At 35.1% G+C, this 66,416-nt stretch overlaps 4 protein-coding genes across 6 annotated transcripts; 2 read left to right on the top strand and 2 right to left on the bottom strand.

The window, feature by feature from the left end:
• Positions 1-932: 932 nt before the first annotated feature.
• On the bottom strand, positions 933-2,302 carry LOC147398491 (glucuronoxylan 4-O-methyltransferase-like protein (DUF579)). The gene has a single exon (XM_086447713.1). It carries the CDS (start codon positions 2,289-2,291, stop codon positions 1,299-1,301), a length of 993 nt encoding a protein of 330 aa, XP_086303839.1. The 5' UTR covers positions 2,292-2,302; the 3' UTR covers positions 933-1,298.
• A 7,511-nt stretch (positions 2,303-9,813) lies between these two features.
• Positions 9,814-11,669, top strand: LOC147398490 (uncharacterized). The gene is made up of 3 exons (XM_086447707.1): positions 9,814-10,170; positions 10,287-10,379; positions 10,471-11,669. The coding sequence occupies exons 1-3, from the start codon at positions 10,123-10,125 to the stop codon at positions 11,401-11,403; spliced, it is 1,074 nt and encodes a 357-aa protein (XP_086303833.1). The 5' UTR covers positions 9,814-10,122; the 3' UTR covers positions 11,404-11,669.
• Positions 11,670-22,580: 10,911 nt separating this feature from the next.
• On the top strand, positions 22,581-33,523 carry LCR (Galactose oxidase/kelch repeat superfamily protein). Of its 2 annotated transcripts, none has more exons than XM_086447703.1 (2): positions 22,581-22,763; positions 32,138-33,523. In XM_086447703.1, the coding sequence occupies exons 1-2, from the start codon at positions 22,627-22,629 to the stop codon at positions 33,372-33,374; spliced, it is 1,374 nt and encodes a 457-aa protein (XP_086303829.1). In that variant the 5' UTR covers positions 22,581-22,626; the 3' UTR covers positions 33,375-33,523. The 2 variants fall into 2 exon arrangements, with proteins under 2 accessions (XP_086303829.1, XP_086303830.1); XM_086447704.1 differs by lacking the exon at positions 22,581-22,763 and adding an exon at positions 31,776-31,813.
• A 2,360-nt stretch (positions 33,524-35,883) lies between these two features.
• LOC147398488 (protein transport protein Sec61 subunit gamma-like) lies at positions 35,884-38,974 on the bottom strand. Of its 2 annotated transcripts, none has more exons than XM_086447706.1 (3): positions 38,814-38,974; positions 38,500-38,615; positions 35,884-36,180 (listed from the first exon to the last, which is right to left on the bottom strand). In XM_086447706.1, exons 1-2 carry the CDS (start codon positions 38,905-38,907, stop codon positions 38,500-38,502), a joined length of 210 nt encoding a protein of 69 aa, XP_086303832.1. In that variant the 5' UTR covers positions 38,908-38,974; the 3' UTR covers positions 35,884-36,180. The 2 variants fall into 2 exon arrangements, with proteins under 2 accessions (XP_086303832.1, XP_086303831.1); XM_086447705.1 differs by having other exon boundaries at positions 35,884-36,130.
• Between the last annotated feature and the right edge of the window lie 27,442 nt (positions 38,975-66,416).

Genomic DNA, 66,416 nt, shown 5'->3' with positions numbered 1-66,416 from the left:
CGTGTTGCTCATGCCAAATATCTCCACATGGTCCACTGACCTCCGAATGTTTGTCACCCCCCTTAGTGCACGTCATTCCAATGTCTTATTGTGATTCTAGTTATTTGTTATTAGTGCCTGGAACCAAGTGTTTTCAGCATAGGAACTGTCTGTCAAATTGATTGGTGGTATGTAGATTCATTGATCGTCAAGAGATTGCCAAATGCTTATGGAATCAGTGGCTCCGAAGACTGTGCCATGTCATACTAATTGGTAATACCACCATGAAGGACGGGTGTTGAGGAAGCGACATTTAGCTGACCATCAGGCTACCTTGATGTAGGTCTTCATATGAGAGGATATTGTTATGAGCAACATTTCCTCTTTTTTAAAATATCCCTGTCCTAAACTTTCTACCTTCATTCAGATAGTATGATCTCCATGTGAACTACATAAGAGGGAGTTAAAATAGGGAGTCGATATATAATCTATTGATTATATCCCCATATTCAAGGGGTATTTGCCATGGATTTTGAAATGGCTATGTCTACATGGAAATGAGTGTTTCTGATTTGGGTGAATGCAGACCTAAAAATTAAATAGACGGTCTAGATTTTTAGTTTATAACCCACCTTTCATGGGTAGAAATGTCTGAATGGGCTGATTTTCGAGAGGTTGTTCCTTACTGTAAATCAGCCCGACTCATCACCATTTATTCATTATCCCAATTGGGTTGGCAACTTGAATCTGTTTTTTTTTTCTCCATTCAACTCTATTTAGAGTTATGTTTTATGACAAGGCACACATTTTCAGGTCTTTTCTTACTTACCTCAATCTTTTTCATTTTCATTTTCATTTTTCTCTCAACCCTTTTAGAAGAACCCTCAACTCGTATAAAAATACTCATTTTAACTGGTGCTATAATTGTTTTTTGGTATACACGCCCAAGGAAAGATATCTGTATGTGTTGTTTAATGTAATACACTACGTAATTTACAAAACTTAGAAATAAAATTAGTTGATATTGAGTTATACATATTTCTTTCCCCTCTTACACTATTTGATCATCTGAATGTGTATGATTTGATACTAACCCGAACATTCCCCAAGTCGTATAAACCCTGACTATTGACTGGTTTTGTCTTCAATGATTCATGTTCACAAACCTTGTCAGATCTTTGTGTGGATTGTGCTTCCATGCCATTATATATTAAACTCTTCAGACCTGAAGTTTTTGATGGCCAAAAATAGTCTTTACGGTGGCATGGCTGAAATCCATTAGATAAACTCGTTTATTTAAGCTCGAGAAAAGAATGATCCTACATAATCTGAACTGTTTCATTTGAGCAAAAACTTGTAGAATTTAAATTCCCTGTAATCCTAAAATGCCACAATTTCCCTTTAGATGATACCAAGTTCTCATCGCACAGGAACTCCCATGAAAACCACTTCTCAATCATCCGATCTACATCATGAACCACAACATCCGTCATATTCCCCGCCCTTGCTATCATTCCAGCCATGTAGATTGAAGCCATCCTGCCCGGTGCCTCTGGTCTGTCCCCGCTTGGTCCATCAACCACCACCACGTCCCACTTAAGCTCATATATCTTCTTTGGTAGCTGTGTCATTGCTAGTTGGCAACTCGACACTTGAAGTGGCCCTGCTTGAGGTGCACAAGCGGGGTCTTCCCTTGCGTGTTTTAGCAGATTGTATGCTTCTCTGGCAGCTACACGGTGCTCAACCTTGTACACTTGTGTGGTCTTGTTATTTGTTCTGATTGTCCCTAGTTTTTCCTGATTGTCTTCAAGAAATATGGTGGTGCCATCAGCATTGAGAGATGAGAGTAGAAGGGATTGTGCTCCAAGTCCAAAGACAAGTAGATTGCAGGGGACTCTAGTGGAGATGATATTCGAGAGGAGTTGAAGTTCCTTTGTAGTGAGATCTGGAGCAGAGGATGAGGTAGCATGGTCTGTGAGTGAATGTGGTGCGTGTGTATCTACAAGAGTCTGAAGTAGAGTTGGAGAGGATGAGGGAGATGTAGTGGTGGTGATTCTGAGTAGTCGAAAAAGTGAGATGGCTGAGAGCATGAAAAAGAGGATGATGAGGATTTTCTTTGGGGTAACTCTCATTCTCTTTTTTCCTTTGCCCTCCTCCCTCTCATTCTTGTTTTGAGTACCGACTGGAAGGTTAGGTGGTGTGTGTTTTTGGGAGTCTTGGGGAAGGAAATGAGTTAGGGAAAAGATAAGAGGATGAGAGAGTGTTACTTCTGGGGGCATTCTTAGCTCCTTTCCTTTCATTGCCATCACCATGGATAGACCACCATTCCTCTTGTGATGGTGATGAAGGGTTTATTTGATAGTAGAGGGGTATTTATGCCATTTGTGTTTTGTCTTGAGTGATAGAGAAGGAAGGCTATTGCTTTTGTTTCAAGTGGTCCATTTTTTTTATTGGGCTCATATCTAAATCGCTTAAATTGCAAATGACATTAAGAGAGAGAGAGAGAGATGGTAGGCGTTTCAATCATTTTTTTATATTGAGAGTGTTATCTTGGCTTCCAGAAATTAGAGAGGTTGGCTTCATCTTCACACATCCACTGAATACATTTTGTTCTTTTCTGGGTTTGGTGGTTGAGTGAACTTGAAGAAGTTTTATGTAGTTGCCCAGTCAACATCAATGTGACATTTTCTGCTACTGTCTACTCAAAAAATTTCCTCACATTTTCCATTGGTAGAGTTTATTTGCACACACCAAAAGTACCATACATACCCACTTACTCAGTATACAGACCTAAAACGTAAAAAAATTTCAATGCACACACCCATTGAACTATCTAATGAAATAAAAGTTACTCTCAATGCGCATACCCACTGAACCAAATCTCTTCTTCCTTTCTCTCTTTTCTTTTTTCTTTTTATTCTTCTTTGCATCTAGAAAGTTTTCAAGGAGAGTGATAAGTTTTGTTCTTACTTGTTTTTCATACCTTGACACCTTCAATCGAGTTGAAGTCATTCACATGAGAGAGTTATGTTCAATAAGTACCTACTAAATTTGTTTTGTAATATTCGGTAGATGCCTACTAAATCGGTTTTGTAATGTTTAGTAGACAATTATATTTGGTAGGTATCTACATAATCTGTTTGGTAATATTCGATAGATATCTACCAAAATTTCTAAAATAAGTTTGGTCTATCCCTATCGAACTATCTTGTCAAAATTATTTTGAGTTGTTCAATCCAAAATTGTTGTTTTGTAAGAGAGAGAGAGAGAGAGAGTAGGTGACCAATGGCGGCGATTGATGATGACAGTGGTAGTCACAGTAGGGAAGAAGAAGGTGTTTGGTATGTTAGGTGTGTGCATTGAGAATTTTAGAAAAGGGTACGAGTGTAATTTTATTTTCTTTAACATTTTATAATCACATGGATACGTAAAGTTCTTTTGGTGTGTGCAAAAAGAAGTTCCCTTTTCCTTTTGGTTTGTGACTCTAGGCTCACACTTATAGGTGTTCAAGATGGCCATTAACTTTGGAGGAAGGTGGACCCACATACCAAAAATCAGCTTGATCAACGAATAAGGCCATTGGATTTTATTATCCTTTTTAACGGGTGATTTTTAGGCACTACTAGGGCATTTTGAACCCCTATGATCTTTCATCTTTAAAAAAGGAGAAAAATAATAATATTTTGAGGAACATGGAATTTTTTTTAAACACTTAGGATTAAGAAATAGTACCATTAGGGCATTTTTTCGGGGATGGTGTGTCGTCTATCTATTATATATGTGTCTGCATGCGCGCCTCCAAAACTCCAACGGAATCCCCATTATTGGCTGCAACTTGGGCGAGCTGCCCTGAATTCAACCCGGACTCAACCAGATTAATGGACAAGTCTTAGTTGAGTTATGTACAAAATGAATTGAGCTTGGGTTGGAAGATTTCAACCTGACCTCAATGTGGGTTGAGCTCAGGTTGAGCGTTCGGGCAACCCAAACCCGAAGCTACATAGTAATATGTAAATTTTTATTTATTTTAGAGTATCTTTCAGTTATTTCTTAACTAAGGGGGTAAAAGATAATCCTTTTTTTTTTTTTTTTTTAACTTTTCTGTCAATCGGACATTTTAATTATTGGTACTTAACGAACATTAAGGACTAAAGAGTGAAGGGAAGCATCATCCTAAAACTCCCAAAATTAACTAATTCGGGTTAATCTAAACTCAATCCGATTTAGAAGTTCAAGTTCTGGTTGAGTTTGGGTTTATGAACTCCGGCCAATGGTCGGGTTGAGTTGAGTTTGGGTTGAGGGTTTTGTCACTTGGGTTGAGTTCGGGTTCACTCTACCAGCCAGGTGGCAGCCCTAGAAAGAATTCATAATAACAACCTGTTGTCATGAATTTTCTCCATGAGCTTGATTGATTAATTCTAAGGATTAGATTGAATATTATTCATCATGGATTTTTGAAAATGCCCATGAGTGGATCCAATCCCACTATGAGCAACTGCTCAATCCCATTGGGCTTTTTACAGTTGTTTAAGCCCACCTACTGGGCTTAGGAAATGTGTCAATATGAGTTGATAGCTACTAATCAGACCCGAAATCTGATCCACTCCAATAACTTTGGGTTTGGACATAATTTAGATTCTGATTAAGATCCGATCCAATAAGGTTCTGATTTGATCTTTTGTTGGATCAGATCTGGATTAACCATGCCCTGATCCATAAAATGTTAGAAATTAAACAAATTATTTTATATATTTATTTAACTATATGTAGTTTATTCAGATTTTCTATATCAAATCGGATTTGGTCCAATCCGGATCCAATCTATTGTTGTTGGATCTTAATATTAAGATCCTACAATACCCTATCTATTAAGATAGCCCGATCTGATACTTATATCAGATCAGTTCTAGATCAGAAACTGATCCAATCCGATCCTTACCAGATTGGTACCAAATCGATTTCAATCTGAACCCAACTCGATCCATTAACAGCTCTAATAACTATATACCAATTACCTCTAATTAATTCCTTAATTTTCTCAATTATATTACTTCCACAAAACCTCTTTCTCTCTCTCTCATTATAGTTTTACTTGGCCTTTGAAGAATTAGTCCCAAAGCAATTCTCAATCACCGTTACATCAGCTGAAAGCCACTCATCTTGCCATTAACATCAAGGGTTTAGGTTATTTGAAAAAAAAAAAAAAAAAATTAGATGTGTTTGGTTTAGTTACGTATGATGAGCAATAATTCTCCTAATGCGTTTGACCTTTAGGAAATCTGTCCCCAAGTCAGGAGGCAATTTTTCCTTTGTGTTCCCCACATTCCCCAATCTACCATTACTATCAGTCTAAGACGGTGACTAAGTATTTTTATTTTTTTAATTTTTTCTCATATTTATATATCTTCCAACATCTACTCCACGGCACATCATTAGCCAATAACAACCTCACCTCACCTCACCTCACCTCGCTTGTATGTTTGGTCAGACAATCTAAATGTCACAAAGACTCTATCAAATACAATCAATATACGTCAACCTCTCATGTTTGGAGACTTGGTCTTCTTATGAGGCGGAGCCAGGATTTTGCTCATGTAGGGGCAACCAAGAGTAGGAAAAAAATTGTGGGGGTAATAGTGATAAATTTTTTTATTCACCCTTAAAATTTGTCACAATAGCACATTAAATCATAGAATTTGAAACTCTTGTGGGGGTAAGAGCCCCCATAGTTCCCACTCTAAATCCAGTCCTGGTCTCCTTAGTATCAGTTTGGGTAGATGCATGAAACATGACCGAGGAGGAAATGTTTTAGTAGTCTAGGGAGAAGAGCGCTTCTAAGATATCTCATTGTCGGATGACAACACTTCATTATTCGAGGTTGTGCCTGCATATTAAAAAATGAAAATAAAATTGCTTAGTGGTCAAAGGATCTAAGATCGACCAATCACATGAGCCTCTGTATTGAATGGCATCCCCAATTTACAAAATTACCGTATTTAGGTTTGACGTTTCACACGGTGGAGAGCCTATGAAATATGTGAGGAAAAAATCTCTCTAAAATAACAAATAAACTAGAGTCACTCTAATATTCTAACTAAAAATTCTTCATTGATCAATACTCGGTTGACGTGTTATAGACACAAAACCATTGATCTATTTTCTCAGGACGCACAAATTCACATCATTTAAGCCGAGTGAAGACTTTCTATTTAGAAAATCATTAGATGACTGTTGATCCTTTCCTTGTGTATCCCAAACAAAAAGATCTATGGTTCTATGCCCTTGTCACATCAGCCACGTACAAACCAAGTGAATATTTTCAAGTTAGAAAATCACGAGGGCTCTAAAATTTAGACTAGTCAAAGAAGGATTTAACTTGGTCAAACGGTTGGTTGTCATCTTATTCGCCATTGTTATAACTCTTTTGGAGATTTTAGGATGATTTAGTCATATAAATATTAGAGATACCTTTCTATGTATTCAAACTGACGACATACCTCCCTTCGACCAAATTTTTATAATATAGATTAAGATAAATGACTTTGATACCCTTGTCTTCAACCTTTAGAAAAAAATCCCGTGTTCTTCTCCCCCCTAACCAGTCATCTTCAACCTTAAGATGAAGTTTCTAACTCTTACCCGCACAACCTTCTTAAGATTCTATCTTCTTTAGTCAAATCTCAAGAACGATATAAGATTATTATTATTATTATTATTTTTATAAGTATAAGAATAACTTTTTTTTGGTGTGATTCTTATGATTGCATCGATATCTAAACCTAAGAAAAGTTGGAATTAAAATCGTATAGTTTCGGAGATTATCATAACAGTATGATTATTAAATAGGCAATTTGTCTAATTTTTTAGAAAAGGTATTGTAATAGAAGTTCAATTACTAATAAGCAATAATGGGTTATTTGTGGTACAAATCAGATTTCTACGCGATATTGAAAATGATGGATTTAATGTGATATTAAATAAGTTAAAAATAGTTAACTCTCAAGGTTAAGATAGGATTTTGGAGAAAGAGAAATTCTTTTGGGTTAAAAAAATCAAAGTTTTTCTAGAACACATTGAATACAATGTTGAATGGGTTAAAAATAACAGAATTTCTGGAAGAATATATGTATTGGATAGAAGTTGAAAACAAGGACAACTTAGGTCATTTTATATTAGTCTCGATTACAAACCTAAGTCAAGGGGGGCATGTCATTAGTTCAAAAACATAGGGGGTACTTTAATAATGATCAAAATGTGAGGGGTATGCTTGAATCACCCTTTATTTTATTTATTAGTACTTTTCACGGGTGGCTTCTAGGAAATTCCCTTGCCGAAAACTTCAATGAGGAATATGGGTCCACTCTCGAGCTTTACAAAGTCAAAAATCAAGTCTGATTGGAAGGAAGATCCTGACCGTTAAATATTCACCAATGAATGGAATTTGATTGGAGTCTTATAATTACGATAATGGTTTTCAAACTAGAAAGTCTTCACTCGATCAATACTCGGCTAATGTCACATAGACAGCGAACCATAGATCTTTTTCCTTGGAATAAAAAATTACAATAATACTCATAAAAGATGTGTAGTTATGTATCCCGAAAAAAAATATCTATGATTCTGTATTCATGCCACGTCAGCCGAGTATTGAGTCAGTGAATAATTTTTAATTAAAAAATCAGCAGTCTTATAATTATTACCCAAAAGGGCAAGTGGGGTCCACTGATTAATCCATTGTCTTGCATTTTTGCCATATGTACACTACAAAAGGCCATAACACTTGGCACGTGCCTATTATTGTATTTTATTTAAATAATTATTATTGTTGATTTGTGATCTTGTCTATTTGTAAGCACTCATTCATGGTATCTTAATGAGTGGTTAAGAGGGATATTTGGTTTTTAATTGATACTTTATTGTAGTATTTCTCAAATCATTGGTTACACCGACTAGATAAGTAATTTTTTATATTTTAAAATAAATAAATAAAAATAAGTAAAATAAGCTTAAAATGATAATTTGAGAAACAAATTTGTTTACAATCTTGTTTATCGTGAAGAGGCTCGAGCTTATTTTTATAAAAGGAAAATTTTATGCATAGAGCTGAACGTTTGTCAATCAAGAAGCATCATATTAAATATTAATAAATTGAGTGAAAGAGATGAAGATGTTGAAATGGAAACTCTAAGAGGGTGGTTCAATGGCAATTTTGAATCCAATAAGTGGTGAGAGTCCATAAATTGTATGTTCGATACTCAATATGAGCAATATTTTCTCGGGGCAAATCGTGAAGGCATTCCTTCATTTACCTGGTGCGAGTGATGTGCAGGTGTTGCACTTACCCAAGGGAGGATCCCATATGGTTTAGTTCCGGCCCTGCCTCATACAATTCCCCTAGTCGGATGTAAATCCAAACACCTCCAATATATTAAAAAAACAAAAAAAAGAGTCAAAATTGAGGCGTGTAAAGATACAAAATATTATACAATTGCATTTGAAAAAATGTAAGAATAACTCAAATAGCTGATAACCTAATTGGGTATGTTCATCGAAAATCAATTACAATCCCAATTAAAATATACATTCAAGTTGAACATCCTAACAAAATGAGAGAAAGATCTAAACAAAAGTGGATGAAAATAGTGAAAGCATATATAAGCTTGTTCTCAGTAATTGAATTCAATTTGAACATAATGGAATAAGATTCATTTGGCGAACCTCAAATGTTTGGGATAAGGTTTCTTAACAAAACTCAATTGTCCAATTGGCTTACTCTGCAATGTGAGCATTCAAAAACTTCAACAAAGTGTAATGATTTTCTCTCTCTCTAACACGTGCCCCCCCCCATCACAATACCGTATAGATCATTTATCTTGGAATACATATAATTATAAATATTTTGTTATGTATCCCAAGACAAATGATCTACGGTTAGGTGGTGATGGGGTCATATTATCATGACTCTTCCACTAAATAAAGTCATTTATCTTAATGCCTAGTAAGGTTTGACACTTAAATTACAAGTTTCAAGGGTGTTTTAGGGGTCGTGACTCCAAGACTATCTAGTCCCTGTCATCCTCAAAAGATTCCCACTTGCACCAGTTGTTTTTTTTTTTTTAAATCTTGACTCACCAAATGGGTCCCGTCCATTCTCTCTCTAACTTCCTCAAACGGTCGCTATCTAACAAAATTTTTAAAACTAAGGGTGAAGCAACTCCAATTAAAAATAAAGAAAAAAAATCCTGGGTTGTGACTATTTTATAAGTTCTTCAAGAACTTATACATATTTATATATTTGTATGTATGTGTGGAGTAAAATCCTTTCCAATACACCAAGATTCGTGGTGTAAGTTACAAAGTAATTCGAGTCTTATTTCTCAATCTTCATTCCAAAGAAGTGTCCCTATGGTCCTAAGGGGCTTTTTTAAATTGACAACCCAATCTTGATTCTCGGTACATTAGGAACTGAACTGATATTTTATTAATTGACAACCCAATACCAAAGGAGATGACTTGTCGATAACTGCGATTTTGGATTAAGGATTTGGGTTAAGAATCTAATTTGATAACTTATCGCATTGGTTTTGGATCAACTATTTCTCGATCCAATAATGTATTTGAAATAGACAGATGATGGATATTTGTATTTATTTAGATATGCGAATATATTATATTTAATTTATTCGAATAAACTCAGAGATTGTTGGTACAGAGTTATCTTTGTTACCAAACACACCCATATAAAATATATTCTTGCATTGATGTCAATTAACAACCATACTATACATGCATTTGAAGAATTGGTGACCCAAAATAAAATTCAGCCATTTTTCTAAGAACATATAAACAATAGCTACAGTGATTAAAATGATTTACTATTACATGGTTTCCTGTTGTTTGAGATTGCTGGTGTCATTGTCGGCGCATTTGTCGTTGTTTTTGGTTATTTTAATGTCTTTAATACTCCCCATTTAGATCCACTTGTGCAACAAGAGAGGTTATGGCGGGTTTAGATTAATCTCATAGCTGTTTCTTCCTTTAAAACTTTCTCTCCCTTTTCTTCTTCATCCTTCTCTATTGAGCTTCTCAGATCCATAATTCAGTGTTTATAGTTTATGAGACTAAGATAAGCAATATCATATCATGGGTAGAAACGTCGAAGAACGAATCATTTTGCATCCACGATCACAGGTATGTGATAACAATTCTAGACCATATTTTTTGACTTTTCGATAATTAGTCTTTTTTACAAGTCTCCATATAGCCCAAAACATCAAAATCCTGATACAAGATTCGTTGATACTTAGGATTTTGTCGAAGTTGAATATGAAGAATCGCTCTTTGCATCTATACCCGAATCACTAATTCAAAATGGCAGACCAACAAGTATGGTTTTTAAGGTAAATTCAAATTGATCTTATTTCATTAGTTAAGTTTGATGGGTGTCCCTCCAAATTTATGTTTGATTTAAATTTGTACATATTTTAACAGAAAGCGCATAAAGTGATTCCTGCTCACTTAGTAGCCGAAGCCATATCACAACTCCACGGTCGAGACCTCATCCGATGGTCAGGTCCAATCACGCCAACGGAAATGAAATATGTCGAACAATATGTCTTTACAAAGTACCCACAATATTACAATGGTCTTGTCGAAGAAGGTGATGATACTGATTTCTATAACGTTGGTACTAATGAGGAGTCTTCTGAGGCCACTCTCGATGATAAGCGCAAGTCTCCCCGAGGTATCTTTAGAGAGTCTTCTTCCCCCTCTTTTGATTTCGATAAGACCCAATTGGCGCCTTCAAGGCTACTCGACATCCTTACAACAAAGTCCTCTTTTCCGGGGAAATTCATCTCGATCCCTGAAATTCAAGCTCGGAACCGAGTCTTGAAACATTGTGGAGTAACCGAAGATGAGTATCTAGTCCTCTTCACTCCTAATTTGAAGGATGCTATGATGTTGGTAGGGGAGAGCTACCCATTTTTTAGGGGAAATTTCTACATGACAAGCATCCACGACGAGGTGGATTGTATAAAAGAATTTGCAAGTTATAAGGAATCGAAGGTGATCCCAGCCCCAGAGACTTGGATGGATTTGAGAATCAAAGGATCACAACTTAGCCAGTATTTTAGAAGGAAATGTAAGCACACACCTAAGGGGCTATTCTCTTATCCAGCCCAAGTGAATGGTACACGGTACTCGATGCATTGGGTGTCAGAAGCCCATCGGAACTCATGGCACGTTCTTCTTGATGCCACGGGGCTGGTCGTGGGGGAGGACCGATTAAATCTTGGGCTGCATCGACCTGACTTTGTGTTGTGTACTCTAGATAATACGCATGCTCACCCTTCCAAGATTACTTGTCTCTTGGTGAGGAGGAAATCTTTTGATTCCACAACTTCAACTCAAGTTCATGAGTGAGAGGAAGTGTGTGTTAACAGATGTGGTTATTAAATGTCAAGTAATATATTTACTAATATGTGTTTTTGTTGGAATTGATGGAACTAAATAGCTTGAAAGAAAGAAAATGGGTTGTATTTAACAAATACAAAGATTTGTAATCTTTTAAGAAACAATCTGGAATTCAGGTTGAGAAAACCAACATCAGGATTGTAATATTAGATTAGAACTAAGTCTGAGATTTAAATAAGAGTGCACTTAGGTTTTTAGCCTTTTGTGATATTGAATTGTCATGAGACCCCTCAAATGCTTCTTTGTGTAATTAAGTCATTGAAGTTGTTGAATGAAAGAGAAATATATGTGAGTGATGAAATGCTGGTGCCATTGAAGCTGAGATGTGCAATGGAGTCGTAATTAATGAAACCTATTCTCATGACAGAAAACTACCATCACTTCTCTATAATGGGTATCATTTCTTAAAACTATTTTGTGCACAAAATCATCGTCGTTGACAATTGCCTTGTAACAATTATTTGGATTTAACAACAGGAATTTTGTTTTGCCAAAAGCCATGTCCTGTATTAAGGTTTATGCCATCAAACCTTCAGTTATCACCTTAATCTAATTCATTTTTTATCTTCCTCAAATTCTTTTATAGCTTTCAACCTGCACAAAGGCATTAATTTTTAGTGGTGCCACTAGTTGGTCTTCGTTATCAATGTCCAAACAATCTCAAACGACTCTCCTTTATATACCTAAGTTCCTAATGGAACCCCCAAGGGGCAAGCCGAACCTTGAGTAGGTCAAGTGTTCGAAACCCCACGAAACTATGAATTGCTTGGGGCCACCCTCCAGGGTCCGGTTGACCCTCGACTCAACCTATTGTACGTAGGACTTTCAAGTCCGACGGGGCGGTGCGTGTGACCACGGGATTAGTCCCTCCTGAAGGGTGGGGATACCCACAAAATAAAAAATAAAAAATAATAATAATCCTAATGAAACTATTCTTAAATTTCATTGGAAGTCTTTTCGAATTTTTGTTTATCTTATTCTTTCCTCTCATCCATCTTAGCATCCTTGTCTTTGCTACATCCACTTTATGAGAATTGACATTTCTTGATTCTCTATATACTGCTCCTAAAGGTATAGTTGCTCTTATTGCTTTCATGTAAGATTTTTCGTTTTAATTTGCTCTATATGCGTCAATCTCTTAAAACTCAAGCACATCTCCATTGTAAATACACTCCTCTCAGTTCATGGCAAAAATCCTCCTTAATCTTTTGGTGTTTATGAACAATTAAAGGTAGAGTCGTGATAATCTGACTACCCCTCAATCGACTCTCTTGACATGACAAGTTCGGGAACTATAGATCTGTACGCCTTGGGATACACATTTTTATGGGAAAGTGCAGTTTTGTATCCTGAGGCATACAGATCTACGATTCCCGGTCACGATTCTTAAACATAAGCAACCAAAATGGCTGCTTTAAGCACTTTTAGTCCTTCATTAATCTTAACTAATGTTCCATCCCTTTATATGTTTTCCGAAGTAGCAACTCAATAAGAAGGGTTGTGAGTGTGGATCTCTATTTCTAGTGATGTATAAGATAAAAAAGAAACAAGAACAATAAGGAAATACAATTTTTTTTCTTGAACCGAGTCGCCCAGGCCTCTTAGAGCACCTGACCAATCCTTGGGGCACGTGTTGTCCCCCCCCCCCCCCCCAAAAAAAAAAAAAAAAACCAAACCAAACCAAACCAAACCAAGTAATTTATGGGATAAATTCCCAAGGAAGGCCTGAGGCGTGATCTTGGCCATCTCACTGAGGATTGGACGTTAAAACACAAGATTTACGTGGTTCAACATGCCTACTTCCAAGGCAATTTACCCTATTTGTTATTCAAGTATTGACTCAAATCATTTTACCATCCCAATAACCCAGAACATGGCTATCTTAGCAACCAAACACCCCACATATGTGGACGGCACATTTTCAAGGAATTCCTTCTCTGGAGTCAGGACTTCACTGGCACCAGGTTGTAAGGTGTTAGCTGTACGTCCAACCCATGCCAGTCAGCATGCTTTAGTGCCCTTTGGATGACTTGCTGTATCCCACCAAACATAAGAGTTTTTAATCCTGGATTGAGTCTACCAAGGGTAGAACTATCCCTATACCCAAATGTCCACCTATATCCCTTACAGTCCACTTTGTTCTTGAGGAATTTTTCTCAAAATAATTAAGAATATATCTTTGCCAAGATTTCAAAATCAAGTACAGAATTTGAGAGAGAATTACTTTTCTTGTCAAGAGTTTCATCAAACCTACAAGTTATGATTTGATTTAAGTAGGTTTTAAGCTTTCTATGGTGTTGGATTATCATGAGACCCAAATGTTTCTCCTCTCACCTCACTTATGAAAAGTTAACAAATTTCATGGAGTTAATTCAGGATTAGTCCCAACTAAGAAAAATGTTGGAATAAAATGGAGATAAAATTGGAAATGATATCCTCTAATTGGTCTTGGTTGTTTATGTCCAAACAATCCCAAATGTCTTTCCTTTATTACACATCTTTTTGGGATTATTCTTAGATTTCTTTGAAATCTTTTCTAATTTTGCTTTTCTTAGTTCAATTCTTCATCTTTGCCTCCCTCATTTTACCTTTCTTACTCCACTCCGCAAAGTATATATAATCACTCTTATTGCTTCCCTATAATATTTTTCTTTTAATTTGCTCCGTCGATCACATAAATAATTATGAATAATTGAACCCAAACGGTCGCTTCCATACATCTAGTCCATCCATCTTAACTAAGGGTAGTCCATCCCTTTGTGTGTTCCCTAAAGTAGCATCCTAAAAAGGAGGGTCACTTAAAAAGGATATCAATTTTTCTTTTTGTCATTCTATACCATCCGAATAACGCAGAATAGGGCTATCTTAGCAACCAAACACTCCACATGTACATAGAAGGAAAATTTTCAAGTATGGCACCTGTTTGTAAGGTGCTCAGCCGTACGTCCATTATGGCAATCACCTGTGGTGCCTTAGTGTAAGCCATGCCAAGTGGTCTTGTGAAAATTATTCTTCTAAGCCGAACATTAGAGTTTTTAAACCTGGATTTAATCCACCAAGAATAGAACTATCCCTATACCCAAATGCACCCCTATCTCGTCGAGCCTGATAGGACTAGATGGCAAGGAGTTACCATCAATCATTCCATAATTTTTCCTTTTCCACATATAGGACAAATGATCCCAATGCCACTTCTTTTTGTTACGACTTGTCTTTTTTTTCTTTTCTCCTTTTTCAATTTGTTTCGTGTCTTCCACTAAATATTCGACGGAGACTTCCATCATTGATAAGCAGTTTGGAATCGCTCATATGATATAAGTATAGGAAGCATTTACGACACACGTGGTAATTATACTTTCATGCAATATGTAAAACCTAGTTACATTTCTTGGGGGTATATATTTTTCGTTGTCCGCTGAAATGATGTAATCTGCAAAAGAGAGTTTTTTCTTCATAGTGGAATCGGTGTCAATCCATGATAGTACCTTAATCTTGAGGAAACCAAGTAAATCTCTTTGCCCAATCCAGCCCAATTTTTATTGGATCCACAAATCTTAGTGCAAGCCATTCCCAAACCCAAATATTGCTTCTCCAAATCCACCCATTTCAAGCTGGATCCATGGGGCTCAAATGGGGTCTTCTCAAGCTCTCAATTAGCTTGCATTCGTTTTTGCCGATTGAGAGACTCGACGTGCTGACAACCAATCACACTCAATAAATTAATGCCAAATATCTCGATTGATACCAGATCGTTGAAGCTTTGGACTACTATTGCTTAGCAACGACAACTGCCTTAGTGTTCGATGGGCTCTATCTAAAAAATTGGGGTCGTCAATATTGTTCCTCCACTCTAAAGAATGATTTCCTTTGATTCTAACGTGTACATATTTGCTAGAAGGAACTGACAATTTTTTTAAACGATTTCGATTCTCACTTCGTATCAATTCTGGTTCTCAACCAGGGTTCAGTTCCAATCCACCCAACTCTAATCAATTTCGATAAAAAGTGATTTAGAAATTAATAGCCATTGACACCCCTAACTTTTACCATGCAAATGCTTTGTTTTTCATTATAGATAAAATCATGGGAATGACCCACATTAAAAATCAAGATATTCGTCTTGATGTACATTCTTGATCAAGTTAGTTCTTGCAATTTGTGGGGGTGGGGGGGAATCCAACAATCGGGGATACATCTTAGGGATATGTGACTCATTATGGGGATATGGTTTTTATCCCGGTTTTTAGATCTCATATTTTAACTGTTGGAATTTCATGTTTTTTTATGAATTACGATCCATTAATTAATATACTACATAATTTCTAGCTTGTCCTCCTTAGATAATGATGTTTGGAAACAAAGATTACATTGATTTCACAATGTAGACTACATTTCTAGACAACCTTTAAAAATAGAGTTGTGCTGGAGTAACATTGAAATTGACATCGTTTGGGTGGACACTGGTGAGCACAGAACCATAGATGCTCCTCAGTTGTACCTCTATGAAAAGCATCTATGGTTCTATAGACACATCCACGTTAGCAATGTTCCAAACGATGTCAATTTCAATGTTACTTCAATATTTTCCTTAAAAATATAAAGACGTCAACTTGGGGTGGTTGGGGGAGGGGGATGGAGTGATAGAACTCAACCTAGGCTCAATCCGATTGATGGGTGAGCCTAAGTCAAGTTATGTAGAAAATGAGTTGAGCCTGGGTTAGAATATCTTAGCCTAACCTCAAATTGAGGGTTTAGACAACCCAACTCAACCCGAACTAGATGTTATGTACTAATATATAAATATTTTTATAATAATTATAGGTTTTTTATTCAATCTTATTTTTATGGTCTGTGAACAATTGGATATTATTAATGTGAGCTTTAGTTTAGTATGATTTGTCTAAACATTCTCTTAACAATTGATTTGAAGGTTGTATGATTTTATTAAATTATGAGTTTTTTTTTTTTTAAATGTTGTATTTCTTTTTTATAACATAAAATTTATTTGCAAATAAAAATAAAATTGGGGTTATTCAACGAACCTGACCAAACCACCCAAGATTACCTAACTCGGCTAACCCAAGTTCAACCCAATTTTAAAAAATCAAGCTCAAGTTGACCTTGAGTTGGTGATCTTAGGCATGATGGTCGGATTGAGTTAAGCTTGGGATGAGGGTTCTCTACTTGTATCAAGCCTAGGATTATCCTCCAATCGGCCCAGGTTGCAACCCTAAAAGATACAAACCATATATTTATCAGAAAAATGATCACCTGAACCTAAACGTCTACGACATCGATCCAATGCCCTAGCACTTGGACCTACCATAATAAATATATATATATAAAGAAACTGATGATTCTAACCATGATGGTTCACATTAAATTAATAAATCAAATAATCAGGAATAATTTTATCCCAACAAATGCAACTGCAACCATCAGTCCTACTAGGTTCAATAGTGCATAATGATTAATCATACCTAAAGTGAAAAAGGATGATTTATTTTCTTCTGTGGGTTCTAAAACAATGATTACTGGCATGTGTTTCCTCAACTTTTACTATGATACATACATTCATCAAGGATTGTTTGGAAACAAAGATAACTATCAACACACTATGCTTTAGTGGAAAAATTTCTACTTTTTCCAAAATAGTTCTCCAATAGTTATAAGCTTTTGAATTTCTTCCATTAAAGTGTTAATCAGTAATGGAAGATTGAATTTCACTATTAGGATCGAAATTCAGATATAATATTACATATTTCGATATCAAAATCAGAATTGTTGAAAATCATGACGATCCATGCGTTACCCCGAAATTTGGGTTATCGATCTTCGTTGTAAATTCCAAGATTAGGGTTGGCAACGGATCAGTTCGATATCAGATCAGTACAACTCCAATACTGATCCAAAATTTTGCAATCTTAACCCCAATCCGATTAATGAATCTACTAACCAAATCCGATCTGTTTCAGTTAATGCTTTAATCAAAACCGACTAGATCCAAACACATGCCTTATTTCAAATCATCAACATTCAAAAACTTGAAAATTTTACAAAATGATATATATATTTTCAACTACAAATATAGAGGCCCCAATAATTTTAAAAAATTCAAAATATTTTTTTTTCTTTGTATGTATTTATATGAATAATAAATACAGAAATATTAAAATATGCTTTGGATCGGATTTTTTTCAGAGCAGATTGAGGTATTTCCGAATCTGATCCAAAATTATATCGGATATGAGATTTTAATCCGAATCTAATTTTTCATATTTTTTCAAATCGGATCAATGCGGACATCAAGTATATTTCGGATCATTGCCGGTCCTAATCCAGATAAATAAAACTCAAATTGTGGCCAATCAGGCACCGAGGATAGTGATCGGACCCTCATAACTATCCAAATACCTGGAGTACTGGATATAAATTCTGTTAACTCTTGTCATAGCCAGTTGGTATGATCTTGTGATTGCATTGCCAAATCTTCAACAGATGCGCACCACGTGTTCCCTTTTTTAATGATTGGTAAACCCTCTAGTACTTGCAGCTTTAGTAAAAGTAAATCATCAAATAACTTAGATGTTACTTTTTTTAAAGCATAATGCGGGTCCCACTGATGTGAGTCCAAGATCTACGGTTAGAATTGACGATGTCATTTAATACAATGCTTCTCAATGTACCATATCTTCGAGAGTAAGAAGAGAAGAACATTCGACTCCTCCTTTCACACGTTCTAACGTCACACCAATTACCCCTTTTAGCCGTTCAATGGTTCGACCGGCACCAAAAGTTCCTACAATGATGATCTTTCATCATTGTTTCTTTGACCCATTTAACTTTCTAGTTGGACTATCAATTTAGTCCATAAGCCCACTAATTAGGCCCACTTTGCTTAAAATAGTAAATTTTAAAAACTTGATCGGGAGCCCATGAAGGAAGGGTTAGCCTAAAAAAAATTTAGGGCATTAAACCCAAGTAATGATAATCCCAAGAATACGATCCCGGCCCAACTAAAATTTATAGTAAAATAATTAGTTTAATCTCGTCTCCACCAATTTTCGATTAGGATGGATATTTGGTGTTTATTTTAAGTTGAATGGCATTTAATATTTTTATGGAGTTTGAAAATCAACATAACTCAATCCAAACTATAGTATTTGATATGAATTTAATATTTTTGTAAAGCCTGAAAATCAATTCGAACCTAACCAAAACCTGCTAGGGCTAAACTTGAACTTAATCGACTTAGGTCAGATAGGAGTTTAGGATTAGTTTGAGGTAAAGTTCACCTCTTTAGGGTTCAGATAGGATTCGTCCAAGTACAACCCGAACCCACCCACTGATAATCCTATTTTCTAAGTCCATGAAAACCATTGGAGCTAAGGAGTTCTATTTGAGGTGTTAATGTACACATATAATTATCGAATGAGTCGTGCTGTAGTAACTTTGAAATTGACATTGTTTCACACATTGGTGTCCACAGAACCATAAATGCTTCTCACTCGTGTCTCGATGAAAAACATCTATGATTCTGTAAATACATCCACATCAACAATGCTTGAAATGATGTCAATTTCAATGTTACTTCAGCATTTTCTTTATTGAATTGGCAACTTGGAATTGATTAATCAAAACTAAAATGTGTAGGGATTGTAACCATTCATAGTTAATGATTTAGGTTTATAGTTAAAATAATCAAGATCATGATTTTTTTATATTTATTTTAAATATTTGAACCAATAACCAATTGGACCAGAAACCCGTAATCCATCTTTTAAGGAATTTAGAAGGTAACTTAATTGGTAAAGTCTATGGTGATAACTAGGTTCAATTTTCGTCATAATTGATTTATTGATCTCGTTAAAAATAGGCTTATCGATCAGAAAACAAAATCCATCAAACTAATGATAAGTTTTGGTTTAGAATAAATTAATATCCGATCAGTACCAATCAGATGTGATTGGTACCGATCTCCATAATAAGATACGTATGAGAAGTAGGAAATCAAAAGTCAATTTTAAAATGATGAAATGAGTGACCTAACCGATGCAAACATAAAAGAAGTATCAAAACTATGAATGGTAATCCTTATATTCCAAACCCACCCACCTCTATCTCTTCCCTAGAAGGAAATGATTACTCACCGCACCCCCCCTTGGTTTTGGCAAATCTAATCATTAAAACCTTACCCCTCTTTCTTTCACTTTAGACTCAAATACACCCCCACCCCAACCTTAACCTTCATCATCATCATCATCACTTCCACTATACGAAAATGTCCAACTTCTTACCTTATAATGGCACCAATACCTATCCCTTAATAAAAAAAATATCTTTGTTGTACCATCTAATGATGTTGCACTTTAGGGCCCACTTTTGATGGATGGTTGGATGGGTTTGTGTAGTTGAGATCCACATGGTCTTGAAACGATTTCACCAAACTTTGGGCTTGGTGTTTCAATAGTAGGTAAGAGGTTGCTATTTCATTGAATCATACCTTGTATGCTTTGTATGATGGGGTACAACTACATCACACCAAAAGCTTCCTTCTCCTACCGCAGAAGTCTCTTCCTAACCGTTCATTTTGGTGGGCCACACTTTGATTGTGTTGAGTCGAATTCTGATACATTTTTTGTGATTTAAATATAGCCCTCGGAGTTTTGGTGAATATTCTAAATACCCATGTATTTTTATAATCATCCAGGTGACCTAGGTCTCTTGGCCACAGTCTATTATCAAAGATTAATAGAAAATAACTTAAATGCCCTTATCTTCAATCTTTAATAAAAAACTTTTGATTTTTCTAAAACAAAAAACATTTGTAATCTTCAAACTGTTGAGTCTCTGGAATAAATTAATTTAGAATCAAACCAATGCCTACTTGGCACATTTTGGTAAGAGTTAAAAACACTTCTAACTCCTAATCAAGTGGTTATCTACATTGCATGTAAGTCGATGTGTTTAATCTCCAATCAAAATGTGCCATGTAGACACTTGTATGTTGTTATAGGAAGGGAAAACCGCTCTCGATTGTAACTCATATCCCTTTACTTTAACCTATTCAAACCCCCTTAACTATCCTTAAAAAATTCATCATCTTTTACTTCCTCAAGATCCTTTCTTGTTCTTAAATTTAAATGTAAAATGATGCAAAATTTTGAAATTGAAGACAAGAAAAAAAAATCCTAGATATTGAAAATGACTGATTTTTAAAATAAAAAAATAAAGATTTTTATACAAAATCGAAGATGAGGGTATTTTGATAATTTTCATTAATAAAAATATACCTCAAATACTCACCAAAATAGGAGGGGTAGAATGGAACGTTCTGTGTCCTTTGAGTATCATGTAGCCAATAGTATGACGCCAAATGGAAGCAAAATCATTTTCTACAACCAATAGAAAATTGACACGTGTAGACAAGAATATTTCCTGTTTCCACTCTTATGAAGGTGAGGCGTAATCGTTAATCAGCAAATATTTCCGTAAATTAATATTTGAAGTGACCAAACACGGACAAATTTATTTTCCAACACTACTGGATTCTTCTTCTTTCACATAAAGGGGTCAAACTTGGTATTTCCGTAATTCCAGATAGAATCATCATAAATGGAAAAATAGTGGGCCACTCATGCCGTGGGCGTGAAAGTGAAATAAGTAGAAAGAGCCTCGAGAGATTGGATCTAGACCGTTGGTTCTCTAAAAGTAAGTCGTTTAGAAAGGAGGATTGGTCTTCGGTAAAACTTGACCAAAAGTAGTGTTCACACGTGCAAACTGGGTAACAAAATTCCCTACTTTTTACAGGGAATTACGTACCTAAACGTGCCGCCAATGCTTACATATTTACTGAAATACCCCTGAATATAATTTCTATGACAGAGATACCTTCAATTTCACTAATTTATGCCCGAACTAAACAAAAACACCACCTCGTTCTAAAGACTATTTGAGATATCCTCTTGTTTTTCAAAACTGATGGTATGCTCAAAAAAAAGTTAATGGAAAATTCAGACCTTATTACCCCTATTAATAATATTCAAACTCTTCAATCTTTATAATAAATTACATTTTCACCCTTTGTAGAAAATCCATAATTTTTCTATCCAAAATTCCGTCAATATTTTATTACCCAAAAATCTCATCTTATCTTGATGTTTGAAGTTGATAGAATATTAAGAATGAAGATGATCATGAATTTTTTTATGTAAGAGTTTGAAGATAATTAATTTTGAGAAGAAAATTCTTAGATTTTTGACTAAATGTTTAATACAAGGGTATTTTGACCCTTTTATTAATTTACAAGAGGGGGCATGTCATCACTTTTGAAACACACCAAAATATAAAGGATATGTCTAAATTACCCTTTAATTAAGAGAATTTCTCAATATGGATTATCTGATTGATGAAATGTAGAAAGCATGGACAGATGAGATCAGTTATAATATCTAAAATCTCACTTTTTTTTTTTTTTGGTGAATCTATTTCAAAATTTAAAATCATATTATCTTTTAATTTATCATATTTTTATTATTAGGATAAAAAAAAAAAATTTAAATGCATAAATCAAAATAAATACTTAGGGAGGTCTTGACCACTGTACCCAAGTTCTTTGATTGTTGATTTGATATTTGATTAGTGTTTCTGTGTGATTGATTAATAAAATAATCCAGGAGATTTAAGGCTTCCCAATTTTTTTCTCCATGCGACACAATTAAATATAAAATATCAATTTTAATATTAATGATGGAAGAATGACGTTTTAAAATCTGCATCAAACATATAACATGGAATATCAAATTATGTGCAATAATTGGATTCTAATTCGAACCAAATGCGTGGGAGAAAGTAGGAAACAAACAATCTTTGAGGAATCCGAATTTCGAGAAATCAAAACTCAAAGGAGGAACAGTGCAAGTCAAAGTTAAAAAAAAAAGGACAAATGAGTCATTATAGAAACAAATGAAGGGTACATACATCATGAATAAAATCCAAGTGGTTACTTGAAGGATGAGTTTAAGAGTTAATAGTCAATAAAAGAATGATTGCTTATGGAGGGTGTGCTGACGTGGAAATAGAAGAGTGGGAAGAGAGAGAGAGAGAGAGAGAGAGAGATTAAAAAAAGAGAAAAAGGGGGGGGAGGGGCGAGAGAGGAAGGAAGAGAGGGGCATGGAGGGCCTGGCCATGCTGAGGCAGGTAATCGGACAGGTTCAAGAGCTCTGGGAACTCTACGGTTCTCCTCCTTATTACCTTCACCACCAACACATTCATCAAACTCAACAACAACAACAACAACAACATCAAAGGTCCTCTCTTTCTCTCTCTAGCTCTCTTTCTTCATTTTCTCTCTCTGTATCTCTATCTAATGAGATTTGGTTTCTCTCTTTTGATTTTACTTCGTTTATCTGTTTAAGATCTCTAGGGTTTACTGTAAGTAGTTGATTCAGATGTAGAATTTCCCTGTTTATTCTTTATGTTAGAGCCACATTTTCGAGATTTCTCAGTTTTTGATTTTGATTCTGCTTGTGTTCTCTTTTTCTGTGTCTGTCTTGTTATTGTTGTTAGGTTTAATTTGTTCTTGTTCCATCACTCGTGTTGTTGAACTTTGTTTTTATGCTGTTAGATGCTTTTGGTTCAATTATTTTTGGTGATCAGGTGAGATTTAGTTTTTTTTTTTTCTTTTGGGTTCTTTTTGTGTCAGGTGGTGAAAAAAAAAATCTAGTCTGATTTTCTGGTGACTTTTCATGTGTTCTGTTGTTTAATTTTGATTTTGCAAGTAAAGAGTATAATTTGTCCCTCGGACTAACTTATTTCAATTGTGTTTATGGTTTTGGTTAAACTTTTTCATTTTATTTTAAGGTTTGCCAGAACTCTAATTCATTGTTTTCTCCATAATTTCCTGTGGTGTTCTTATTTTAGTTGTTTTGATCATAAAGTTATGATTTTTTTTTTTTTTAGTTTGTTATGTACTGCTGATTTGATGCACATTCTAATCTAATTGTTATCTCCAACGGATGCATTTCTCTTCTTCTTCCATTTTTTTTTAGTGGTGTAATGAAATAATTGTTAGGGTTTCCTAAATTTGGGAATCTGATAGTATGTAAATTCATGATGAATTTATCTGGTAGGATCTTGTTTTGTTTATCTGCAATGTAAAGAATAAGAAGATTTGATCTTATGGGAGGTTTGTGTTCGGTTCAGTTACCTAAATGTGATGTTCTCCCAATTTATAATTGTTAGATTATTTAAATTATACAATACTTTTTTAAAGTTTCTTAATTATCATTATGATTGCAAGGTTCATAGTTTTAATAATATAAATGCCTTTAATTAAAAAAAAAAACTGGTGTTTGTACCTAAGTTACCTGGTTCGTCAGTTTGGATTTGGGTTCATGGAGTTAAATAGAAGCACTTTAATTTTATAGTCCAAATTTTAAATGTAAACAATGAAAAACAATGTAATAAATTGGCTTGGTTCACTGAAAAAAAATTAAATTTTTTTGTGAACCGGCCTACTTTGGTTTGCTGAACCCAATCAAAGTTCAGTGGGTTCATGATTCGCTTGATTTTATGAAATTGAATCATACTGTAAACTGGTTTGGTTTGTACCGGTTTGCAGTTCGGACTAGTACCAACGAATTGGGTAAATATAGGTTTGTACTGGTAGCGTGTGTAATGAAAAGCAAAACTACATAGAAAATCCAGTTGTGGGACATTGCCATGCAGAAGCGTCTTATGATTTTCTCCTTTGTCTTATTAGGGACTTTGGTTCATTCTTATTGTGAATAGAATTTTTTTTTTTGGTACCATATTGAGTGCACATTGTGATTTTCAGCCTTCCTATCTGTGTGTTTTTCCTCGAGATAAGTATTTCATAAAAAAGGATCCAGGTTCTTCAAAAAAAATAAAAATTGGAGGATCACACTCCAAGTACCATGCTTTTGAAGAGTTGATAATCCATTATGCAAACTCTTGGCCACCTTGTTAATTGCTATAGGAATGTACAAAAAGTTTACCTGCTTAAAAGGGGCTAGCAGAGCCATAACATTTACAACTAATTGAGTCCATTGCTACTTCAAAGTGTGAGATTTTGCTTGAAAAATGTTAGTAACTCTTTTGGGTATAACCCTCAAACTAGAAGTTCCTCCATTCATTCTCCTTTGCCAAACTCACATCAAGTTCGACCGTCATTAGTTCAGCTATGTACCATTAAAATTCACTTTAATCTGTCCTTTATCAGGAACATACCAAGAAATTTACCACCTATGTATGCAATATTTTTATTCAATACCATACTACATGCAGTGTACTGATTTCACATTTTTTTCTGACAAGTTTAAAACCAATGTCATAATCTGATTGAGTCAATGGATCAATCTTGTCCTAAGATTCCCCATAAGCCTCATCCCCTCTTTTCCAATCACAATAATCCTTGATCATATTTTTATTTTTAAAAATGACCTCATTCAACTTAAGGTATACTTGATCATTTTACTTCTCTATGAAAAAAGGGCTCCCTATAAACTCACCTTGTCACTATCCTCTTCTTTTACATCCAAAAACTCTTGTCTACTTTATCTTTAAATATTGCACATGAGGTTGATGTTTCACTCCACCCTTGCCTTCGCCCCTATGCTTGACTTAGATTAAAGGTCTCCCCAAACTTATTTGATTCCTCCAGGATATTTACAGCCATTTTCCTCGGGGGTCTGGTTTCTCCTAGGTTTCTAATGCTTGGATTCCATATTCTTCTTGAATCTATAAATCACTTTTTATCTACCTGATAGTTTATTTATGGCCATGCTTCCTTTGATGGGACAGAATCTTTTTCTAAATTGCTGGCCATTGAGCAACGAATCTTGAATAACATCATTTAGGGTAGATTGGAAAAAGGTGATCAATTCTAAAATAATAAAAAAAGCATCATTCCTTCAAGATTTATGAAGTAACTTGGCCACAACATTGTCTTATTGGATGCCAAATCTGTTAAATCATAACTCATTAGTCCGTGTGACACAAGTGGTGCACTGGAGTTTGCATGGGTTCATGTTATGCATAATAAGTATTTATCTTAGATTATTGACTGTTTACTATTCCTCTTGTATCAAGAATTCATCCTAGAAAAATATACTTCTCTTGAATCGGAAACACTTGAAAGACTAGAGATTGGGGGAATGGCTTTTGTGCCTGATGAGATAAAGCAACAGGGATTTTGTGTTTACTAGGAAATTCATCATCATCAAAGTTTTATCCCAAAGATTTAGGATCAGCTAAACAAATCATCTTACTCCATTCGATTCCATCCAGAATCATGTCTTCTGCCACTAAAAGTCTGATTCATATCTGCCTTCATTATCTCAATCCATGTTCTTTTGAGCCTTCCTTGCGCTCTTTTAGAACCTTCAACTTATATATTCCTTCTAATAGGGGTTGTAATCGACCTTTGTTGAATGTGCTCAAACCATCTCAATCAACTTTCTCTTAGTTTATTGCCTATTAGAGCTACCCTTACATTTTCTCGAATGTCTTCAGTTCTAATTTTACCTTCCCTAGTGATTCTACTCATCCATCTCAACATCCTCATCTATGTTATACTGAATTTATTAACATGATGTTTCTTGACACTTCTAGCCCCATAAAGCTAGCTGGTCTTATGCTGCATGATAGAATTTTCCTTTTAATTTGATTGCTATGCATAGGTTATATAGCATTCTAGAAGCACACCTGCACTTCAATCATGCAGCCCTGATTCTATGGGCAACTTCTTCCTCAATCTCTCCATTTTGTCTGTAATAGACCTGAGGTATGGTCGTTTCTTTGCTACTACGGTTGATGGATATGAAACAATGACTATTTTGAAAGCTAACCAATGATGACCTTCCATGGATTCACCTATGCAAGCTGTAGCTAGAGTATAGAATACCACTTGTATATAATCCAAGGAACACGACAGGTGTAGTATTTCCAGACCATCAAATTTTGCTGAACATTCCTCTTCATGGATGTCAATACTAAATTAACATGTCACATACTCCATCTTGGTCTTGCTTAATCTAAATCCCTTGGGCTCCAACACCCCTTTTCGAAATTCTACATATAGACTCAAAGCTAATCCCTGGTGTAAAGCAATTGTAATTGCGAACTCATTTGTCTTTTATACATTTTCTCTCAAACTAGTCTCAATACCCCTCCAAATTAACTCTCTAGATAATGTCATGTTCTTTCTCTTGATAAATAAAAATCATATAGAGATTTTCCTCTTTTTTTATGTACTTTTCTATCATTTGTTTAAGTAGAAAGATTGTTTCAATCCTTGATCTGTCTGGTTTAAAACCAAATTGATTCTAAGATATCTTCATTTTCTCTCTCATGAGATAGAAAAGTGAATTTTAATGTTATGATCAAGTACTAAATCTAAATATAGGGTGATGGCGATGTTTATTATTTAATTTATGAGATGATTTGGTTCATGTCCGTACTCAATGAGGTGGACATTCTCATGTAAAAAATGGTCTATGCTTTAAAATGATGAGCATGTAGTCCTGTGCTTCAAAAGGTGTTTGATCCTTACACCTTGTGGCTCGCCTAGGGCTTCCCCAAAACTTCCCATACCTTGTTAAAAATACGCAAATAGGGAATAAAACTCATCCACTGAGAATTCCAAAAAATGTAAGTGCCTCATGCCTACTATACCTTTTCTAACTCTTCATGTTAGAGGTGTGCACCTTACATGCTTATGTTGGTGGTGGCAGGTTGTAATAGCTTAAAAAGTTCAATTTTTATAGGGCTTAAAAATAAGTGCAAAGTCTTGGAATTGGCAGTCCACACACATCTTTTTCATTTATGTGTATATTTTTTTTCTTTACTTATTAATTTTCTTTGAGAATATGAATAACTTTTCTTTCTAAAAAGAGAATATGAATGGATTTCTTTCTTCTTTTTTGTTTGGATAGGTTTGAGTGTGAAGGCACAGTTTTAATCCCAAGTGCATGGTATTAGCACACAGAATATGGATGAATTTCTTGAACTAATAGCTTCTGATTACACCTGAATAGTGTGGGGTTCTGTTTGGTTCCTCAACTATGTGAACTGCATGTTCTAATAAATTAGTTACGGCATGCATCAGTTCAAAAGTTTAGAAAGTGGACACTTCAAGGGATAGATCTGCCATTCTTCTTCTTTCCGAGTTTACACCTATATGAGAGTGTTTTGGCGTTTAAAAATCTCATTCCTTTAAAATACCTGTCTAACTGAAGGACATGGCTCCATATTTGAGTGTCACGGCCATTCTTTGAAGTCAAGTGAAACAGTTACCTGGGGGGAGTTGGTTTTGTCTTATGCCTTCATCCTTGTTTCCCAATAATCTGGTTTGTCCTGTTACATCTGCATTATGCCATTTGTCTAGATGAGCCTCCCTTTTGCATTTCTGGCATCCCACAAAAACTCCTGTAGGAATTAGTGTTTCATCATTGAACTCTAGATCAGACTCGTCAATGTTTCTGCATCATATATTAATTATACTGCTTGGCTCGTATTGATTTGCTATTTTTATAAATGATCTTGGTTAAAGCTTAGGCTATGATATCCAGATGCTTTCAACATAACTATACCAATAGTGGTACTAGATACAGTACAGAGATTCCAAGATTCACCATTTGCTCATGTCCTACTAGGCTATTGTGCATTTTCTTAACTCTGAGCATTTTCCTTTGCTTGTTTATTGAAAAATACAAATAGTGTAGTGTTACCATTTTATTGAAAGAAACTTTGCAAATTTTCGTTAGAACTTCCATTGCATTCGCCATGATACATATTCTAAAAATAATGTTTAGCTTGAAAAAAAATAAAATTATAGTAAAGAATTGAATGTAATTCATATATCCATATCAAAGGCTTGGATTTTGGGAAATGAAGAGTTCTGTTCTCGTTTCCCATCACTGTCCATGCTCTTATCTAGGTTGGGCATATTAAAGCTTAGCAGTTTAAAACATATGAAAATTTTATTTTGATAAGTACAAAGAGTATTATTTTATATATAATTTTGATATGACTAAAGCAAGGTTCAATGTAAAAGACTTATCAGCATCATATCATACTTATGTTAAAAAGAAAATGGTATTATGGTCCTGGCTAGGTGGAACAAGATTCGTGCCCAATTGTTGCTAAAAGACTATATTGATTGAGTATACTTATGTATGCTCTCTTAGGAGCCTAAGTTGAGGGCCTCATGCATAGGTCTTTTTGGTCTTAGGTGAGCACCTAGTTGCTTAGGAACCAGCCTAAGCCAATGTTGAGGCCCCTATTCTTGGACTGTTGATATGGCTTTGGAAGTATAAAACAATACTTTCTCCTAACACAAAAAAGAGAATAAGAGATGATTTAGGATACCACTCTCCTATCCAAGCAGCCTCTTGCCATACTTTGCCTTAATGAATCTTCTCCATAGACTTCCTTGATCAACCACAAACCTCTCTAGAGCCATTTTCCTAGTAGTGCATAGTTCATACGCCTAAATCTCCCGACACTTAATCCCTCGTTTTCTTTGCAGTGCAATCAATTTTCACTTACAAGATGAAACTTGTGGTCCCCCTCCCTATCATTTGGAAGAAAATCAGTGATTAATTTTCAAGCCTCACTTCAACAGTTCATGGGAGAATGCTTGTGTGCTTTTGATCAAAGTCAATTTTACCTCCTTTTGAAAGATATTTGACTTTAATGAGCCTAATTTTTTTCTACCCTCTTTATGACTTGATCCCAATTTTTTTTTACTTTTATATGCTGCAACAAGAGGGAAACCCAAATGAATGAATGGAAAGGACCCCGCTCGACAATCAAAGGACCTTGCAAGCATGTGAACATTAGAAAATGACCAACCACATAGACTTCGCTCTGGGCAAAATGTTTCTAGCCCTAAGATTGCTTCCGAACAATATAACAAACCCTGCTCCATTGATCCATCCAAGAAGACAGAGTGTCATCAACAAATTGGAGATGAGATATCAAAGGACCTTCTGCAAATTCCGACAAGGTACTGATTGACACAACCCCAATAGTAGCCAGCCCAGGGCCTCCGCTACTATGACAAATAGGAATGGGTATAGAGGTTTCCCTTTTGCTTAACCTTCTAGAGCTTTGGAAGAAGATTGTTCGATTGCTATTAATTAGCATGGAAAGGGAGGTTGACAATACATACTTCAGAATCCATCATGTCCATTTCTCACCAAAGCCCATGCAGACCAACAAATATCTCAAGAACTCTCAACTTACATGATCATATGCTTTCTCTATATCAATTATGCTCACAATCCCCCTATTCCTTGACCAAATCATCGTATCCATGATTCATTTGCAATTGAAACCTCATACGGTATGTATTGACCTCCAACAAATTTTCCTTGTTTCAGTCCAATAATAGAGTGAGTGACCTCTTTTATCCTAGATGCTAGAATGTAGAACCTTTGCAATGAATTTTTACATTGATCCCACAAGCCTGATTGGCTTGAAAATCATCAGCTCATTTAAAAGGAGTGCTCATAAGTTCTCTTCCGCATTTGAGAACATTTTTGTAAACCACACAGGTTCTGACCTAGTTTTCATGTTAGATTCAAGCACTTAAGTGGGTTATTACTTTGTACATGGCAAAGTAACTGGTGTGTAGGTGAGAAATTCATGTCCATATATCCTTGGCAGTGATAATTGCATGCAGTCTTGTCAATTTTGTGTGGAAGAAACCTTTATGGTTTTTAGTCTAAAGCTAAAAATACTTGGGTTGCACTCTAGCTTTGGGGCAAGTGTTCTACATGGATTTTGTTGTAATCAATGTTCACCCATTTCTATTTGTAAGTGAACTTAAGGTCTCTTTGGTTTGATGCTAAGGTGGTAAAGCTTGTCCACTTCTTTTTACATGGATTGATTCTTATTCAGGTAACTGAAATTAGTTTATGCACTGGAAAAGTAAGCGTTTTTTGGTTGATTTCCCCATCCGTCAATTTTTTGGTTATCTTTTTCTTGTCTCTTTTCCTGAGGAAATGAATGAATTCTTGAGCGAATAACATCTGACTGTACCCAAATAGTGGTGGAATTCTGTATGATTCCCTAAATCTGTGAATTGCATACTTGAATAAATTAGTATGCACCTGTTCAAATTTTTTGAATGGGGACACTTCAAGGGATTGGTTTGCCATCCTACCAAAGCCTCTACCCTTCTTTTTGAGTTCACACCTATGTAAGAGTGTTTTGGGGTTTAAAAGCCTATTTCCTTTTGAATATCTATTGGCTAAAGGACCCATATTTGAGTTTCATGGCATACTTTCAAATCAAGTGAAACAATTCGTTGGGAGCTGGTTGTCTTATTTCTTCATTCTTGTCACCCAAGAATCTGGTTTGTCCTGTGACATTCGCATTATGTTCCTTTTGACTAGAGATAAGCCGCTGTTTAACATTTCTGGCGCCCCACAAAAACTCCCTTACGAATGAGTGTCATCATCGTTATGGAGCCTTATTTTTGGTGGTTTAGTACCAAATGTGCTCCATTAGTTGGCTCCAATTCATGAGTTGGGTATATAAGGCCCCTTGTTTGGAGCTCTTAAGTCAGACTCCTTAATGTTTCTGCATTTACTGCTTGGCTCCTATTGTTTGTTCTTTTCACAACTGATCGTTGGTGAAATATAAGCTTAGGCTACTCAGATTCTTCAGCTTGCTTCTTGTAGTGTACCATTTTCTCATTTGCTACTGTGCTATTATGTATTTTCATAATGCTGAGCATTTTCCTTTGTTTTATTTATAGGAAAACATGCAGTGTACCAGTGTAATGTTGCCAATTTTAATGAAAGGAACTTTGCGAATTTTGAAAGTTCCATTGAATTTGACATGATATGAATGTATAAAATACTATTTAGCTTGGGAAAATAAAAAAATTATGATACCAACATGTTGGATGTAATACTCGTATCCACATCCATGGCTTGGATATTGGGAAAGGAAGTCATGTTCCCGTTTCCTCTACCACTGTCCATGCTAGTATCCATGTAGGGCATTTGGATATCAGTAAATGTAAAAGATTTATATACTCAAGTGAAAAAATGAAAAAGGTAGCTGGGTTCTTGGTATGACTAATGTTGAAAGATGTAGGTAGCATTGAGTGCGAAACTAAGTGGCCTTTTCCACCACCTTACTTTTGTAGATCTTCTCGTGGAAAAGTATTAATAGAAATTATTGTCCTTGCAAGGTGGAAGATGGTTTGGGCAGCTGACCCCCAATAAATGACATAAGCCTCTGTTGATTGGCTATGTGTATATATGTAGGCTCTCTTAGGAGCCTAAAGTCAGGGCCTCATGGATAGGTCTTTTTGTCTTAGGTGAGCACCTAGTTGCATAGGAGTTGCCTTAGCCAAGGCTGAGGTCTCTATTCTGAGGCTGTTGATATTGCCTTGGAAGTTGAAAATAATACTTCCTCCTAATATGGAAAAAGGAGTACAAGAGATTACTTAGGTTACCATTCTTCATCATTTGTATCCCAAGGAATAATTGACTAGAAACTGAAACTCTTTTTGTAAGGATTTGAGGATGATAATGATGAGGGGAGCAACACTCACACACACACTCACACACACACACACACATGTATGATCTAGGGCAATATATATGAATATCAAAATCTGAATGATATTCCTTTTGCACAGATGGTGCTCCCTCAATCTCGATAACAGCTCAGTGTACGATGGTTACTACAGTCTTATACTGAGTGGAGAGAAGTCTGGCAACTTCAAGATGGTGGAACCTTACAAGTCTCCACCAGCCAAGAAACCCCGAAAAGAGCGGAACATTGAAAAATTGCTCGGGGATGCTGATTCGACTGAGATAATGGAACAACAGATCTGGAAAGAATTCCCCGAGGATCTCTTTGAAGCTGTTATCGCAAGACTTCCTGCTGCCACATTCTTCCGATTGCGATCCGTCTGTCGGAAATGGAATTCCTTATTAGCCTCTCAAAGTTTCTCCCAACAGTGCGCTGAAGTTCCACAAGGATGTCCGTGGTTCTACACAATCACTCACGAATATGCCAACAGTGGAGCTATGTACGACCCTTCCTTGAAGAAATGGTATCACCCTTGTATCCCTTCTTTGCCTACAAAGATGATACTCCTCCCTGTGGCATCGGCAGGTGGTCTTGTCTGTTTTCTCGACATTGGCCACCGAAACTTCTACGTGTGCAACCCTCTGACTCAGTCATTCAAAGAACTTCCTGCAAGGTCGGTCCGGATCTGGTCTCGTGTGGCTGTCGGGATGACTCTGACTGGGAAAGGTTACAAGATTCTCTGGCTAGGATGTGATGGGGAACACGAGGTTTACGATTCGATGAAGGACACATGGACCCGTCTGGGGAGCATACCCTTTGGAATCAAGCTTCCTCTATCCCTGAACTTTAGGTCACAAGCTGTGTCCATCAACGGTGCATTGTACTTCATGCGTGGTGACCCGGAAGGGATCGTGTCCTACGACATGGCTACAGGGGTTTGGAAGCAGTTTACCGTTCCAGCGCCCCCACATCTGACGGACCACTCTCTTGCGGAATGTGGTGGTCAGATCATGCTCGTTGGTTTGCTGACTAAGAATGCAGCCACTTGTGTGTGCATATGGGAGTTGCAGAAGATGACACTCTTATGGAAGGAGGTTGACAGAATGCCAAACATATGGTGCTTGGATTTTTATGGGAAGCACGTACGGATGACTTGCTTGGGTAACAGGGGTTTGCTCATGCTGTCTTTGAGATCAAAGCAGATGAATCGCTTGGTTACCTATGACGTGTCGAGCAGGGATTGGAGGAAAGTTCCTGGTTGTGTACTCCCAACTGGAAAGAAACGACCGTGGATCGCTTGTGGCACTGCGTTCCACCCATCTCCAACTGCTTTGGCTTGATTGTATTTTTTCCGTCTCTATTTCTCGAAGCTGTTGTGCTAGGTTTGTTCCTTAGTCATCTGCAAGGATTTTGCACCGCAATGATGACAAGATGATGATGTAATCACTGATACTGATAATTGATCTTTTCTCTCGTTCTTTCTTTCGCATGTTTGTTTGTTTGTTAGGTTTTTTCTATGAACCTGAAGACATCACCACTAGTTTGATCTCAAGGACAAGTTCTTAAGTTATTTTTTTCATAATTTCTATTAGGAGGAACTAGGATTTTGATTTCTTTCTAACCCTTTATGCAAGTTTCTTACAGGACAAGCACGCCCACAAGATTAAGCCCAAGAAACTTCTGTGCCACACAGTTGAGTATGTGGGTTTGCACAAACGCACAACATAAGGCCATGGCGAGGGTATCGGACACTGCGAATTGATCCTAGTAAAATATATATATGTATTTTCCACTAAAGGTAATATCACTTCGATATGTTTTATATCTCGAGGAAAATTGGATTTGATGAAATGTATGAGTGCAGTCATGGTTTAAAATCTCTTTTCAGTCCTACATTTGGTTTTTTTTTTTTTTTTTCTAAAAATTGAAACGATGCCAAAATATTCCTGAAACATTCCATACATTTATTTTAGGTTTCTTTTACAGAAGACTGGTCAAATGGCATGTAATCAGTTTAGTAATATTGGATATCTCAAATATTTATTAAAATGGAGTTTATTTAAATAACCTAATCTTCCAAAGAAGATCTAGCTTAAGGGCATATATTTGTTTCAAAGAGTTCATTTGTTAATAAATTAAGTAAAAAAAACTAAAGAAGAGCGTAACTCCAATGATCTCATGGTAACTCTCTCTCTCTCTCTTCTTTGCTACCCATCTCCATGTAATCTCTCTTCCTTCTTTCTTCTTCTTCACTCTTCCTTTCCTCCTCCTCTGATTGCCCAAAGGCATCACCGAAACATAATATATTTCATTTTCAGTATTGTTTCATCTCGGGTTGTTACCAAAACAATATATTTCATAAAAAATATTATGAAACGGAACGATAGTTTGAACTATGATCACAATCTGATTGACATCACATTAATCAATGTTGACCTGTGTATATATAAGTGGGAGAAGTAAAATAAAAAATTATTAAATATTCTCAAATTCAAACATGTGAATATTATTATTTTCTATAAAAAAAAAGGGTGATTTAGACATGCCCCTCACATTTTGCTAAATATTAGAGATACTGAAGTATTTTGAAATTGATAACATCCCCCCTTGACCAGTCTTTTAAGTGGACTAACATGAAAACCCCAAATGCCCTCATCTTCAACCTCTAGCCGAAAACTCAGATTTAATTTTTTCCCTAAAAAACAGTTATCTTCAAGCTCTCCAACCTCCATGGCATATCTACTTAGCTTTATCTTGAATTCATCGTTTTCTACCTAGAATTAGTCCTATGATAAAATCCTAGCTTTCTCTACCCAAAATACCATCGTTTCTTATTTTCTCAAAAATCCTCTTTGTTTTTTCTTCTCAAAATCATTCATTTTCAAACTCTACAACTTTTATGGTAACTTCATCTATTCAACCTTTTCTTCATCCACCATTTTCTACCTTTCATCCTTTATAGAAAATCCTAGATTTTTCTATCAAAAATTTCATGCTTTTATGTTTTCTCAAAAACTATATCTAGCAATGAGAATTGAAGGTTAAAGGCTTGAACTAGACAAAATCTTAAGATAGAGTATGAGGGTTAAAATTTTTATCTAAAAGAGGTTGAAGATGATTTGTTTTAAAAAGAAAATTTTGAGTTTTTGATTAAGGTGAAGCTAAGGGCATTTGAATCTTTTCCTATTAATTTATTTAGAAGATTGAGGTCAAGCAATGCATGTCATCAGTTTCATAGCATAGGGAGTATCTCTGATATTCAGCAAAACGTGGGGGGTCAAGTCCTCGAATTCACGTTATGTTTTTCCTTTCTTTATAAAATTGAATTAGAGAGTGTGTGACATGGTGGGAGATCGAGGAAGAGGAATTAAATATCACTTGAAAATTTGATACGTACCATGTCTAAATCAACTTAATGCTCATTTATACAACCTTGCATCGATGAGAGATAAAGAGACTGGCATAGTGAGATCAATGGAGCTCTGAGGTCTAATTCAAGAAAATGTTTTTTTTTTTTTAATTTTATTTGAAGAAAGAGATACATTTATTAATGATCGCAAGTTCCTGTTCATAGAAGTATGGGTGTAAGATGATGTCCTCAAACTGTCATAGTTGTTGGCATTGGGCTTGATTTCATGTGGAGATCAATTTGTGCATCTCTTCTGTAAACATGCTGTCAGCCATGGCAGCTTGCCATGAATGCCTAACTATATAAGGTAAAATATTATTGATTCGTTGTAGTCTTCTCCACAAGTACAACTCTGCGTTGATGCAACTTTACCTCATATGAAGAAAAATGACAAAGGTCTAATTCCAACTGAAATACTAAAACCAACCCAAACACAATAATGGTGAAAGAGAGATCTCTTAATGGAAAAGCTTCCACAATTTCCTCACAAGGCACTAAACTAGTTCAACTACAAAACAGTAAAGGCTAACAAAATTGTAATATCACATGTTTCAAATAAAATAAGTCTAATCCCCCATAATATCACTGTTAAAACAAGAAAAGAAAGAGCCCAAAGAGGTTGTATAACGTTCTTCTCTCTTTATACACTTGGCCCTCTGATAGACTGCTTCCACCACTGCATAATTCCTACAGTTTTATAAAGGACATTACCGTCAATTAGTACTTCGCCACGCAACCTAAAACAAATTCAGAGGCCAAGGAAATAGCAGTAGAGGAAGAATTGCCATCAAAACAACAATTATAAACCTAGGAATTCATAGTAGTTTTGAGTTATACAAGCAGTAATGGTACATCATTCTGAGGTAGAAAAAAAATGAATCTTCACAGAAAACATAACTAGTAGTAAATAGATATAATTGGACGTTCTTTTTAGATAGCTTTTTGTGGCGACCAAATTAATTTTATATTAATGATAAGGTTCTTTGGCAAAAAATTCCACAAGAATATGAGAATTAGCAAAATGTGTCACTTTCAAGGTAATACTATAAAAAAAAAATGGATCATTTGCTACAGTATATCAAAACAACCTATTCCATCAAGTGTCAAAGCACGTCCTGACATCTGCAATGTATTTCAGTTAATGGTATTTCTATCCTTTCACACAACAGGATACGCCAATACATAAACAGGCATGATGAAAAAATCTAAATCTCATTCTAAAAAGCAATTGCTATCCCTCTCTCTGCCTCTCTTCTCTTGCTCTCACTCAAACACCTTCTCTCTTATCTACCAGGACACAACAACCACCAAGCAAAAATGCCATCAACTTAGTTTAGGCAAGAGTCAAAGACAACTCAACCACTTTAAGTTTGATTCCTCATGCTTCACCAACCTCTCAAACAATACATAGACTCAATTAAGGAACTGATGTAGGGTTGTTGCTCACCACCAAGAGACTATACATGGAGGCATCTCTAGGTTCTAGATACTCTTAGATAATTCAATTATGTATAATTGAGTAATCGCATGTCAAGGTTACTCTTTCTTCCACCATAATGCCACTCCACTCCCACGTAATATTTGACATATGGCCAATCCATGATCTCAAGGCAGATCTTTGTATGAGTATGAGGCTGAACAGCAGGAAAGCTAGTTCAATCCAAACAACCAACTTAATATTGTATTTATAACAAATCTTTTTACATAAATGAAACCTTTGTCAAGCTATATTGCTTGCTTTCTTACGGGGATTAATAAAGCTTTACAGACTACATGCTTCGAGCTTTCTTCAGCCCATAGCCAAATTTCAACCACAAACAGAAAAGAAATCATTTGTAAAAACTGGTTTACTCAACTATTCTGGACATGCACATATACTTATTAACGTAATAGCATTTGAACAAAAATTAATTCACTATTATTTCTGTTTACTGTCCATAAGTGTAATGACATGCTTATATAATTATACAGCTGTTACAGACATGCATATGTCCCATTCAATCACTCACAGATTTTTCACTTCTATTAACTGTGTGCACACGACTTTCAATAGAGTTCCACACAAATAGACCGAGCCTGTACTCTCCATCTTTAACCCTCTATCAATCTTTCAACCAGTCACTTCATCAATTTGCAATCAACCACTCGTTCACCTAACAATATGATTCCTAAATTTAAAATGTTTCTTTTCCTCGAGAGCCAAATATATGGATATTCAGGGAACAATCGACACCTTATCAATGCACCTGCTTCAGTCTCAGTAAAAGATGTTTCAAAATACAAGAATGTATCGGTTGACACACATCGGTATCAACTGAGACCAATACGAAACACTGAATGTTTTGAAGTGTATAGTCAAGAAAGCATCGTTTTTTTTCTGTTGATCAAAATGTTGCCTCCAGACGAGATTTAAGCCAGGAAAGGGGCAAGGGAACTTCGTACATTTTAAACTCCACAACCTAAAGATTTTCTTATACAATTATAATTCATGAATACTCAAATGGTGTCCTCTATCTAACTTAAGGATAGTCATTCCTTTTCAGTTTTTTCAATAGTTAAAGAGAAGATTAGATTAAAAAGAAAGAGAGGTCGAGGTCACCAACCCGAAATAGCACAAAAGGAATTCATAGTAGTTCTTCTAATTCAATAAGCAATTAAACCTAATTAATGTCAATGTTGGGAAATTTCTCAACAAGAAAGCTCAATGTTTGGCAATATTGGCATATGTCTTCCTGTATTTAGTTAGGAATTCTTTTTGATAGTATAAAAAAAAAAATATATTTTAAGCAAATAAAATAACTGGGTATTTTTTGTTTTTTGTTTTTTATTTTATAATTTAAACATAATCTTTGGCTATTTATTAATTCCTCAAGGCTCAAAAAATTGCAAATCTCATTATAAAAATACTGAAACAGAAACCCTGTAATAACAAAAACATCTTCATATACAACAAAATCAACGATATATCCATAATTTCCTCCAACAAATTACATGAAATAATATGAAAATAATACAAGAAATCAAGAAAAACAAGAAATCAAGATTTCAATCTTTACCTAACCAGATCCAACGATGATATTGTTGATTGGAATGAAGATCAATTTGACGAAAAATCCAACAAACCCCATAACAACGAAACCAATTGCCGTACGAAGAGCGACCTTCGTGAATTCTGCATCGAACACATCCGATCCCCAAAATTGCCAAGATCAGAACGAAAAAGAAATAACTAATAAGAAAATCAGAGATGGAATTGAAATTTCGAAAAACCAGAACGAAGAATATCAGATCAAAAACTTAAACCAAAAAAAAAAAAAAAAAAAAATTTCATGATTTATTGATGGATCATAGGGACTGCAAACGGAATCACCTTTCCGATCCGGCTTGTGGCACCTCTTGACGAGGCGAACGCTATCCTTTGCGAAACCTCTCAAAGGATCTACAACGGAATCCAAAGAATCCATTTCGTGGAGAGAATCGCGAAACCCTAATCCTGAAAAAGACCAACTACATGAACCAAAGCGAGACTTTTTTTTATTTTGTTTTGACTCGTGTTGGATGACTCAAGATTGACAACAATTCACACTTTGCTGACGTGGAGGTACGCACAGAACGGTGGATGCTTTTCAGTTGTTCGTATTTTATTAAACAAGAGGCTGGTGTGTTGTAAATAAAAGAAGAAAAAACAATATTAAAAGTAATATTGGACCACCGATTCTTCTTTTAATTAAAAATTTCAAATTTACCATTCTGTATTAAATTATATTAAACAAGATTTCTATAACTTAATTTAATTATATATTTATTTTATATACTTTATAATGAATTATAATTTATAATAATATATAACTAAATATAATTATAAATAATTTATACTTTATATTATAATTAATTATACTATTATATGTAATAATATATAATTTAATATATATTTACTTTGGAAAATTGGCAGTTTGACCATCATGTTTCAAAGGGTAAAGGATATTTTGGGTAGTAAGTTAAAATCATGTTGAAAATCAGTTGTTAGATCGTCGATTTATTATTTTTTGATAAAATCTTAAAAATTATTTTTTTAATAATAAAAAAAACTATATTACTTTTCCTAAAATATGGTGATTTAGATAGGAATGAATCCTCTGTAGCTCCATTTTCTTGTAGCGATTCTTCTACAATCCACAAAACATCACATGTAATACTCATGATTTAGATCTGTTGGAAAAAAAAAAAATCTGCATTTTTTTAATCCAGATTTTTGTGATCAAGTAGGGATATTAGAGCTACAATACAAGTGGGTCCCATTAATTTTTTGAGGATGGACCACTTGGAAACTTATTCATCTCATTGAAGAGAATAGTTTCATGTTTTTAGTTGTCAAAAATCCATGATGGGTGAATGACAAATCAGTTCCAAAGAACCCCTATTAGCCATGGTTTGTTGTATGTGGTTTATAAGATTATTGAGTTTATAAGAGAACTCTTTAGTCCAACATCGGATAGGAATAAGAAAATTGTCTAGTTCTTATATAGAACTTCTTATATCACTTAAGTGTATATGAGAGAGAGACTTGGATAAGCCCACGCACGCGCACAAGGGGCCCATGGGCTCAAGAAGGATTTGATCCATTGGTCCAAAATATCCTTAATGCGTTTGCGGGCACACGATGCGCGCGCAGGGGGGGTGCAAATTTCGTCAATTTGGCTTCACGTGGGCTTGGGCTGAGCTTTAAAAAAAAAAAAAAAAATCCGTTTTCTTATGAAGGGGCACACACACCCCTCACCGTCCATAAGAACACCATGGGTGCCTGTTCGGCCAGTAAGGACACCTCCCTTGATTTCTTTGGGTGTTTCTTAAGAGACACACATGCACCTGTCCTTCTAAGAGACACCTTGTCTCTTAAATTTCTATAAATAGGTCATCTCGACCTCAGTTTTATTCACTCAAAAATTTTCTCTTCTTCTTCTTTGCTGTTTAAACGTGCAAGCATTCTGTTTTCCTGTTTAAACGTGCAAGCATTCTGTTTTCCTTTTGCATTCTTTGAGAGTATAAACAGTAGCGTTCGGTTAGCTAGACGTGTAGATTGTAGTGCTGCCTCTACACGTGTGATCGTTGTATCCTTGGAGACAATTGTTCATTGATCCGTGTGCACCAAGTTGCGGGAACAAAATTGTCTTAAGGACATTGTGTTCAACACAAGCCTCGGTCAAACTTCTTTGTTCATTCTCGGGTATCTTCCGAATTTTTCAACAAGATCAAATTTAAAAAATAAATAAATAATAAAAATAAAAACTTCCAAATTAGATGGTTAATGAATCTCAAACTTTCAATAGTTTACAAATGTACTCACCAACAAAGGTGGATTCCAATCAACTAAACAACAAGATCTTACCTGATCCTTGAGCTTTTGGATTAAAGCCTTCACAAACTCGAAAATACTTATCGAAGTCGGCTTAATGCATGCTTAAATATGTGGAAAGAATGGGGACTGATTTTTCTTCTCCTTCTTTTGCATATGTGCCGTTGAGAATGGTATGTAGGAAGCAAAAAATCACCAAAGAAAAATGGGCACCACTCTCTTGTACATTGGAAAGGAGAGAATAGAGTAATAGGAGTATTAACTCTCCTCAACAAACACCACTAACACAACCAAAGAGGAAAGACCATTTGGCTTCTCCAAAATTGTGGGACCCACCTCATAATGAGGAGGGATAACCCAACAAAATCCCCACCGCCCCGACTCGTGAGGAGGGCTCACCCAATCCTGCCAATGTGCAATAATGTTCTTGTTTGTCCTTAGATAAAGCCTTGGTCATCATATCTAAAGTGTTATCCTCAGTATGGATCTTCTCAACTTGCAACTGTTTGTTGATAAGTTATGTCAATATGCTTCGATTTTGAATGGAAACTTGCATTCTTGCTCACTTTGACTGTCACGAAAGAGAACATACTTTTCTTGCTTTAATCCCAATTCTTGAACAAATCTCTTCATCCACAACATTTCCTTGCATCCTTCTACCACTGCAATAAACTCATCTTTTGTTGTAGATAAGGCAACACATTTATGCAATTTAGATTGACAAGACACATCTCCCCTTGAAAAAATCATTAAGTACCCCGATGTGAACTTCCTTGAATCAATATCTCCTGCCATGTCTGCATTTGTGACACCTTCTAAAATAGGTTCATCCTTACCAAAACACAAACACACCTTGATAGTTCCCCTGAGATACTTGAAAATCCATTTCACTGTTGCCCAGTGTTCCTTGCTAGGTTAGAGATAAATCCACTGATAACACCAACCGCATAAATTATGTCTAGCCTAGTGCGTATCATGGTGTACATCAATTGCCAACTTCTGAAGTATAAGGAACTCTTTTCATTTTTGTTTTCTTTCTCACTTATAGGACTCTGTTTTGAGTTGAGTTTGAAATGATTCGCAAGTGGAGAACCAATTGCTTTAGCCTTGTTCGCATTGAATTTTTTCAAGCACCTTTTCAATATATCTTTCACGTGAGAGCTAGAGCTTACCATTCTTTTTGTCACAGGAGATCTTCATGCCAAGTATTTTCCTTGTTGGTCCCATGTCTTTCATAGCAAAAGACTTAACACGTTTATTTTTCAACTTATCAATCTTACTAACATCTTGTCATACAATCAACGTGTCATCTACATAGAGTGGCAAAATGATTAAGTCATTATTTGAAAAGTTCTTCATAAGCATATGATGATTTGAAGTCATCTTTTTAAATCCATGAACAACCATAAAGGAATCAAACTTCTTATACCATTGTCGTGGTGCTTGCTTTAACCCATATAAGATCTTCTTTAGTTTGCAAACCAAGTCTTCTTTGCCTTAGTCACCATAGAGGAATGCTAGTTTTACATTTAGTTTCTCAATCTCAAGAACCATGCTTGCAGACCCAACACAGCCTAAATAGATGACATTTTCACCACTAGAGAGAAAATCTCTTCAAAATCAATGCCATTTGTTCAAGTTGTAGTTATGAATCAATATGAATAATAGAACAAAAATATAAAAACCTTGGCAAGAAATAGTCGATCCACAAAGACAACATTATCAAATTATCATTTTAACTTAAAATCAATTAAAGACTATGAGTAACCAATTAAAAACTGATTTCGGAATATTTAATTAAACTAATTAAATATAGAAACGATAAAAGAAATATTAGATCAACCAAATTCACCCTAGAAAATATAATAAATAAAATAAGTTCAAATCATTTTTATCTCAATTTACTCAAACGAAGCTAATGCCCATAAATCGAAAAAGTGCATCTGGTTTAGCAGACACAATAATTAAAAAGTGTAATTTCTTTTTAAATGAACAAATATAGACATTTAAAATCAATTACCAAAACTAACCATGATTTTAACTTGACCTTATCTAAGATTAAATCATCAAAACTCTCGATAATTTAAAATAAACATTTAATACTTGTAAAAAAAAGTAAATCAATTAAGAACATTAAAGAATGATAGATTCAAAACAAGTTCATTCATTATATTTTGCTTCGATTTCATTGACTTCTCTAATGGAGGTTTAGTTGAGAAACAGTGCAAAATCAATCAAAGAAAAATTAAATAAAACTGAAGAAATGAGAAAAGAAGAATTTATTTTTATTGATCTTGGATCTGAATCTTGTAAAATCTCATTATGTTTACAAATCTTCCATAGAAAATAAACCTAAAAATCTAAAAACTAAAAATAAAAGAGAATTAGAGAAGATGATTTAAGAGGAAATGAGATAATTTGACTCTGGTTTGGTCTTTTATTTATAGATCAAATAAGGGTTCCTTTTGAATTCGAAACACTTTTGTGTTTTACAAAGACTCAAAACCCTAATTTGTTTCGTTATAAATCATACCACCTTACTAACGTACAAATCTTGAGGAAAATCATGCATTATTCATCGAGCCACCCTACCCAACCTGGGTGCTGCAATCCAGGATGGGCCACTAAGTCTGGGTCTTAGTCAGTTGACTTTGTTTGGATCTTGGATCATAGTAAATGCTTTGGATTTTTTTTAATTCATTTTCGAAATTTTGTGACTTTTTCCTGTTATAAGAAAATAATTGTAATTAGTGTAAAAATACATAATTTTATTGAAATCGATAATTATTATGGACTAATGATGAATTATATCTAATTAGAGGATTTACTATAGATTTTATCCATAAAGTCTATGAAATTAGGGTTCTAGAAATCACTTTTTCAACCTTGATCACACCCCCAAACTTAGAATTTGCTAGTCCCTAGAAAAAATTAAGTAAAAAACTAAATTGTAAACCACTTTCGTAGGTTACACGATTGCATTTAGCTAATGCAACAAATCCTTAAACTCCTAGGTTATTACTAATAGACGAGTTTTACTTGTGAGGGTTTGCAGTGTATTACCCACAAAATATCAACACTTAATAAAAATAGTAAAATCAAAATCACCGTATGCAATGAAAACATAACAACATTTCACAAATCAGTCAAAGTTCCTTTATGTTTGAACAAAGTTTTAGATTTTCATTCCTTAGTTTAGAAAATTCCAAAAATAATTTAAGTGTCTGTGTAATTTTTCTGATTTTAAACGTACATCTTTTTCATGAACAAGATTTCATCTCCTAACTGTTAAGAATAGTCGGTTCTACCTAAGTTCTAACTCAAAACTAAGCATCTTATATGTGATTGTGAGAGGTGTGGCAGGAGAAGTTTGTAAGTCTATACCTTCTAACTCAATCCAATTAACACCTTCCTCCTCGCTCCAATGAGATTTACCACTTGGTGTGATATAATACAAAAAACTCAAAGATTATGAAATCTAAATATAGGCAAATAATATTTTTGGATAATATTTGAAGCAAAAAAATCCCAATCCTAAATTTGCATAAATCTATTCTGACATGTACTAAAAATATTTTCAGATTGATATCGAGTTGAGGCACATACTATATTGTTCTCTTTAAGATGTTTCACTCCTTTGCAACAATTTAGAATATGTGCAAGCAGATTCGTGGCACACTGCCCCCATGATACAACAACTTGATCTCAATCTATAAACGTCCACCTTTTGCACGAAAGTAGGAATCTACCAATTCACAATACACACTTTTGCCTAAAAACCCCAATATAGAAAGATAGATATTTCATAGAAATAAAAACTTGGTAAAGAGAATGAGAAAGCATACAATCTTTTTTTTGTTTTTAGTTTGTTTGTTTGTGTGAAATAAAAGTCTCTATTTTTATTTTTATTTTTTTGTGTATTGCTCTTAGAAGGAATCCAATGTATATGCATAAATACAATTAAAGAAATATTGACATAGAATAATAACATAACATTACATAGTTATTACTGTTAGAGTATTAGGATTTGATGCATTGCAATAAGGTGTAATGTGATACACCATACCATCTCATTTCGATTATGATTTAGATAGATATGGTTAGATTAGATTTTCTTAGATTTTAATTCTATTTAGGATTCTCTATGATTTCTATATAAATCCTATTAGGGTTTTGTAATCATTACGAAGAGAATCAATCTAATATCCAATCTTCTTTATGGTATCAGAGTCGTTGATTTAGTAATCAAGTTTTAGGTCCTACTCAAGTCATCTTCTGGAGGGCAACATCGACGCTGTTCGTCGGACTACCAAAGATCATCAGATCACGACCTCTTTCCTTTATTCATGCTTTTCTTCATTTTTATGGATATCTACTGTCTATTGCTATGCCATCTATGTGCTCTTGCTAATCACTTTCTTCAGTCACCACATGATTGTTTCAATGGCGATATTGTGGTTACGACAGAAAATTGAAATTAAAACCTTTGGAGGGAGCCAGTGTCAATAGCCAAGTTTTTAAATTTGAAAAGTAGTTCTCATTGAGGGTTTGACCTTGGTCCTTGAGTAATCATTCACTTTACTTGTATATCTCACTTTTCAAAGCAAAGAAGGAAAGAGATCAATAATTGTGCATCCATTTTGTTACATTCAGACGAATTGTGTCCCATTATTGATCCGGTCCACAAATTAAACACCCTTTTTACCCCAATTACCTCTGTTCAGTCCAAGATATTCCAATTTTCATGTCCAAGCCCAACTTTTCAGTTCTAATCTCTAAGCCCCTTGACAAACTCACCCAAGATCAAATCGCTACGAGTTTGTATGGTTCAACCCATCATATTCTTTTAAAGTTGTTTGCGGATTGATGAAATTCCAAACTAAGGTCAATGATTGAGCCCCTGATGGGGTCACATCAAGACCATTTAAGACCCAAAAGAGGCAATGGCCAATGATCGAGCCCACAATGGAGCCTACATCGAACCTATTTCAAGGTCCAAAAGATGCCATTCAATAATGTTTATTTTTTGGATTGTCCATTCATATTTGAGGTGATTTGATTTGTTTCAAGCTATGTGATCATTAGGAGGTTTTTTTCGACAACGTGCATTCAGCATTGGCGACCCTTCTTCGACATCTTGTTTTATGAGGTCATCGATTTCATCAAACTCATTCTTTATCTTAAAAGTGGGGATAGTTCATTCCTTTGATTTCGAAAACACATTCTTTATCTTCTTCATTGTTATTAGGGATTGCATCTGCTCTATTTTTAATTAGGAACCAAGAGAAAGATCCTTTGCTTTTGTAGGAAAAATGATTCTCTAAAATATTTTACTGTTTTTTATTAACCTTGCGCTCACCTTTTGGCATTCAAAAATATGATTGGATGCTTTACTTTTGTCGAGAATAAAAGTATATGAACTTTGAAAAAATAAATCCCCAAAAAAGTTACTTTTTACCGTTGTATTTCAATTTTAAGTTTAGGAGTTATTTGGAAGTTCGGTAATTTTCAAAAACTCACAACAAGCTCAAAAAAATTATTTTTTTAATTTTATTTTTTTGATTGAAGGCTTTTGATGAAATTTAAAGAGTTGTGGTAGTGTTGGACTGGTGATGTGGTTATCCATACGAGTAAAAAGACCCTTAGTACGGATTAAAATCTTACTACATTAGTAAGACAAGTGTTCTACTATTTCAATCGAAGAAGCCGTGTTTGGATTTGTATTTAATTAATAAAGAGTATAAGGATTGTAAAAAAAATCAAAATGGACGGACTGCTGTAAAAAAATTCCAATCCTCCACTAGCATTATGCGTCAACAATATGTGCGTCAACTGGTAGCTTCATAAAGTGAAGAAACCTTCCTCGTTTTGAAAGTTCAACTACACAAGTCTTTGCTAATTGACCAGAAATGTTTTGCTCACAAAAGTTTATTCACAGATTTCACAGTCGCTCCACTGTCTGACACGTGACTATAATGAGGGTACTTTTGTAAATTTGAGAATCTTAATAATACATGCGGGCTAATGTGATTGGTCAAGAGATCTTGGAGTCTGTGAGATTAGTTAACGTTGGTGTAACATGGGCACATCCACGTCATCAACTCTTTTCCCATCCCTGTCTAAATTCCAGATGCCCTTCAAAAGACGTGAGCCAACACATATTTTCCTCCCCTTATTTATTTGTTAAACCCACGTAATTATCCACGTCATACGCCCATCCATATGTTATAACAATTGAATCATCTAGCAAAACAAAACCAATTGGATTATTAAGTAAAATCGAAATCAATTGAATCATTAAGTAAAACAAAAATCAATTGTATCATTATGTAAAAATCAAAATCGATTGGATCATTATATAAGCAAGAACTGAATCAATTGATGAAATTATATATAACTATAATCTGAATTCAATTACCAAAATAATATAATAAAAATTCTGAATTCATTTAGACCAAAATAATATAATCAAAATCGAAATATATAAAATCAAAACTGAATTCAATTATACCGAAATATATATATAATCTAAATTTGAATTCAATTAAATGTAATCTTTGAGCAAAACAGAAATCACTTATCTGAACAAAATATTAAAATTGAATTTCAATCATAATAATCATGATCATATAAATGAGATTAAGAAATTGGAACGAGAATTTTCTCTTAAAACATGGCAACATTTATGTATGAATAGTTCGAAGCCAATATATGGAGATTTAAGAACCTATGGGTTTGATATCACATGTTAGATTTTACACATTCAAAATCCTAAAATATAATTTTAATATACTTTGATTTTTCCCATTAGGATCTAATTATCACGTACTTCAAGCATACTATTCATTCAATGTAAATCGAATTGATGGTATTTACCTTGTGCCATTATGAAGTCGTTGATTCAAAATATTGGAGGTGTGTCTTTCTATCCACGTGTTCTTTAAAGCTTCGAAACACCAATCAATTTGATCATTTCTTCTAGACTCACCTTCTCACTTCTTTCTACATGGATCGGCTAGAGTTCTAGTGATTGATGGATATCACTCTCATTAGAACTCTCTACTTATGTGCATTTTTTCACACTCACGTTCGTTTTGTTTGCACGTTCTAATAGGAGTTACCGATCTTCTTTTATAGATGAAGGTTGAGGGCCTAGAGTAATTCTTTTAATAAGTTTTCCATTTATCAATGTCTCTTACTAATTTCAAAGAATATTTATAATTCTAACTATATTGAGAGTCTTTAATATGATATCTATAATGTATATAGAATTCTTGTGCAATTAAACAATAAGATTGTGAGTTTAATGGGGCCACACGACATAGAATTCTAATAAACTTTTGTTATGGAAAATGCTGAAGTAACATTAAAATTGGCATTGATTCTCACATTGTTGACGTGAAGTATGTATAGAACCATAGATGCATTTCATTGAGATACAAGTGAAAAGCACATATAGCTATGTGTGCACCTCCACATCAGAATTGTGAGAATTGATGTCAATTTTAATAATTTTTTTTGGTAACCGAGGAGCGTATCCCCACCTTTGGCGAGACTAATCTACCAGGGGCCACACACACGATCCAATACTTTGTCAAGTGTTACGGCATTTAAGTAGCAACATTTCTGCGGGGGATCGTGTAGAGATTCGAAGACATGACTTGGGGAGCAAATCCAGTCACTCTTTTCCATCTCAATTAATTTGAATGTTACTCTAGCACGACTCCTTCGTTATTAATGAAATATTGGATTACAAATTTTCCAATATATAGCTATATATTGGTTTACATGATATATTCTATTTTAGTATTTATTGTTGGGGTTTATGGCATAGTAACAAAGTTCATATTTGGTAATTATTTGGTGGGGCTTCAATTCAATTACGTCAGATAAGTACTTGAAAGTTTCGTAAAAACCATCAGAAAATTTTGGAAAAGTTAAAACGATATTTTAAGATGATGGATATTTGTAAGAAATCTAAAACATCATTTTAACTTTCCCAAAATTTTTTGATGGTTTTCCCCTGAACAACCCTATCTTATTCTTGAGATTTGAATGTTATGAAAAAAAAATTGTGATGTAGTAGGGGAAAATTTTTAGCATATTTCGTTGATCAATCAATAAGTCTTCTATTTGCTGAATTAATCAGCTGATCCCTTATTCAAAGAATTTTATGAATTTTTTAAAAAAATAAAAGATTTTGTGACTATGGCTTATGGTTGAGTTTGGGGTTCGGTTAGAATGGTTTTGGGGTTAGGGGGTATGGGTTTTTGGTCAAATGAGGGGGATTGGTAATTTTTTGGGAATATTATTTAAAATGAGGCGGTTTTGGGTTTTGAGACAACTTGGTCTCGTCCATGAACAAGACAAGATGTCAAACCGAGGTTCGAAACCATGTATGATGTATCGTATCCATACAAAGGTTTTTTTTTTCTTTAGTTTTTTTGATTAATGAAAAATCAGCTAACGTATTCACCTAATGTCCATTAAAACAATAAACAAAACATATTCAGACAATTGTTTTATCTTAATTTATGTTATATGCTGCTTTCTTGTTGATAATCGGTTAGAAAGACAGGTGATCATGGCTTACCCTCTGTTCATTTAAGCGATATTAAATAGCTATTTTCTATATTGAATTTTTATTGATAATTGATTAAAACTATCACATACCCATTGTTCTTTGAAACAATCAACATAATAGATTTGGACTTTTGTTCTCTCTTGATTTTTCGTTGATAATTTGATTAGGGATGCGGTACCCTTCGTTAGTTAAACATGATCAATAGAAGAGATTGACCTTTTATAATGGGTCAGGATCCATAGACTCATATGTTCACACATTATCCTAATTGTGTATATGTGAAATCCGACGGTTGGAAAAAAAGATGTATCTCCAGAATATATTTCATATCTATTAGATAAATCTCAACCATATCATCTCACATATACACGGTCGAAATTGTGTGTGAACATATGAGTTCATTTTCATAAGTCTACGGGTCCCAACCCATGTATAATAGTCTTCTATGATCGAAAGAATTACCTATCACTTTCTTGTTTAGTTGTAATCATCCTCCATCTTTTTTAAGGAGTTATATTATTAATATTTGGCAATTGATTAAATGATGGACGATGTGCTCACTTTTTGTTACTGTTGACTTTTGTTATGAAAAATGCTGAAGTAACATTAAAATTGACAATGATTCTCACATTGCCAACGTGGATGTATGTATGGTATTATAGAGTGTTTTTCCTTGAGATACAAGTGAAAAGCATATATGGCTATACATGCACCTCCACATAAGAATTGTGAGAATCAATGCCAATGTTAATATATTGTTTTTTTTTTTTTTTTTTAAGCTTAGGGAATATCCCACCTTTGGTGAGACTAATTTACTAGGGCCCACACACCCCCAGTACCAAGTCGTTTGTGGCATTTAAGTAGCAACATTTTTGTGGAGGGGTGTGGAGATTAGAAGACATGACTTGGGGAGCAAACCCGTTGTGTGTGTGTGTGTGTATATATATAGATATATATATATATATATATATATATATATATATAATATGTTACATGATATATTCTATTTTAGTATTTAGTGTTGGGGTTTATGACATAGTAACAAGTCGGATTTGTAATTATTTGATGGGGGCTTCAATTCAATTAATTCAGATAAGTACATGAAAATTTTGTAAAAATCATTGAAATTTTTTAGAAAAGTTAAAACGATGTTTTAGATTTCTTACAAATATCCATCATCTTCAAGCCCCTGAACAACCCTATCTTATTCTTGAGATTTGAATGTTGAAGAAAATAAAATTTTGATGTAGTAGGGAAAAACTTTTAGCATATTTTGTCAATCAATCAATAAGTCTTCTATTTGCTAAATTAATCAGCTAATCCCTTATTTAGAGATTTTTATCATTTTTTTTTTTGAAAAAAAATCAAAGAATTTTGTGACTATGGCTCATGGTTGAGGTTGGGGTTCGGTTAGAATGGTTTTAGGGTCAGAGGGTCAGGGTTTTGGGTCACAAAGAGAACGAAGCAACAAAGTAAAAAAAAATGGGAATTTTTGAAGAGAGAGAGACGTGAGGCTCTGGGAGAGATTGTCCTCTATCCGTTTTGTTTTTTCCTCATCTGGTTGGTAAAAAGGTTTACGCGTAAGGAGTCTTCATGTTTTGTCTTTTTCTTTCGTTTTTTCAATCTTGGTGACTGGTTAAAGTCATTGGGAGATTTTTTCGTATAATTTTTTTTTTGGTCTCATGTTGTTGGTATAAAGGTTTTTGGAATCGGACGTGTAATTCTTCTTTTTTTAATATTGTTGATTTGTTAAAGTCATTGGGAAATTTTTTTCATATAATTTCTTTTACATTTGGAGGAGTATTATTTTTCCTATGTTGGTCGGCCGAATCAAGGGTGTATGAGTATGGGGATTATTTTTTTTTTTTTGAGTCGTGATAATCTGACTCTCCCATGTGGCATACTCAAAATACTGTCCTAACGTGGCATGGGTTAGAACCATAGATTATATGCCTCGGATACACATCCGCATAGATTTTATGGGGGATGAGCATATATGCATCCGAGGCATAAAATCTATGATTCTATCACATGCCACATCAAGAGGGTATTTTGAGTATGCCACATCGGGGAGTTAGAAAATCATTACTCTTTCTTTTGAGAAGTAAAAGAGGCAATGATCCCACAAATCTCACAATTTTCATGACACCTTGATTAGTGAATTGTCGATTGGTTCAAATGCTTAAAAAAAAAGCTTAAGATTTGTTTAACATCTTGATTGATCATGGGTTTGATTGGTTAGTTTGAAAATGATTGGGAAATGTTGATCGATCGATTGTTTTCAGTGTTAAACTCAATTAAGAATTTCACGTGGATCATTGATCAATTGGTGGTTAGATCGATTGATTTTAATTTATCGGTTGATTTGATTAATTATCAATTCATAGATTGGTTTGGGTGGTTCGATTATTTAATTATGGTTACATTTTGATTGAGGATTTGGTTTATCTAGTGGTTGCCAATTTGTCGAAAATTTATTCGTTTCACTTAGTGTTTAATTGTTTGGGCAAAAAAGTGAAACTTTGATGAATTACTATTGGCACCCCACTTTTACTTAATCTCAACCGTTCACTTCTTTTACTTCTTTAAGTTGTGGTGTAGTGAGTAAAAACGTACGCAACTCTCTTCTTCAATTTTGATTGATCGAATTCAAAAGTTTGACATTTTTTGTAACTTAAATATTTCAATTATGATTGGAATTTTCTGATTTCAAATTAAAGCCCCAATTTAAAAAAATCGATTTTTATTTAGGGTTTCGGTTTAAGATTTAAAATTTTTAAATTTTGTATTAAGGTTTCCGTTTTGGTTTGAATTTTATGTGGTCAAAAGTTTAATTTCATGTGATCAATTTGATTTTTCTACGTGTAAGAAGTCTCTAGATTGAATAGGTATCTTGGTCATTTCATCCATTTGTGTAAATGTCGGCCAAAGACTTAGTTGGTTTAAATGTGATCATTTCTAAATCTTAAGATTTCATTTTTCTAGTGTTGCAAGATTTGTAAGGTTATCGAAATATATAACGATCATAGGCATGCGTAATGTCTATGTTGTGTGCATTGAAGAAGGAAAGAAAAAAAAAGAGATTGGAAGAATCTGAGAAGAATTCGAAGAGGCTTTAATCGAGTTTTTTTCAATTTCTTAATTTTTCTCTGCTCATCATTAGAAAACTACAACAACCAAGATGACGAATTTTCAAATCAGGAGAGTGTATAATGGGGTGTTTACACCCTAGCTTTGATTCGTCAGTTTTCACTATCATTAACTCATCACAAAAGAAAAAAAAAAAAAAAAAACCTGTCTTGCTTGAGGTTTGAAAGTTGAAGACGAGGGTTAAAGTTTTACCTAAAGAGTTGATAAAAAGAAAATCAAGGAATTTTGACAATTAAAAAAGAAATGAACCATATGAGATGAGATGCCAAACCGAGTTTTGACACAAAAAACCATACAAGTTGGAGGTTATGATTTTAAATCTCGTCCGAGACTGAGATGTTCAAGTTATCTCGATATCATCCATGAATGAGATGGATGAACCAAGCATATCACATGTGCAAAATCTAAAATGAAAAAAAAAATGATTCAAATGATAATTTGAAATCTCCTCCGAGTCAGTAAAACTCATCTAAATTAATCGAAATTTTGTATATTTTAATGAAAATGATTATTTTTAAAAATTTAAATATTTATTATCTAAATAAAATATGATTTAAAGATTAAACGTCTTATAATCCACCTTATTTTATTAAAAAAATTATAATTATATATGGAGGGAAAAAGTTGCATATGGACTGAAAGTGCCCTCGATCCGCGGGGTGCGCGGATCCGCTTTTGACCCTTGAGGTTTGGGAGTCGCCACCTAGTTATTGTGGTCTAGGAACTAAATTGACTCTAACATGGATAAAAAGAACTAATCTACCACAAAAAATCTAAATTCGAGGATCATGTTATGGGGTTGGAAGGTGTTAGGCACCAACCCCGCCCGACCAATGCCGGTCTCTACTTATCCCAAATAAATCTACATCGCTAATGACAAACCTAGATTAAAAAAATAAGAAAAAAACTTACATTTGATCTGCAAAAGTGTTATTCTCTCAGATCTGGTGAAAATGGCTCCCTGTACCGTGTTCCTTACTTCGTTCTATCTCCGGATCTGATTTCTGATCTCCGAGGTAAAGTATCTCTTTCTTGGATCTGAGTGCTTTGAATTTGTTGTGAATTTTTTGGATGTTTTTGAGAGATTTTTGGATATTTTTTAGGCTAAAATCGGAGTAGGGGTGTTAGGGAAGGAGTTGGGACTCCAAAATTAGGGTTTTGGAGGGGTTGTGGAGGCTTCTTCACCTATTTTTTCTAGGGTTTTTTCTTTGATACGAAAATAGGGTGTGGAGGCTCCTATTTATAAAGTTTTTAGAAGCATTAGGGTTTGATTAGGGTTTCTTTTAGGGTTTTGACTTAGTCTTTAGGATTTTAATTTAGGGTTTTGACTTTAGTCTTATGAGATTGACTTGATTAGTTTAAATTAGGATTTTGATTTAGGGTTTTGACCTTAGTCTTATGAGATTGACTCGATTAGTTTAGATTAGGGTTTTAATTTAAAGTTTTGACTTTAGTCTTATGAGATTGACTTTAATACTTGACTCTAGTTTTACTTAATTGACTTTAATTTTGACTTTAGTCTTATTTGATTAACTTTAATATCTTGACTTTAGTCTTGCTTGATTGACTTTAATTTTTTGGAGAACCCCCCTCTATTATATCTTTGATTCTTTGGACCCCCAAATGGAGGGGTCCTTAAAGAAATATCTTGCGAACCATCAACAATTTTTCTTGAAAGCCTGATTGATCAATTTTTTGTTTAAATTTTATAATTAATTTTATTAATGTTTCACTTTACATTATTTAATGATTTATTTATTAATTTCGAAATTTTTAATTATTAAAATTGTGAAATTACCATTTTACCCTCGGAGAGGATTTTTTACGTTTTAAGTCTTTTTTCAATGTTCCAGGATGTTTTGGAATCAGTTTTTCGTAAGGAATTCAATGGGAATGTTGGTTTTTGTCATTTATGAAGTTTTTTGTATGAAATGATCGTGAACTTTATGATGGGTATTTTCGTAATTTTGTCAAATTTTGTGAAAATTGGCGAAGTGGTTTACTTGGTTTCGATTTGTTATTTTATGTGTTTGAGTGGGTTTTCCTAAGCGTAATGCAGGCTCTAGGGTTGTTTTGATGTTAGGGGTATTTTGATAATTTAGTGATTTTTATCGTGAAGCTTCTTTTTAATTTGCAAGATGATGATTTCTATGTTTCTGGGGTCGTATTTTCCTAGCGTAGCGTGGTTTCTAAGTTTTGTTAGTTCGAGATACCTCATCCGGATTTCTGAAACATATCTGGTAACAAAATAAAGCATTGGAATAGACATCCATCATTGGGAACCTTTGCGATCGGGTTGACGACTTGATTAATCAGGCGGATGCAAAAATGGGGTGTCTACAGATGCCCCTCTTTGGTAGAGGGTTGAAGCAAACTAGATAGCAAATCTATTTTGTAGATAGTGCGATATCCGAATGCCAAAGCTAGTGACAGTTCATTTTGCAGCCTGATTTAACAATTCGTCGGGGTATTCGGATCATTGAGCGTAAAACTCTCCCCGAACTAGAAAAATGTCAGGTCCTTAAGCGCGAGCTCTCACTGGCAGTGTCAGATCCTTGAATTCAAAAAAAAATTCTCCTTGACTGATAAAACAACTGTGCAAGTGTGTGGGCTCAAAATCTGAGATAGATTTCAAAGAGTTTGAGTTGGAAATGAGTCAAATCTGAGCATGAAAGAAATACAAACTGAGCATAATTCCAAGAAAACCCTTGGCGGCATCTGAGCACAATTCCGAGAAAACCCTCGGTGATAACTAAGCATAGTTCCAAGAAAACCCTCGGCGGCATCTGAGCATAGTTCCGAGAAAACCCTCGGCGGCATCTGAGCATAATTCCGAGAAAACCCTCGGCGGCATCTGAGCATAATTCAAGAAAACCCTTGGCGGCATCTGAGCATAGTTCCGAGAAAACCCTCGGCAGCATCTGAGTATAATTCCAAGAAAACCCTTGGCGGTATCTGAGCATAATTCCGAGAAAATCCTCGGCGGCATCTGAGCATAATTCCAAGAAAATCCTTGGCGGCATCTGAGCATAGTTCCAAGAAAACCCTTGGCGGCATCTCAGCATAATTCCAAGAAAACCTTTGGCGACATCTGAGCATAATTCCGAGAAAACCCTCGGCGGCATCTGAGCATAATTCCAAGAAAACCCTTGGCGGTCTGAGCATAATTCCAAGAAAACCCTTGGCGGCATCTGAGCATAATTCCGAGAAAACCCTCGGCGGCATCTGAGCATAATTCCAAGAAAATCCTTGGTGGCATCTCAGCATAGTTCCGAGAAAACCCTCGGCGGCATCTGAGCATAATTCCAAGAAAATCCTTGGTGGCATCTGAGCATAATCCAAGTTAACCCTTGGCGGCAACTGAGCAAAATCCAAGATAACCCTTGGCGGAGACTGAGCAAAATCCAAGATAACCCTTGGCGGCAACTGAGCAAAATCCAAGATAACCCTTGGCGGAGACTGAGCAAAATCCAAGATAACTCTTAGCGGCAACTGAGCAAAATCCAAGTTAACCCTTAGCGGCAATTGAGCAAAATCCAAGATAACCCTTGGCGGAGACTGAGCAAAATCCAAAATAACCCTTGGCGGCAACTGAGCAAAATCCAAGATAACCCCTAGCGGCAACTGAGCAAAATCCAAGATAATCCTTGGCGGAGACTGAACAAAATCCAAGATAACCCTTGGCGGCAACTGAGCAAAATCCAAGATAACCCTTGGTGGAGACTGAGCAAAATCCAAGATAACCCTTGACGGCAACTGAGCAAAATCCAAGATAACTCTTGGCGGAGACTGAGCAAAATCCAAGATAACCTTTGGCGGCAACTGAGCAAAATCCAAGTTAACCCTTGGCGGCAACTGAGCAAAATCCAAGTTAACCCTTGGCGGCAACTGACCAAAATTGGCACAAGAATGAAGGACTTTTAGGAAAGAATGAATGAATTTGGAAAAGACTGATCAGAGTGAATTGAATAAATCTGGAAGATACTGAATCTGGAAGAGAAATGATCGAATCCAGGAATGATTGGATCTGGGAATACCATATTAGTTGATCTCTGGACACAGTCAAATGTGAGATCCGAAGTACTTTTGTTTGAACCTCAACGATTTATCCAAAATTTTTATGAATTTAAAACCTGAGTTTTTATTTTTTTTGAACCTCAAGAGTTTTTTGAAGAACTGTTATCAAGAAGGTAACCTTAAGTTTGAGATTTTTAGAATTAACATTGCTCCAAAAACAAAATGTCCCTAGTTTGACAATAAACATGGCATTGAAAATAATTGAACACATCATTAAAAAATGCCCCTAGTATAAGGAGGGAAAAGAAGAAAAAAAATGCCCCTTGTATGAAGGTTTGAAATAATTAATTACCACAAGCGCAATAAAGACTCAACTTTTAATTTTGATTAGTTTTATTGAAGATTTTGAGTCAGGCTCAAGAGTACAAAATTATTTCCTTTCGAGACTCATCATAGAATTCACCCTTATCTCCCTTGGTTTACTTGGGAAAGTAAGAATTTTAAAATCGATCGTAGACAAGATACTTGTGGCTTCTGAGTCTATGCCTGGTTTAAGCTAAGTATTGAACTTGGTTATTCGGACTTCTGATGTTTCAGCTCAGATCACTTTTAGCTTGGGATTTTCTTCTATTTTTTTTTGTTGCTCTAACTTTTGCCTAGATCACCTTTTTAGGTTTTCAATCTAGCGAGCTTGCTCTAGCTTTTGCCTAGATCGCCTTTTCAGATTTTTGATCTAGCGAGCTCTTCTCTTTTTTTTCTTTGCTCTGATTGTTGCCAAAGTTGTCCTTTCAGATTTTCAACCTTGCGAGCTTGCCTTAATTTTTGCCTAAGTCGTCCTTTTCGGATTTTCAACTTAGCAGGCTTCATCTTTTTTTATCTTTTTCTTCTCCTTTGAACTTCTGGAGTTGTTGGCTGATCATGTTCTACTACCCTCCTTGACCTTTTCACACGGTACTTAGGAGGACTTTTATAAGTAGGCTTGGGACTAGGCATAAAATGAAAGAGATTTTGAGGCTCAAAAACCCAAATGCCCCTTGTGTGGCATTTCATTTAAACTTTTTCTTGAATTTTCTTCCCCATTCTTTTGAATTTTTTCTTTTTAGATTTTTTCTTCATCGGGGAATCTATTTTTTTATTTTGGTGTGGTCGGGCCTGAAGTAACTTCTTAGGTTGCCTACGTACCCCAAATTTTTGGGATCAGACCAAAACGTAGTTCGGATTTTTCCCTCACCTAGGTTAGGTGATCAGGCTAAGAAATAAAAGGTACAATTTTTCTCTTTTTGAACAAGCTGCAAAGGGGTTGAGAAAGGAGATAAAGAATTAGGTAATAGAAAAATTGATTCGGCCAAAATGGCCTCCTTAAATGTAGTACCACTTGATCTGGTCAAGGTTGGTTAGTTCTGGTAGTTCACCTCCATCATGATCTTGAAGTCTGACGACTTTTCCAGACAATATTTCCTTAATGAATGAATTTTTCCAATTTAGACTTTCTCCTATGATCGATGAGGAGTGTTCAATTTTCTTTGAAGTCTGATAGTTAAATCTTTGACTTGTAAATGATGAGCTTTGATTTTCTTGTCAAATGCACGGGTAACTCTTCTTAGATAAGCTTGCACATGGTACAGGGCTTTAACTCATTTTCTTCGATCAAGTTTAATTCTTCATACTGTTGACGAACCCAATCTGTTTCTAACAAATGATTTTCCAACAAGACCCTGAGAGACGAAATTTCCATTTCAACTGGCAAGACTGCTTCCATGCCATACACTAAGGAGTAGGGAGTAACTCCACTAGAGGATCGAATTGAAGTTCGATATGTCCATAGCGTGAATGATAATTTTTCTGACCAATCTCGATGTGATTGTCACATTTTCCTGATGATAGTCTTGAGACTCTTACTGACTGCTTCAACCATTCCATTGATCTATAGACTCGATGAACTAACTTGACTCAATAGGAAAGAGTATACTCAATTTAAGGAAGACATGACCTTGTTGGAAAAAAGGACTCGAGCTAACCCAAATGACTCACAAAAACTTAAGACAAGTACCCAGACGAGTTTGATTAGGACTGAGGACTGAGATATTGCTTACAACCGGTAGGATTGAAGCACTATAATCTTCAAAGAACAACTGGACGATGTTGAGAAATTTTGAGGTCATTTCTGACTGTTGACTTGATATTGACGTTTAGTCTAACTGACTGGATTTACAACCCTAGCTAGGCAATGGACGATTGAGCTTAGATACAATGATAACCCTTAAACCTCTTTGAAAGTGAATTTAACCAATTTCAGTGTCACCCCCTTGATAACATTTTTAAGAATCATTTTATTGAGGTTCGTGCACCAATCCATTAATTAATTCATTCACACAATGAGTATTTGAAAAAGAAATAAATATTTACTCCAAAAAGAAAGATATTTTTATTGAAAATGATAAACAATATGTCCTTATTAAAACATCTTTCAACCAATTTATTTTGAACTATTTTTACATGGACGCTTGGCTTTGTCTTGATGGTCATCAGGGTTGCTGTCAGGCTTGACCCTCTTGGCTTTAACAACTGGCTCTCTGAATTTTGCTGGTCCGTCTGGATACCCTAAGGTGCGCTTGTTCCAGGCTTTCTCAATGAGGTGTACTAACTTTTCAGTTAATGGCTCGGGGGGAAAGAAATCTTTGTGATGAGGTAAAGATAACTCTATAGGCACGTCGTATTATTCTAGGATCAGATTAGGATGGTAAAAAGATGTTTCTTCTAAACCAATCAGACGGACATAGTATGATCCTTTGGTTCCTAGAACAGGGGGATCAGTCATCCACCAAGGGCACCTAAAACCAATATGATAGGCAAGGCAAGAATCTAACCATTTGCTCCAAGCTTTGACTGAGTTGTGACGCACTAACAGGTTTCTCTTGGAAAAGTGTTTTGGCCCATATTCGAGGTTTGAGGGAACCTCTACGATTTTGAGACGGTCACAAAGCCACATATAGAGTAAGTAAGGGCTTCCTTTGAAGCTTTCCCGCTCACCATTTTTTATGGCATCTAAACCTAAGAAAGTTTCAGCTAGGATGAGAGGTACTGGATTGGCTTTCCTTGAGAACTGAGAGGCTAGATCTATGAAGGACTCAGGGATAGTTTGGCCATCACTATTGGAGGTCAGTATGTATTGGGTTAGGATTCCTAGGCACAATCGATAATCTCTAGTAGCTCGCCAGGCTTCGGGTTTTACATTGATAGGGTGACTGCGGGAGCGATACGGGCCCAGTAAAGGTACTAAGTTCAATATTCCGTTATGAACTAAGGCCTTGGCTTCTTTCTTGGAAATGTTTAGTCCTGTGGCGAGTTCACCAGAATATCCGGTCTTCAATGAGGGCCTGACTAAAGGTCCTGAAGTGGATATCCTCATGATGCCGCAATAATCCTCATGAGTGGGGCACAAATGCATATATCTCATATGGAATATATGAAGGTGGGGGTTCCATCGCTTAGCCATAACATGTAGGAGGTTCCAGTCTATCTCAAACTCATGGAAGTAAAGAGCACTCCTCAACATGAATCTCCCAAAATTGATCTTCTCTACAGGGTGCATCCCTACAACGGTCGTTTTGACTAACTGTTCGATTGGATTGTCGCCTGCGACTAGCATGCTGGTTTGACACAAAAGGGTATTTTAGTACTCTTCCAATGGTCCATGTAAAAGATCAATTTTTTATTTTCTTTTGGAAATCTTATTCTTATGGAAAATATTTTCTGAAAAATATTTTTTCTGGAAAATATTTTTTCTTGAAAACATTTCTTCTAAAGAACACTTCTTTTGGAAAATAATCTTTTCTGGAAAAGATTTTCTTTCTGTAAATTATTTGAAAATTTGATTTTCATTTTCAATTTAAATGACTCGGCCCACCATGATTGTTGGATAGGGATGGACTGAGTCATTATTGTAAAAGAATGGATTCTTTATTGGGTCGGTGCACCCATTTTAATTTTCAAAAACAACATTTGATCCTTGAGGACAATCATACACTCTGATCTACACCATTCACATCACTCACATATATTCATCAATCAACAACCCGGGAACACCCACGATAAGTTCGAGTTGTGACCTACTGGGAAGGTTTCTAGACTCTAAGCTTACTACGTGCAATGCATTTTTATCTAGCCACCCTTGCCCAAGCACACCTATATACCTTTCGATACGTGGTGACTTGGTTTGATATACCTTATAGGTGATAATCTAAAATCTCAATTCATTTCTCTGAAGCCAAAAACTGCCAGTTTGATCTCCAGTTGAGAGGTGGCGCACAATGCTGAGCAAGGGCCCACTTAAATACCTCTCGTCTAGAATAGACATAGTCTATCCCCCTCGTACAGTAGGGTACAACGGGGCAACATCTGCTTAGGCACCGGTTTTGACCAAGAAGTGCAATTGATATACTTAGATTATCCCTTATACCTACGGGTACGAGTCAAGGGTTGTAGCTTTCATAAATGGTTTGGCATCCCACGAGGGGACCGACCACGTACTAGTACTATGTTGGCAATCGGGACATGTGACTATGTGGCTCACAATAGGTCAAAAGCTCAGGTCGCTCCAGCCTGGGTGCATTAATATACCTCTCAGAATCACCTGATCAGACGGTATTGATACCCCCAGTTTGATATACCCTAAGGTACGTGACTGGAGTTGTGGTTTTCATGAATGACGTCGCATCTCCGAAGAGACCGGGCCACGCACTAGTGCCACGTTGGCTATATGGGACGTGTAAGTGGGTAAAACAGTAAACGTGCTTGTGGTGTGTGCAAACCAGGGTGGGGTGTGCCCGGGGCCTTTTCAAACACGTGGGCCCATGGGCCAGATTATGTCATCACATATGGATATCAAATGAATATTGATCAAGAAAATAATCCAAAACCCATCACATCGAAATTAAGATGAAATCAAACATATCACAAATATATCTGTCAAGATCATGGCAAATCAATTAATGAGCATGGCATATAATAATTGATCAAACAAACATTGCAATAGGCATAATTTTTATAATTTTTAAGGTCCAATCAATGATCACTTTTGAGTGATCCAAAATAAATCGAGATTCCAATAGGTGTTACATTGATGATAGAATGACAATGGTTGAGATGAGCTCACTCTCAAGAACATTAATTGTGCCAACATTAGATAAATTCAGATTTTCTGTGAATTAGGAAAATACGATCTGAACTTGCATCGATGATATCTAAGGCTCTCGATAACGAAATCGAGTGAAATCAAGTTCTAAATTAATCTACTCGATGAGATCTACATTTTATTAATAGGTGTCCAGACTTAGTTCTCACTAGAATATTCTGTAAAAACGTTTTAACGTTGCTGTCCCAACTTTCATTCAGAAATAATTCCAGATTTACAGATTGAACTTGCATCGATGATATCTAAGGCTTCTGATAACGAAATTGAGTGAACTCAGATTCTAAATTAATCTACTCGACGAGATCTATATTTTATTAACAGGCTCCCAGACTTAATTCTCACTAGAATATTCTGTAAAAACGTTTTAATGTTGCTGTCCCAACTTTCATTCAGAAATAATTCCAGCTTTACAGATTGAACTTGCATCGATGATATCTAAGGCTTCCGAAAACGAAATTGAGTGAACTCAGATTCTAAATTAATCTACTCGACGAGATCTATGTTTTATTAATAGATTCTTAGACCTAATTCTCACCATAATATTCTCTAAAAACGTTTTAATATTTCTGTCCAACCTTCATCATTACATCATTTTCATAGGTCAATTTGAATCTTTCATTATTTAGAGGTCATCAAAAAGTGATCCTTAATAGTCCCCAGTGGAGTCACCACTGAAAGCGCCCTCGATTCGCGGGGTGCACAGATCCCCTTTTGACCCTTGAGGTTTGGGAGTCGCCACCTAGTTATTGTGGTCTAGGAACTAAATTGAATCTAACATGGATAAAAAGAACTAATCTACCACAAAAATCTAAATTCGGGGATCATGTTACGGGGTTGGAAGGTGTTAGGCACCAATCCCGCCCGGCCAATGCCGGTCTCTACTTATCCCAAATAAATCTACATCGCTAATGACAAATCTAGATTAAAAAAATAAGAAAAAAGCTTACCTTTGATCTGCAAAAGTGTTATTCCCTCAAATCTGGTGAAAACGGCTCCTTGTACCGTGTTCCTTACTTCGTTCTATCTCCGGATCTGATTTCTGATCTCCGAGGTAAAGTATCTCCTTCTTGGATCTGAGTGCTTCGAATTTGTTGTGGATTTTTGGGATGTTTTTTAAAGGTTTTTGGGTTTTTTTTAGGCTAAAATCGGAGTAGGGTGTTAGGGAGGGAGTTGGGGCTCCAAAATTAGGGTTTTGGAGGGGTTGTGAATGCTTTTTCACCTACTTTTTCTAGGGTTTTTTCTTTGATACGAAAATAGGGTGTGGAGGCTCCTATTTATAAAGTTTTTAGAAGCATTAGGATTTGATTAGGGTTTCTTTTAGGGTTTTGACTTAGTCTTTAGGGTTTTAATTTAAGATTTTGACTTTAGTCTTATGAGATTGACTTGATTAGTTTAGATTAGGGTTGATTTAGGGTTTTGACCTTAGTCTTATGAGATTGACTCGATTAGTTTAGATTAGGGTTTTAATTTAAAGTTTTGACTTTAGTCTTATGAGATTGACTTTAATACTTGACTCTAGTCTTACTTAATTGATTTTAATTTTGACTTTAGTCTTATTTGATTAACTTTAATATCTTGACTTTAGTCTTGCTTGATTGACTTTAATTTTTTGGAGAACCCCCCCTCTATTATATCTTTGATTCTTTGGACCCCCAAATGGAGGTGTCCTTAAAGAAATATCTTGCGAACCATCAACAATTTTTCTTGAAAGCCTGATTGATCAATTTTTTGTTTAAATTTTATAATTAATTTTATTAATGTTTCACTTTACATTATTTAATGATTTATTTATTAATTTCGAAATTTTTAATTATTAAAATTGTGAAATTACCATTTTACCCTCGGAGAGGATTTTTTACGTTTTAAGTTGTTTTTCAATGTTCCAGGATGTTTTGGAATTAGTTTTTCGTAAGGAATTCAATAGGAATGTTGGTTTTTGTCATTTATGAAGTTTTTTGTATGAAATGATCGTGAACTTTATGAGGGGTATTTTCGTAATTTTGTCAAATTTTGTGAAAATTGGCGAAGTGGTTTACTTGGTTTCGATTTGTTATTTTATGTGTTTGAGTGAGTTTTCCTAAGCGTAATGCAGGCTCTAGGGTTGTTTTGATGTTAGGGGTATTTTGGTAATTTAGTGATTTTTATCGTGAAGCTTCTTTTTGGTTTGCAAGATGATGATTTCTATGTTTCTGGGGTCGTATTTTCCTAGCGTAGCGTGGTTTCTAAGTTTTGTTAGTTCGAGATACCTCATCCGGATTTCTGAAACATATCTGGTAACAAAATAAAGCATTGGAATAGACATCCATCATTGGGAACCTTTGCGATCGGGTTGACGACTTGATTAATCAGGCGGATGCAAAAATGGGGTGTCTACAGGACTAGGGGATCGTGTAGAACATAGACCGAGGTCCACGTGGACTGCCACATTGGTCCAAATGACATCTCAGCCTCTTGTTTGTCGTTTAGATTGGACTTAAAAAAAATTCCTCCCAAAAAGCATTTTTTGGCATTGATCTTGAGTTTAAAAATGGATGGTCATTAAACTCGAGTGTGATTTTGTTGACGCACCGTTCGTGACCAAATATGACCACTCAATCCTATTGGAGGATTTTGTGGGATACTTTATTGAAATATCTTTTGATTTTTTTTCTTCATCTACTCTAACTATTAACATATTACAACTACCTCCAACACAACTCCAAACATGGTAATTCTGTTTTAAAAAGCCAGATTTCACTAGAAAATGGGAAACACTTTTCTTACTAACATAGTAAGATTTAATGCTTACTAAGGGTCATTTGGCTAAATCCTATTAGAGGATTTTATGGGATATTTTATTGAGGACACCTTTTTTTTTTCTTCAACTACTCCAACTATTAACATATTACAAGTACTTCCAACACAACTCTAAACACGGTGATTTTGTTTTAAAAAGCAAGATTTCAATAGAAAATGAGAAACACTTTTCTTACTAACATAGTAAGATTTAATGCTTACTAAGGGCCATTTGGCTAAAATGGATTACCACATTAGCAGTCTAACACCACAACCCTCTTAGCTTCATCCAAAAACTCATAATAATAATAATAATAATATAAAAAAAAATTGTTTTGAACTTGAGGTAAGATTTTGAAAATCACCGTGTGTATGAAAATTCCTTATAACTCCCAAACTTAAAATGGAAATTCAAAGGTGAAAAATGATTTTTTATTAAAATTTTTTTTTTCAAAATTCATAGAATTTTGTCCCCTACAATAATAAAGAATCAAATCATGATTTTGAAAGCTACAAAGTGAGCTCAAGGACCCTTGATTTCTCCCATTAAAGACCAAAATCATGAATCAATTGACCAAACATGACATGAATTAATAATATTTGTTTCCAATGTGTATGATGTAACTTCATAATATTTTTTGTCCTCTTACCTATATTATAAACTAAAATAACGTTTGACGAAATAATGTAATTCACAGAAAGAAAAAAAAAATGATCAAAATGTCTTCTAAGATATAATAAACTAAGCAATCTTCATGACTTTGAATCCTCAATAAAATATCCCATAAAATCCTGCAATAGGATTTAGTCAAACGACCTTTAGTAAGCATTAAATCTTACTATGTTAGTAAGAAAAGTGTTTCCCATTTTCTAGTGAAATCTTGCTTTTCAAAACAGAATCACCATGTTTGAAGTTGTGTTGGAGGTAGTTGTAATATATCAATAGTTAGAGTAGTTGAAGAAAAAAAAATCAAAAGGTATCTCAATAAAGTATCCCACAAAATCCTCCTATAGGATTGAGTGGTCATATTTGGTCATAGAATGTGCGTCAACAAAATCGCACTCATTAAACTCCTAGTTTTAAAAGTTAAATCCATCGCTAAAAAATCTCTTTTTTCAATTCAATTTTTTTTTTTTTTTTTTTGAGATTTTGTAAAATTTTATGCTTTACATATATGTGGCACTTGATGGTCTATTTTGGCCCCACATTGACATGTGGCCCATAGAGATGGATGGCCTCTCAGTCACTATAACCGTATCTCATATATATATATAGGGAAATGTTCAACAACAAACATTTTGGCAAAACATTTTTCAAAACATGAGTTAGAGGTTTTGGAATGGGTTGATTTTTGGTGAGGATGATCTCTACGGTGAGTAGATCATCATCACCAAAAATCAGCCCATTCCAAAACTTCTAACCCCATCAAAAATGGTTTACAAAAAACGGACGATCCACGATTTTTCAACTTGTAAACATGGGGCTAGAAGTTTTGGAATGGGCTGATTTTTGGTGTGGATGATCTCTACGGTGAGGAGATCATTATCACAAAAAATCAGCCCATTCCAAAACTTCTAATCCCATCAAAAATGATTTACAAAAAATGGACGGTCCACAATTTTTCAACTTGTAAACTGGGGCTAGAAGTTTTGGAATGGGCTGATTTTTAGTGAGGATGATCTCCTCACTGTTGAGATCATCCTCACAAAAAATCAGCCCATTCCAAAACCTCTAACCCATCTTTTGAAAAATGTTTTGCCAAAATGTTTGTTGTTGAATGGGACCCATACATATAGGGTGGGGTTCAACTGACTCAAGAAATTTGATTGAAATTTTTAGAAGAATAAACTTACCGAGTCCAACAGAATCTTCTTTATGTATCACTTTCATATCCAGTGG

Source organism: Akebia trifoliata, chromosome 7, assembly GCF_017979445.1.
Source record: "Akebia trifoliata isolate Shusen 1 chromosome 7, ASM1797944v1, whole genome shotgun sequence".
NCBI lineage: Eukaryota > Viridiplantae > Streptophyta > Magnoliopsida > Ranunculales > Lardizabalaceae > Akebia > Akebia trifoliata.
The sequence above is the reverse complement of the archived record's forward strand: the minus strand, read 5'-3'. Positions and strand labels throughout refer to the sequence as shown.

Coding starts and splice junctions, on each gene's coding strand:
- LOC147398491 (XM_086447713.1), bottom strand. CDS start 2,291: ATGGTGATGGCAATGAAAGGAAAGGAGCTAAGAATGCCCCCAGAAGTA.
- LOC147398490 (XM_086447707.1), top strand. CDS start 10,123: ATGGGTAGAAACGTCGAAGAACGAATCATTTTGCATCCACGATCACAG. Junction 10,171..10,286: donor TTTTGCATCCACGATCACAG/GTATGTGATAAC, acceptor GTTGATACTTAG/GATTTTGTCGAAGTTGAATA. Junction 10,380..10,470: donor CAACAAGTATGGTTTTTAAG/GTAAATTCAAAT, acceptor ATATTTTAACAG/AAAGCGCATAAAGTGATTCC.
- LCR (XM_086447703.1), top strand. CDS start 22,627: ATGGAGGGCCTGGCCATGCTGAGGCAGGTAATCGGACAGGTTCAAGAG. Junction 22,764..32,137: donor CAACAACAACAACATCAAAG/GTCCTCTCTTTC, acceptor CCTTTTGCACAG/ATGGTGCTCCCTCAATCTCG.
- LOC147398488 (XM_086447706.1), bottom strand. CDS start 38,907: ATGGATTCTTTGGATTCCGTTGTAGATCCTTTGAGAGGTTTCGCAAAG. Junction 38,616..38,813: donor CCACAAGCCGGATCGGAAAG/GTGATTCCGTTT, acceptor TGTTCGATGCAG/AATTCACGAAGGTCGCTCTT.